This window comes from Euphorbia lathyris, chromosome 2 (assembly GCF_963576675.1).
Source record: "Euphorbia lathyris chromosome 2, ddEupLath1.1, whole genome shotgun sequence".
Taxonomy (NCBI): domain Eukaryota; kingdom Viridiplantae; phylum Streptophyta; class Magnoliopsida; order Malpighiales; family Euphorbiaceae; genus Euphorbia; species Euphorbia lathyris.
In genome coordinates, this window is record NC_088911.1 from 96,797,996 (window position 1) to 96,870,084 (window position 72,089).

General features: G+C 39.5%; 3 non-coding genes across 3 annotated transcripts; all 3 read right to left on the reverse strand.

Annotated features, from left to right (window-relative positions):
* Window positions 1-40,655: 40,655 nt before the first annotated feature.
* Window positions 40,656-40,756, reverse strand: LOC136221366 (small nucleolar RNA Z161/Z228). The gene has a single exon (XR_010685132.1). It is a non-coding gene; the product is annotated as a small nucleolar RNA Z161/Z228 (small nucleolar RNA).
* A 293-nt stretch (window positions 40,757-41,049) lies between these two features.
* Window positions 41,050-41,149, reverse strand: LOC136221365 (small nucleolar RNA Z161/Z228). The gene has a single exon (XR_010685131.1). It is a non-coding gene; the product is annotated as a small nucleolar RNA Z161/Z228 (small nucleolar RNA).
* Window positions 41,150-41,358: 209 nt separating this feature from the next.
* LOC136221368 (small nucleolar RNA R21) lies at window positions 41,359-41,436 on the reverse strand. The gene has a single exon (XR_010685134.1). It is a non-coding gene; the product is annotated as a small nucleolar RNA R21 (small nucleolar RNA).
* Between the last annotated feature and the right edge of the window lie 30,653 nt (window positions 41,437-72,089).

A 72,089-nucleotide genomic window follows, 5' to 3' on the forward strand; every position in this document is an offset into this window, starting at 1 on the left:
GCGACACAGATTTATGTAGCTAAAACCCTATGAAGTATGATGAATAACGATAAGTTATAACCACGATAAATAACGACTCTAAATGTATACGGATAATAATTTACTCTTGTAAAGACGACTAAGTGTAGTAGGACCGACCCGTGAAGCACTTAGACTACGTGATTCCTAGTCAAGGCGTGTCTAATGCGGGGGAATTAGAAACTAGGGCCCGTAAGTTCCGTGGCTTGTCAATTCCTACGGTTTCCGGTTTGTCACTTCCGGTAAGGCAACACCTATATAACTCCCTAAGGATTGCCCGAATGGCGGCGAAAATCGCGTTCTCCTACACAATAATCAATTACGAATATCAAAACAAGTAATAAACATTAACACGTAAAGAGAAATAGAGATTATGAATCATAAATTATAAATATGGAAAGTGAATAGATGAAATACAACCAAGCCTAGTACATAGGAAGAGTACAAGCTAATTAGCAGGTAAAAGGGGAGAATCCGCCCTTGGAACTAGCTAACCGGACTCAAAGCCGTCTCCTAGGTCGTGGAGGTGGAACTCTCGAGCTTGGTGACGAGTGGTGGGACGGAACTTCGATGGAACGCCGGAACAACCAAACAAGCTCTCGAGGGGGAGAGTTTAACTACAAAATTTGAATCTAAATTACAATAATCAAAAGAGTATAGTTTTGCTCTCTAGTGTGTAATTGGTGTCAAATGGAGTTCAAGAGCTTCCTATTTATAAACATCAAGCAAGGGCAATGTTGTAACTTCACAAAGCACAAGTATGGAGCAACATTATTTGGTGCAGAAATCCCATGATACGCCTCGCGTAAGGTGGTCTACGCCCCGCGTAAGTGCCCATTTCGTCAGAAATCTCCTGCATGTGGACTAATTCCATGTCTTGTTGTCTCAAGCACGCCCTGTGTAGCTGAAGTACGCCCCGCGTGTTTGAGTCTCTGAAGTTTTATTGCTTGAATTGGAGCTTTTACGCCGTGCGTAGCTGAAGCACGCCCCGCGTAAATGAGTCTCTGAGCTTTTTATCATTGAGGAATTGCCTGGTACGCCTCGCGTGTATGGTGATACGCCTCGCGAACGAAGAGTTGACTCAAGGAGACAGTGCAGTCTGACTTTCAGGATTAGGCCAATTATTTCTGACATGTGTCATACGCCCCGCGTAGGGTGGCATACGCCCCGCGTATGTTGAGTCAATTCCACATGGCGTCTGCGGATAAGGCAATTATTGCTGACACCATGTTTCACGCCCCGCGTAAAGGATGATACGCCCCGCGTATTTGAGTAGATTTTTGCTCCTTGCTCGTACCTGAAATACAAATCTTGCGAGCCGAGTTAGCTTGACGTTTTTATTTCCTAAACTAATAAAAAACATGGAAAATTAACTGAAAGTACGAAATTTATTTTTATTTCTTTATTTTATCAAAACGCTTTATTTTTGTAATTAAACTTATTTATTTTATCCAAAATCAACCCGTAAATCACGCTAAAAGATAGGGATAAAATACCCCTATCAGTTACTCTGGTTGTTGGGGTGTCCTATTGTGGTGTTCAGTATTTGCTTGCGTTTTGAGTTTGTGGAAATGGAGAGGGATATGTCGAACCTATCATATATTGATCTAGTGAGCAAATAAAACCTCCACTCTCATAGATGAAAACCACCTCGGCCTCAACACTCCTTCTTTATATGCCCTTTCTCATATCTCACTTGCATTTCATCTCTTACAGAAAGCTAGGCAATGAATTTATTAAAATCTGCAAAAGATTTTTCCATGAGCGTTACTCCGTCACCGTCTGCTAAATATATGAGAGAGAGAAATGATCATTTGATTCACAACCCAAAGGACATATTAAGGGAGCAATCAACAAATGAATATATAATATTTAGCCTAATTTTTTATTGCACAAAACCAAAAAAAATAAAAATGGAGCATGTTGTATAAACACTAATCCTACCAATGAAACTAAATGAATTTACAAATCATTGAATTGTCAAACTAATAAAGGGTTCTACTCAACATTAATCAAGTTAATACCATAAGATGAAGTAAAGCTAGCACGCCAAAGAAATTGAGTTTCAAGCCCTTCATTTAAAAAATGGTTGACAATTTGACATCAACATCCTTACTGCAACTGTATGTGGATTTTAACCCACACTAAATTAGCACTGGAAAAAAACATGTTTTATCATACCTCATTGAATTTCATCAAAGTTTATCTCTACAAATTTGACCATCTTGGAGATGATATTGTGCTTGGATGATTATAAAACTGTCCAACAATGCCTTAAGAACAGATACAACAATAATGAATATACCCAGGAATGGTGGAGGAAGGAGCATAGCAAGGCCACTACCATAAGCCTTTTTTTAGTGTTTATGGATTGGAGATGAAGTCCCTCCTAATGCAAAAGCTTCTGCAGAATGAACGGATTTCAATCAGAAAAAAAATTATACATGTAAAAATAAAATAAAATAAAATACATAAAAAAATTCCAGTGAACTAATTAAACTTGTAAAACATGCTCTCCAATATGCATCAATTTAATCGTCATTCAAAGGTCTTTAATATGTCTATGACTATATTGTGTAATTTATCAAAAACCAATTAGGGGACTAACATTGAAAAAAATAAATAAAAAATCCTGAGAGGGAACTAACTTTAAAACTTCATCGATCTTTAGTACATACTCCATTAGAGCAACATACATCAACCAATTGCAGATCCCCCATCATACCAACTCCAAGAAATCCAGTGATATAAGAAAGCCCTAAAGGAAAACATAAAAAATTATAGTGGTAAAAGAGAGAAGTTAGGATCAAAAAGTAACTAACCGTTCATGCAAAAAAAAAAAAGTAAATATGTTGAGATTGGAAAATAACACTGTAACCTTTGAAGTACATAGTAATGTAAATATGAAGTTGAATTTGGCAAAATAAAATACTCACTCTTTAACTAAAGAAATCCCCTTCTAGTTGTCTCATTCCCCACCCCCAAAAACCCCTATAATCTATCCTTGTATTGTTTACCTGAAAATAAAATAAAAATACAACAAAGCAAACATCTCCAACCTTGGAATTGAATGGAAATGAAATCGGAAGAATATGAACAAAGTAAATCAAGTAAATTATAGAAAATTGAACATGGAGGGGCAAATATATAACTTTAAAATCATGGTAGATCAAACCCATAGAGAAAAAGTAAGAACACAAATAAAAACTAAAATATAGAACCAATAAGAACTTAAATTTCTCATAAATATTGTAGAGGAAAAATTGTATAAAATTGAACACACGGATGCAAATGTATACCTTTGAAACCATGATAGATTGAACTCATAGCGAGAGAGATAGAGCAAACCCATGAAAGTTTCACTAAGTCGGAAAAACAAAAGATCCAAACAAATATAGACTATCGGCTTTTGAGTTTGCCGCGTATCGTTTAAACAACAGATCAAGGAAAGTGTATAGAGGAAACTGTATGAAAACTACAATTTTGGAGTGCAGTTAAGAAAAACAAAAGTTAAGGAAGAAGGGTAGCTGGTCGGGAGAGGGCGTTGTTGAAGGAATAACACTATCAGAAAACCTATATTTTAATCCTCATCAGGGCATAACCAAAGAGAAGCACTGAAGGATATACAATCAATGAGAACCTGCCTTACAATAAGACCTGCAATTGCCCATGCATATTGGGTAAAGAAGACAATGAAAATTAGAATTTTAGAAATTTAAGAACCATAAAAATAAAAGATGAGCAAATAAGAGATTAGGGTGAGAAAAGATGAAACTGAAAACCAGTTTCCAAAAAAAAAAATCGAAGCAGTTTAGCAAGTAGTTGAGATAAATGAAAGTGGACTAAGATCGAGGGGGTGGAAAGAGCAGTTATGGAAGAGTATTAATTTGAGAATATAAGAAGAATTGAACAAAAAATCAAAAAAAAAATTGAGAATATGACACATCAGCTTAAAGGTAAGCTGTTTTAAATATAGTAATAGATTTTAATAAATTTTAAAATTAAATCACATTAAAAACTAAAATATATATTAATATCTTAAATTTTTTATCATTTTATTCATTAATTTTTATACAAAATTTAATCTTAAATAAAAAAACATACATAAAAAAACACAAACCATGCCTAAAATAGAAAGTGTTTAATTTTATTAATTAATTATTTTAATAAATTTTAAAGTTAAATGACATTAAAAACTAAGATATATATTAATAACTTAAATTTTTTTTTATCATTTTATTCATTAATTTTTACATAAAATTTAATCTTAAACAAAAAAAGATACATATGGCCAAAGGAATTAAAAAAAACACAAACCATGCCTATGGCCAAAGGAACTGAGTGGGGGAAGAGGAGCCCCGAATGTAAGAGCAAGGCTGAATGACTTGAAGAAACCCATTGTAGTATAAGACGGCTCAAAAAGTCATTGGCAATGTAAAACAGAAGAGGAGAAAGAGGGTCTCCCTGATAAACGCCCCGAGATCAAGCAACATATCCTCTGTTATTTCAATTAATACACAGATACTCTTACTGAAGAAGAAACATTCAGAACCCAGTCATGGAGTTGGAGCGATAAACCGAAGGCCGCTGGAACCTCAAGTAGAAAGTTCCAATCAAGCGTATCAAACACCTTCTTTATATCAACCTTAATAGAAATATTACCACTAAAACACCACTTCTGAAGCCGATTAACCCCCTCAGATACATCCACGATGCAGTTCGATATGAGCCGGCATTTGACAAAGCCAAATTGATTATATATTAGAGGATTTTAAGGTTTAATAAGCAAATATCTAACACTATTTTTTTATATATATAATTAAATAAATTTATTATTTAAATAATTAAAACTTAAAAATATTAATATTTTAACAATTAAAAATAAAACGATTATATAAAATGAAACGCTCCTATACATTATATGTAGATATGAATAAGGCACATCTTATCATACGACTAAAAATAGAATATGGTTAATTTTATTCATTAATTGTTTTAATAAATTTTAAAATTAAATCACATTTAAAAACTAAAATATATTTAATATTTATATCTCAATACTTAAAAAATTTATCATTCTATTCATTAATTTTATTTTTTGATCAAGGAATTATAAACTTACCCAAATCACCAATAAAGAATTTCAGAGTCTAAAAAGAAATAGAGCCTAAAAAGGAAAAAAAAAAACACTATAGATAAGAAAACAAAACAGACCCACCTAACGAATGACACGTGTCTGAAGGGACAAAAAAGCTTAACGGCTATAAAGGCAAATTACAGAAACAATCCATAAAGAAATAAGAAACACTAAAAGAAACCCAATACTACTTCAAATTCTTTAATTTAACTAATTAATCGTTAATTAACTTTAATACTCCCCCCCCCCCCCAGCTGGTAATGAAGGAGACCCTGAAGTACTAATCTTGGAAGAGTGGCGATAATGATCCTTAACAAAGAGCATCTTAGTAAAGACATCAGCCACCTGATCAGCAGAAGAAACATGGACAGACTTGATTAAACCGGCTAAAACTTGGTCACGAACATAGTCACATTCAATTTCAATGTGTTTTGTGTTTAGTAAGCAAATATCTAACAATAATTATATATATATATATATATATATAATTAAATACATTTAATATTTAAATAATTATAATTTTAAAATATTAATATTTTAAAAATTAAAAATAAAACGATTACATAAAATGAAACGCTCATATACATTATATGTAGATATGAATAAGGCACATCTTATCTTACTACTAAAAATATAATATGGTTAATTTTATTCATTAATTGTTTTGATAAATTTTAAAATTAAATCACACTAAAAACTACAATATATTTAATATTTATATCTTAATATCTTAAAAAATTCTATTTTATTCATTACTTTTATTTTTTTTATCAAGGAATTATAAACTTACCCAAATCAGAAAAAAAGAATTTGAGAACCTAAAAAAGAACAGTGCCTAAAAAGGCAAAGAAAAACATTATAGATAAGAAAGCAAAACAGACTCACCAAACGAATGACACATGTCCGAAGGAGGGGACAAAAAGCTTAACTACACAAAGGCAAATTACAGAAACATTTCATAAAGAAATAAAAAACACTAAAAAAACCTAATACTACCTCAAATTCTTTAATTTAACTAATTAATTTTCAATTAACTTCAATACTCCCCTTCAAGATGGTAATGAATGAGACCCTAAAGTACCAAACTTGAAAGAGTGACGATGATGATCCTTAATGGAGAGCACCTTGGTAAAGACATCAGCCGCCTGATCAGTAGAAGAAACATAGATAAGCTTGATTAAACCGGCTAAAACTTGGTCACGAATATAGTGACAGTCAATTTCAATGTGTTTTGTGTTTAATAAGCACATATCTAACACTAATTTTTTTTATATAATTAAATACATTTAATATTGGGAAAAGTATAAAAATAAACCTTGTGGTTATACCTATTTTCGATTAACACCCTGTGGTTTTAAAGTTTGCAAAATGGTACATTGAGGTTCATTCTGTTACCAAACACATACCAATTTGACTAACGGTGTTAAAAGTCAAAAGGAAAAGAGTTAATTTGGTCCTTATATTTATTTATTTTATAAATTAACCCTATTTATTATCTAAATATCACAAACCTACCCCAAAATAAATAAAAAATAAAAATCAATTAAACCATCCTCACTATCTCTCCTTAATTTTATTCTATTTTATTTTTCTTCTTTCTTTTCTTTTCTCTTCTCCCTTCTCCAGCTCCACTTCTTCTGCTACAATTACAAGTCCCAGCCCAGAGAAAAGGAAGCTCAGGCAGGTACAAGACAAGCCAAAGCCATATAGAGGTATAAGGATGAGAAAGCGGGGGAAGTGGATCACCGAGATTAGAGAACCTAACAAACGCTCTAGGATTTGGCTTGGTTCTTATTCAACACCTATCGCTGCCGCTCGTGCCTACGACACCGTTGTTTTCTACCTTCATGGTCCTTCTGCTAGACTTAAATTCCCATATTTGATTTATCAAGAACACTAATAAAAAAAGCACAACACTTAATAAGAATGAAAGAATTGTAATACTAATAATCTAAATCTATCTCCAAAATCTCTGCAATTTATTCCTCAATCACTTGCTACCGGAATTCAATTCCAATTCCTCCACCAGAAACTCTAGAACTTCCAGCTAGAGTTTCACTTTCCGGTCTAATCTCCTCCAACTGCTTCAAAACTTGCTCAACCTTTGGTCTCGCCACGGTGAAGGATCAACACAATGAGGAGCCAATTTCAAAGTATTAAGCAATTCATCCCCAATTTCATTCACATCTTTCATCAATTCCAAATCAAAAACTTCATTAGTCCATTATTCTTTAATAATCGAAGCAACCCACTGAGGGAAATCAACACCATTCATTGCCTCGTCGGGAGATTTTCCGGTGAGAAGTTCTAACATGATGACTCCGAGGCTGTAAACATCATTTTCGTGTTGGCTTTTTTTCAACTTTGAAAGCTCCGGTGCTCTGTATCCTAATGCTCCGACGGTGGCTATAACGTTTGTGTTTGCTGCTGCTGTCATTAGGCGAGAGAGTCTGTAAATCGGCAATCTTTGGATATGGAGGTGAAAGTGGCATTGGTTATTAATTTCTCTTTCTTAATCAAGTTATTTTCAGATATGCTGTTATGTGGCAGTGTTTATTAATTTTCTTATTATTAATTTTCTTACCTATTTTAAATATTGGATTGATTTTAATGTCTAATTTTTAATTCAATTGATTTTAGAAATAAATTAAGAAAGATGGGAAAGAGAAGAGAGAGAAAAAGAGGAGAAAAAAAATAAGAAATTAAAAAGAGAGTGAGAAGATGGTGTTATTGATTTTTAAATTTTATTTTGGGGTTTGTTTATGATAATTAGATAATAAGGAGAGTTAATCTATAAAATAAATAAATATAAGGACCAAATTAACTCTTTCCCTTTGACTTTTAACACCGTTAGTCAATTTGATATGTGTTTGATAACGGAATGAACCTCAAGGTACCATTTTACAAACTTTTAAACCCTATGGTGCTAATCGAAAACAGGTGTAACCACAAGGTTTATTTTTGTACATTTCCCTTTAATATTTAAATAACTAAAATTAAAAATATTAATATTAATATTTTAAAAATTAAAACTAAAATTATTATATAAAATGAAACGCTCCTATACATTGTATGTAGATATGAATAAGGCACATCTTATCTTACGACTAAAAATAGAATATGACTAATTTTATTCATTAATTGTTTTAATAAATTTTAAAATTAAATCACACTTAAAAATTAAAATATATTTAATATTTAATATTTATATATTAACATCTTAAAAAGATTTATCATTTTATTCATTAATGGGAAAATTATAAAACTGGATCAAATGGGAGACTCATTTACATATTTAGACCAATTACCCAACACATTACATATCTAGACTATATTATTGTGACTTTCTCAAAATACCTCAGACCTTTCATCTTTCCTCCATCGTTTCATCTTCCTCCAATGTTTTATCTTCCCCTCTTTCTTTATATTGAACGAAGCACCAAGGTTTTCTTCCTATCTACTGTTTCATCATGTCTGTCTCTTCTTCCTCTCTTATTCTCTTGCTTCTTCATCTTCCTGTTTGTAGAAAATTAAGTCATAGTTCTTTATCTTCATGGTTCTTCATCTTGATGTTTCTTTTCGTGTCTTGGTGTCTTTTTTCTTGTGCGTATATATTTATCTTGGTTTCTTTCTTCTTGTACGGGAATAATGTAAGTATCTACCCTTTCGCTTTCATCTTTTTTTCCAGAAAATTTCTTCGCAAAATGCGTTTTGCGAAAGCTGTGAAAAAAAACATGCTGAAAATGACGATTTTTGTTTCGCAGAAAGCGATTATACGTCTACGAAGAAAAATCATCATTTTGAGCATGATTTTTACTCTTCATAGACTTCACATTTTCTCATTTCGTGAATCAAAATCGGTCTTTTGTGGTGTAAATGTCACTTCGCATGTTCTCTTTTGTGAAGCAAATCATCCTTTTGTGGTGTAAATGTTACTACACACACTTCGCATAGTTTGGTTTTGTAGAATAGCCAATTTAATCGATATATAAGTCAATTTAGTTGGATGACTTTTCTTAATGGCAATACAAACCGAACTTTAATTATTTATTCAGTTGACCCAATTTTAGCCTTTTTTTAAATTTCTCAGTTTAAGTTTTTTTTTCAGTTTTACAATTCCAATTCTCAATTTCAACGACACTCCTTAACACTTTGGAGTAGCCACTACCCAATGGCCGACTTGGTCGGAGGCTCTAGTAATGATGAAGATCACAGTAATGGGTTGTGCCCTTGTTGAACAATTTTTAACGGACATAATGATTAATTTTGTTGCTATAAAAAATAGAATGACCAATTTGTGGAGACATAGGATTTCCAACATAGCGCTTGATTCAAATAAATAATAACCATCTTCTGGTGAATAAGGGTATGATGGAGAGAGTACATATTTCGAGGGAGTAAGGTTTTTGTTATTAATTTAAAATCAATAATAAAATTAAATGAATAAGATATTAATTATTTGAACTATTAGTTTTAAGGGAATTCAAAAATCGAATTAGACCGAAATAACTAATTGAAGTGGTGAAAATCAATTTTACAGTCTCTATAATTCGATTTTAATATTAAATTATGTAAAATTTCAGTTATTTCCATCAATTGGGTTTTGTACAGTAACCAAACCAATCGATATATTAGTTAATTTAGTTGGTTGACTTTTTTTTAATGGTAATATAAACCAAACCTTAATTATTCAGTTGAGCCAATTTTAAGAGCTTTTTAATTTCTCAATTTAAGCTTTTTTCAATTTTACTATTCCAAGTCTCAATTTAACACTATGGAGTAGCTACAGGCCAATGGCCAACTTGATCGGAGGCACTGGTAGTGATGAAGATCACAGTAGTGGGTTGTGCCTTGTTGGACAATTGTTAATGGACATAACGATTAATTTCGTTACTATAAAAAATAGAACGGCCAGTTTGTGGAGACTTAGGATTTCCATAACAACGGTTGATTCAAATCAATAATAACCATCTCTTCTTGGTGAATAAGGGTATGATTGGAAGGAGGGAGTCTATATTTGGAGAGAGAGTAGGGTTTTTGTATAAAAATATTTATTTAAAATCAATAATAAATTTAAATGAATAAGATATTCTTTATTTAAACTACTAATTTTAATGGAATTCAAAACTCGAACTAGCTCGAAATAACCAATTGAACCAGTGAAATTCAATTTTCTAATCTATACAATTTGATTTTAGTATTAAATTATATAAAATTTCGGTTATTTCCGCCAGTTGGGTTTTATATAATAATGATAAGTCCAAAATTTACTTATATTCGCATGTATTTTCACATTTACATTCATGCAATTAGTCGTAGTTTATTGAGTGTTTTGGAAAGATTTCATGTGGTTGTTTATGATTTGAGCAGAAACATGATAAAAATGGATGGCAGCTAACTGTTGAAACACCTTTCCACATAATTTTGATTTGACAAAATTGTTTAAGTATAATTAAAAACATATTCTAAAACACACTAAGTTTAAATGCTTTGATTTATACTACTAATGTGTTTGTTCAATGTTGAGTTAAATTGTTTATAAGATACAAAGTTTAAAAGGCCCAAGCCCAATACGGAAGTCAAAGCCCAAGTCAAACAGATTAACGCAACTCGGCCCGCGTATGTCAAAACGTTGTCATTATGGACAAAACGCAACTCAGCGGAAGAAGGATCTAGAAGACCTTCAGGGAACAACTTCGGGACGAAGCTGCTGGGTTGATTCGACAAAGCGTACAAGACAGCAGCTAGCTAAGGAAAACTTCCAGACAAAGTGTTTCCACTTTGGGTAAAGTTCAGACGACACAGTATGCTGTCTAGTTGACATTACCATAAATAAAAAGAAGTCTGCCCTAGCTTAAATTTTTTTAAATAGTTCCTAACCCCCCCTTGGAACTATACTTGTAACGCTATAAGGGACCAAGAAGTGGTATCAGAGCTTAAAAGCTCACTGTAAAAGGTTTAACCACCTTGAGCTAATCCCCACTATGGGCGAAAACAGCACTCGGTTTCTCCCAGGAAACCAAACAACTCAGATCTTACCTGAGGGGCTGTCCATTACTCGGCCTCCCCTATTCTTCGGGTCTAACTATACCTTCTAGAAGAATAGGATGAAAAATTTCATTCAGGCTACAAACATGAGTGCCTGGCTATCCATAGTCCAAGGCCCATTTGTACCTGTCGAAGTTGTGGCTGGCCAAACAGTTGTTAAATCTGAGGCCAAATGGACAGAGGATGATCTCAAGAAGCTACAAAATCATGCTTCGGCTATAAATATGCTTCACTGTGCGCTCGATGCTGCAGAATATAATAAAATCTCAGGTTGTGAGTCGGCGCAAGAGATCTGGAAGAAGCTGGAGGTCACCTACGAGGGAACCAATAAAGTAAAGGAGTCCAAGGTGAACCAACAGATGAGACTGTACGAGCTGTTCGAAATGAACAATGATGAGGGTATATCTGACATGAATGCAAGGTTTACCAACATCATCAATGAGCTCAAGAGACTTGGGAAGATCTTCACTGAGGAAGAACAAGTCAAAAAGATACTCAGGAGTCTTCCTAAAGACTGGCAAGCAAAGAAGACCGCTGTTGAGGAAGCTCAGGACTTAACCACCTACAAATATGACGAACTCATCAGCTCGTTGCTGACCCATGAGATATCAATGAAAAACTTCGAGGTGAAGGAAAAGTCTGAAGACAATAAGCAGAAATCTCTTGTCATGAAAGCTGACTCCACTGATGGGAGCTCAACAGATGATGAAGAGATGGCTATGTTCACAAGGAAGATGAAAAGGTTGTTCAGGAAAAATGACAAATATTCTAAGAAGCCTTATAGAAAGTTTGATAAGTATAAAGCTGAGTCCAGTGACAGCAAATAGAAGAAAGACAACTCAAAGCCCATTACATGCTTTGAATGTCATCAAATTGGCCATATAAAGTCAAGCTTCCCCACAATGAGGAAAGATAAGAAGAACGGCAAAAAGGCAATGGTGGCTACATGGAGCGACAATGATGAGTCTTCATCAACAGAAGCTGAGGCCACCGAGTCAGCGAAGATATGCTTCATGGCTGACGAACTTGCTGAGCCGTGCGTCTCTGAGCATGCTGACCCCTCCATTGCATCTGACGATGAGGAGCAATCAAATGAGGTAATATCACTTTCCCAGCTCAGAAACGAAATGGGTAATGCCCTGAGTGATCTCTATACACTTGTCAAAAAGTGTAATAAGAAAATTAGAGCACTCAGCAGGCGCTGTGACGAAGTTGAAGAGGTCAAGCTAAGTGACCTCAGATACCTTCTTTAGGACAACTCAACTTTGCATGATAACATGAAAATTATACATGAGTCTGTCTCTAAAGTCCAATCAGATTCAAAAAAACTGAGAAAGGACGTCACAAATATCCAGAACCAACTAAAGGTTCAAAACAAAAGGAATATTCCTCTGAATGCTCAGTACTGAAGTACTGGTCAGCAGAGATGGAATCCCCAGCGGAATGTCCAGTGTGACTTCTGTGGGAAGAAAGGACACACCACTAAGGTGTGCTGGCACGCTCAGCACTGGGGTGCTGACCAGTCAGTGAAAAATCCTAAACGGAAGGTCAGCTGTGACTTCTGTGGAAAGAATGGCCATACTGTCCATGTATGCCGCCATAAAATAAAATATGATGCTTTACCTGTTGAACCTAACAATCAAGGACCCAAAAAGAATTGGGTACCTAAAAGTAACTAGTTACAATGCAGGTAAGCCTAAGGTGTGCTGAGAAGTCAAAGATGTAGTATATTGACAGCGCATGCTCGAGGCACATGACTGGTGATGAAACTCAGTTCATCACATTTGAGCGTAAACGAGGAGGAAGCGTAAGTTTTGGAGACAACAAAAAGGGTAAGATAGTAGGGTCAAGAACCATCGGAGGTAATCCTACTATTGAGTCAGTCTCCCTAGTCAGCGGACTCAAATATAACTTACTCAGCGTTGCTCAACTATGTGATAATGGGAGAAAAGTTATATTTGATGCTACTGGATGTAAAATATACGAGGGAAAAACAAATGAGTTAATTTTAACTGCCCCTCGGATTGATAATGTCTTTATGCTAGACTTAGAGAAAAAGTTTTCAAAAACTGTATGCTTAGTTTCAAAGGAAGAAAATTCCTGGCTATGGCACAGGAGACTTGGTCATGTAAGCATGGACCTCCTGGCCAAATTAGCAAGAAAGCAATTGGTTGAGGGACTGCCTGAACTTAGATTTGAAAAAGATCAATTATGCCATGCTTGCCAAGCTGGAAAACAAACCAAACAATCTTTTCATAGCAAAAACATTGTCTCAACTAAGCGTCCGTTAGAATTACTACACTTGGATCTCTTCGGTCCAGTCCAGCTGCTGAGTCTGGGTGGAAGAAGATTTTCCTTGGTCATTGTAGATGACTTCTCTCGGTACACTTGGGTCATCTTGCTGAGTAGCAAGGATGAGACATTTGAGACATTTTCAAATTTGGTCAGAAAACTTGAAAATGACAAAGACCTAAAATTGGCTCACATCCGAAGTGATAATGGTGGAGAATTCAAAAACCAACAGTTTGTTGAATTCTGTGAAGCCAGCGGCATTGACCATAATTTTTCTGCTCCTAGGACGCCTCAACAAAATGGGGTTGTTGAAAGGAAGAACAGAACATTGGTTGAAATAGCCAGAACAATGCTGAGTGAGCATAGGCTTCCAAAGTATTTTTGGGGAGAAGCTGTTAACACAGCGTGCTACATTCTTAATAGGGCTCTTGTTAGACCTATACTAAAGAAAACCCCCTATGAGCTTTGAAAAGGACGAAAGCCCAACATTGGATACTTTCGTGCCTTTGGCTGTAAATGTTTTATTTTAAACACTAAAGATAGCCTAGCTAAATTTGACTCAAAAGTTGATGAAGCTATCTTTTTAGGCTACTCAACAAACAGCAAAGCATACAGAGTTTTCAATAAACGAACTCAAGTTTTAGAAGAGTTAGTACATGTTGAGTTCGACGAAACTAACCCTGCAGGAAGATATCTGCCGCTGACCGAGGATGATCCACACTCAGCACCCGCTGATCAAGATACAGCCCTGAGTCATTTCCTCAAGGGCTGACTAAAGGTAAAAGTGAACCAAATATTGTTTTCACTGACCAGTCTTCACCTGCAGAGATTGTTGAAACACAGGCAGCACAAGACATCAATCTACCCAAAGAGATAAGGATTCCAAGAGGGCACTCAGAGAGTGCAATCCTTGATGCCGCTGAGAATACCCTGATGATAAGAAACCAACTCAGGAGGTACCTCAGTAATGTAGCCTTCGTCTCAGTTCAGGAACCTAAGAACTTCGCTGATGCTGAGGAAGATGAATTCTGGATGAGCACAATGCAAGAGGAACTTGACCAATTTAGAAGAAACGATGTATGGGAGCTAGTGCCACATCCAAAGAGTCAGAAGACCATTGGAACAAGATGGGTCTTCCGCAACAAGCTGGATGAGCAAGGAAACGTAGTCAGGAACAAAGCAAGGCTTGTAGCTCAGGGCTACAGTCAGCAAGAAGGTATTGACTATGGTGAGACCTTTGCCCCAGTGGCAAGGCTAGAGGCTATTAGGATTTTATGGGCATATGCATCTTACATGAACTTTAAACTGTTTCAAATGGATATTAAGAGTGCATTTCTTAATGGAGTTATAAACGAGGAAGTTTATGTTAATCAACCTCCAGGGTTTGAGGATCCTAAATTCCCAAACCACGTTTATAAGCTCAAAAAGTCTCTGTACGGCCTCAAGCAAGCACCACGTGCTTGGTATAAGAGGCTGACCAGTTTCCTGTTGACTAGAAACTACGTCAGGGGCAAAGCTGATACAACCTTATTCATTAAGAGAAAGGGTAAAGATACCCTGCTGGCTCAAATATATGTTGATGATATTATTTTCGGTGCTACTAATGAGTCAATGTGCAAGGAATTTAGCAAGCAAATGCAGACTGAGTTTGAAATGTCTATGATGGGAGAACTCAACTTCTTCCTTGGACTTCAAATCAAACAAGGAAAGAATGGCATCTTCATCAGTCAAGCTAAATATGCCAAGGAGATATTGAAGAAATATGATCTTGAAAATTGCAAGCCAATATCCACTCCTATGGGCACTGACACTGTCCTCTGTGCTGACAAGAATGGTAAGTTAGTAGACATCAAATTGTATCGAGGTATGATAGGCTCTCTACTTTACTTAACAGCCAGTAGACCAGACATTCAGTTCTCAGTATGCTACTGTGCTAGATATCAATCTAACCCTAAGGAATCTCATTACATAGCTGTAAAAAGAATCCTTAGATATTTGCAAAGCTCAGTGAACGCAGGTTTATGGTATCCCAACACTCATGGCTTTACACTCGTTGGATACACTGACGCTGACTATGGTAGAGACAAGCTAGAACGGAAAAGCACCTCTGGAGGATGTCATTTCTTAGGAAGCTGTCTTGTATCCTGGTTCAGCAAGAAGCAGGCGTCAGTAGCCTTGTCTACCACTGAAGCTGAGTACATTGCTGCTGGTCACTGTGTTGCTCAAGTCCTATGGATTAAGCAACAGCTTGAAGACTATGGTGTTCAAACAAAGACAATTTAGGTCAAATGCGACAACAAAAGTGCAATTGATCTATCAAAGAACCCAATTCAACACAGCAGAATGAAGCATGTCAGCATAAGGCATCACTTCATTAGAGACCATGTACTCAAGGGTGAGATAAAGCTGACCTACGTCCCAACGGATGAGCAGCTTGCGGATATCTTCACAAAGCCACTGGCTCGTGAACAGTTCAGCATACTGAGAGAAGCCATTGGTATGTTTAATCCTCTTCATTAAATTCCTATTCTAAAATGAAAATTTATGCTGAGTGAATTACTATGCTGAATGATTTATGCAAATGCATGCTGAGTGATTGTTATGCTGAGTACTTAAAGAAAAAAAAAATTAAATATCAATACTGAGTCAATATGCACACCGAGTAGTAATCTCAAACTGAGAAATCATCCTTTCATATACTACTGACCACTCAGAATCTAAAACGCTTAGTATTCTAAACGCTGAGTGTTAGATCCGTTGCATTAAATGCAAAAGCACGCGAATAGCCACCTAGGATGACGTATGCGCCGAATGTGTCATAAAAGCCAGGATCTTTGTCGATTGATAATCCCAAGGCAAAACTGACACATGGATTCGATAAGATCCACACTTCACCGCTATAAATAATGGGTAAATCCCCATTTTTATTTTCTTTACACTTACCGAATTCTTTGGCAAAGCATTCTCTTTCTAAAAAACCCTCAAAGCTTCCAATCCTTTTCTGAAACAATGACTAGAGTTTCCATCAACATCTCCGGTGACGGTCACCCTAAGACCAGCTCCGATGAACCCTCCAGGCAAACTACTGTGCCTGAAATTACCAAGGTCACTACGCCGAGCAAAGGCAAAGCTGACCAAGCTGCCCCATCCAAAGGAAAGCCGACCAAGGCAAGAACCTATTCCAAGGTATTTGAAGATATTAGCGAATGGAAAGTAGACTTCTCACGATGGGTTTCTAAGACCTTTGTGACATCCGAGCAACCCTTCTGCGAATGGATATCGCAAAATGGTTGGACCGAGCTGTTCTCCATTAGGGATCACACCTATCCTGACCTAGTAAGGGAGTTCTACAACAACCTCCGAATCGCTGATGATAACCAGGACTATCTGGCAACAGTAGTAAGGGGGAAAACGATTTTCATCAATCCCACCTATTTGGAAAATTTGCTGAAATTGAAAAATGAGGGAGCAAAACTGAGGAGAACTGGAGATCAGGATAACACTAACTACGAAGTCAACTTTTGCAAGCCCCCTGGTCATTCTGGAGAAATCTCAAGTACCTCAATGGGTCAGCACCAAAAGATGGCTCACTATTTGCTGACCTACTTTATTTATCCCAAGATCAACTGCACCACCTCAGCAACGAACTTTGAGCAATGCTTCATATGGCATATGCTGACGTACAAGCCGATCAATATGCCAGTATTCTTGATTGCTGGGTTCCTAAGGAGCACTGGAACTCTCAGGCTGGGATCACTCATCACCAGAATCCTCTTAGATCATCAAATTGATCTATCTCAGGAAACAAAGGCTAGAGGATCTGAGATTACTGCGGCTTCGCTGAGGTCTTTGAAGTTCAATCGGCCACTATAGAAAGGAAAAGCTGCTGCTGAACAACAAGCTGAGGAAACAGCTCCAAAGCAAAGCAAAAGGACAAAGGCTCCAGCTGCCCGCAAGAGGAAAGCTGTCGGAACTCCTTCAAAGAAGGATGAGCCTCAGACCAAGAAGCCTAAGTCAGCTGCTGAACCAGGTCAGGAAAGACCTAAGTCAGCTGAGAAAAGGAGCATGCAAGATGAGCCTGAAACTGAGGAAAGAATAGATGCTGATGTGCAGCCTCAAAAGAAGCAGAAGACTTCTACACTAACTCCTATTGATGCTATTTCTACTGATATAGTTGTCCCTGGTGACTCTCACTACACACAGTGTCTAAGAACTATAGCTGAGCATCAAGAAGATGAGGTGCATCTGGACGATCAGTTCATTGCACAAGTTGAGGAAGAGTTAGATGGTGATAGTGAAGAAGATGATGAAGAAGAAGAAGAAGCCAGCGGTCAGGATGACGCTGAGGACACAGAGGAAACAGCTAGTGAGGTTGGAGCTGAGCCAATATATACTGAGTTGGCTGCTGGAAATGAACAAGAAACTGACCAACCCAATATTCATCAAGAACAAGAACAAGCTGACCAGCTTAATGCTGATCAAGAGGAAACTTCTCCCTCTCACTCAGGAGAGTCTATTCAAGCTGACACTCCTCCTCACGGAAGAAGACTAGTTAAGGCAAGTCAGAAGTCAGTAATTGACATTCCTGTTCAACCACCAACTGTCCCTGACTTTGTCATTCAGAAGCCGACCCAAGACCCTTCTAAACTAAAGCTGAAATTTTTCAGAAAACAACCAACCACTACTCCATCGGCTTCCCTTGAAAAGCAAGCCTCTGTTTCTTCACCAAAGGAACACGCCGACTTGAATGCTTCCGCCAACTCAACAAGTCAAGTTGAGTCAATTCCTGTAAATGCTGTCAATCCAAGCATTGTGCTGACTCACAACATTCCTGCACCAGTCAACACAGACAACATTAGAATTACTTCTTCTCCAATCAACACCTCTGCCGATCAATCAGTTCTACCTGAAACTCAAGTGCAGATTGGAAACACACTTCCAGTCACTGACCATATTGTTCCTCTGACTCCTCTCCCAACCGGTCATACTGAGGAAACAAGACAAGTTAATGAAGGCTCTCTTAGCTACTTGCATGCCACCGAGTCTGGAAAAAGAATCATCGACTCGGTGCAAACACTAATCAAAGACCTTCATCAAACCACTCAACCTGCTGCTGGGTCTTCTACCGCCGAGACAACTCAGCTCTCCCATGTAACTCAGCTTCTCAACGAAGTTAAAGGATTCAAGGACTTGCTGAGTGTCATCGTTACCTTTCAAGCACAGCAAGCTAAGCAAGATTCCATCGCAAAGTTGGCTGAGATCCAACTGACAATAGTTCAACATCTCAACGCTCTTCAAGAACAAGTTCAGACTTTGTCAGCTGCGAACACGCGCTATGCAACTTCTGATGAAGTCAAAATGCTTTTTGCTCAGCTTCACACCGAGCAAATCAAAACCAACGAGCAAATGGTCTCCTATTCTCAGTGCTCAATAGAGCAAATTGGTGAGGCCGTTCGATTGCCTGAACTTGAATAAGCAAGAGGTGGATACTGACGCTATGAAGCAAAATGAAATGCTGTCTATCACCAGACAAACCTTCAACCACATACGTCACACAAATATTCAGCGTCAATATTACGACACATCCCTACTGAAGACTTTTCATCAAGTCGTTGCTGGCCTGACCGACGCACTTACCTGGATAGGTAAATCTCAAGCTTTCATAGTAAGCATGATCAGTGTTGTTGAACTCAATATACCCGCCGAGGTATCAGATGATGGAGTTGCAATTTTTGATGGTGTCAATGAAAGCACCGATAGGCTTAAGGCGCTGTCCACAGAGCTGACCAGAGCCGTCCTTACCGATGCCTTTAGGATTCCTCCTCCCGATGCTGACAAAACGGGGGAGAAAGAAGTAGCTAGAACACAGCATGAGCTTAGTCAGTCTAAGCAAAAGAAAAAGAAATAGAAGTAGGCTAGCTCAGTATATGCTATGTGTAGTCTCTATGTTTTTTCTTTTGTCTTTCATTGTATACGCTGACTACTTTTAGTAATATCAATACTAACGTTTAAGGATTATCAGAAAAAAACGAGCAAAAGACGGACAAAAAGGAGCATAATAAGAAGAAAACCACAGTCACATCCATGGCCCATGTGTCACGGTCGTGATATGAAGAAAACCAAGATCAGAGGCAAAAACCATTGTCACGATCGTGACACACAGTCACGTTCATGAGACCTCATTTTTCCAGCCAAGTTTATTCTTCTCATACCATGAACCTGACATGCCTGTCTTGTTCGTTCCTTATTCTTCTTCTTTGGAAAGACATGATTCTTCGTGCCTGGCACATCCTTTGGTTCAAACAGTGTTCTTCTTCACCATTAGCTACTTCCATTCATCACACCTTTATGGAAGGGTGCTACATCAACAGATATAATCTTTCATCATCTATAAGAGAATCTTCATCTCAAGCACAGATATACAGAAATTAATCAGAAGAAAGATATTTTAGAATCACAGATACTAAAATAATAAAATCATTTAGAATATTTATTACTAACATTGAAGGAAGTGAGATCGAGAGATAAACTTCCTCGAGATATAAGAAGAAGATACAACAAAGAAGACAACATGAGGCCTAATAAACCTTATAGAGACAGTAAAAGGATTCACAACCCTTATGCTTTCTCTTGTTTCAGTCTTTCCTTTCTATTTTCTATCTTCAATTCATGTTCAACTTTGTCAATACATTTTCACCAGATATTAATCAATCGAATGCAAATTATTCTATATTCAGTGTTTTATTATTCATTGCTTTGTGACTGTTTTAGGGAAATTCATACAAGCAAAACATAGAAATAGTTATCGGTTCATAAATCTGAAGAGATTCATTTTATAAAATGATAATCATATTGTATATCTAAACTTGTCTTCTTAGTTTAAAAATCCTAATTCACTACGATAGGTCAATGAGTTATTATTATTAATCTGATTAAACTTAAGTTTCTTAATCCTGGATCGAGAGATTGGATTAAAAATGATTCTCCAATATGATTGCAGAAGATTGACAGTAATGACAATTGTTCATACTGCTTAATTATTGTCAACTTGTATCCGGGCTATGCATGGAAATAAATCATAGGAGTAGTATTAACAATTAACTTAGATAAATTAAAATGTTTTTACCAAATTAATGATTTTCTATAAAGTACAAGAAAACGAATTAATAAATAACAGTTAATTAATAATCAATAGCTTTCCCTGTAGGATCGATATCTTTTATTACTACAAGCGAAATAGTATACTTGTAAAAATCGTCTAACAAATAACCAAACCAATTGATATATATAAGTTAATTTAGTTGGATGACTTTTTAATGGTAATACATGGTGAATAAGGGTATGATTGGAAGGAGGGAGTATATATTTGGAGGGACTAAGGTTTTTGTATAAGAATTCTTAATTGAAAATGAATAATAAATTTAAATGAATAAGATATTAATTATTTAAACTATTAATATTAATAGGAGAATTCAAAAATCGAATTAGGCCAAAATAACTTATTGAACTGGTGAAATTCAATGTTTCAGTCTATACAATTTGATTTTAGTATTAAACTAGAAAGATACCCTTGCTTCGCTTCGGAAAAGAAATAACGTATTATTTTTTATTAAATTGATTTGTATTTTAACCACTTGAACCACGTGGTTGGTAATAGTATAGTTATGTTTCTAGTTACAATAGATATATAATAACTAAAAATACAAAGGTTTTCTACACTGAACGCCTACTTAACCAAATCAATATCCGAACTTAAGAACCTGACAGTTCAAAAATTAAAAACAGCTAGCGTAAAAATTAAATTATGTAAATAATTTTGTTCTTGGTTGAAGGATTGGGTTGGGTTGAGAAAACTTTTAAAGTAGAAAATTTTCATAAGATTAGAAAACCCGAAGTAGTAATAATAATAAAAAATTGCAATTCGAGTTATAAAATTATGATAAAATTAAGGAGAGCATTTATGTAAAAGTAAATTATTAATATTAGTAGTAGTGTCCATTGGATATTGAATAACCAAATAAATGAAATTGGTTATTCATCTTTATACTTTGACTTATTAAATGCAATAGAATGCTTAGAATTTTCACCTTAAAATTTTAGTAAGTTTGGATCTAATAGTAAATATTAAAAAAAAAGGCTTAGAATGCGTAACAGTATGATTTGATTCAATACGGTAACAAATTGATGCATTTTTCAATTTTATCCTCCAATTGCATCTATAAGGAACACATATTATGGGCATTTCAGACTTTTGTGGAGATTTAGGATTTCCATAACAAGGGTTGATTCAAATCAATAATAACCATCTCATGGTGAATAAAGGTGTGATTGGAAGGAGAGAGTAAGGTTTTGTGTAAAAAATATTTATTTAAAATCAATAATAATTTTAAATGAATAAGATATTCATTAATTAAACTATTAATTTTAGTGGAATTCAAAACTCGAACTAGACTGAAATAACTAATTGAACCTGTGAAATTCAATTTTCCAATCTATAAAATTTGATTTTAGTAGTAAACGATATAAAATTTCGGTTATTTCCACCGGCTGGGTTTTGTAGAATAACCAAATTAATCGATAAATAAGTTAATTTAGTTGGATGACTTTTCAATGGTAGTACAAACTAAACTTGAATTATTCAGTTGGCTGGGTTTCGCTCAAAGCTAAGTTAGCTTGGTTATGTAGTGTGCCACTAAGCCAATGTACTATATAATCAATTGTGCTCATTATGTCGCCCCTATTACTTCTCATAGAGGTCTGTGTCAAGGCGGCCAGATTTCCTCTTATTTATTTATTATTTTTGTCAAAATGTTGTCATCTTTTCTGTCTCATTTGGAAAAGCTCAAGGTCTTATTCATGGTTGTCGTATTGCTAAGAAAGCTCCCCCGATTACTCACTTGTTCTTCACGGATGATAGTTATTTGTTCTTTAAAGCTACTAAGGAGGAGCGTCTTATAGTGAAGGACTGTCTTACCAAGTATAAGAAAGCTTCTGGTTAGAAAGTGAATTTCATTAACTCGTCAATTTCCTTTAGTAGAAATTTCTCAGCTCTTGTTAGCCAGTCCTTAAGCATGATTTCGAGTGTTTCTTCTGCTTCTAGTCTGAGCGAATACTTGGTCATTTCCTCTATGGTCGGTCATAGTAGGGCTCAAGTTTTTAATTATGTTGAGGATATGATTCCATCAAGGTTGAGAAGTTGAAAGTCGTGCAGGTAAACAAGTTGTGATTAAGTCTGTTATTAAATCTATTCCTTCGCAGGTTATGAGCTTGTTTTTATTGCTCAATATATATGTTCTGGCCTCTGATGGTGTTTGGATGGCGATGATAGAAAAGGGCTTCATTTGAAGTCTTGTGAAAAGTTGTGTTTGCCTAAGAAGTTGGGGGTATATGGGGTTCTGGAATCTCCATCAGTTTAACTTAGCTCTACTTGCAAAGCAAGGTTGGCCTTTGTTAAAAAGCCTAGATTCGCTAGTTGCTCGTGTTTATAAAGCTCGTTATTTTCTGAATTCGTCTCTCTTGAGGCAAATCTTAAAGCTAATCTTATCTTTATTTGGAGGAGATTTTGTTGTTTCCGGGGCTCGTTGAATTGTTGGTGATCACTACACTATAGATTGTATATTGCAACCATTTTTTAGAAAGTGATGCCTTAAAACATTGCATTAGCTAAATTTATTTGACTACTACTATTCATGAATGTATAATGCAATGATTCTAGATAAAGTGTTGTTTTTGATATTTTTGTTGTTGTTTTATTTGAGCTAAGGTAATGTTTACACAATATTTATAAATAACGTTGCATTTTTAACTTGATAATTAAATAAAGCAACATTTAATCAAGGAAATACCGTTGCGTTATTTCACACTAATTAATTTCCTAAAATATCACCTACTTTTTGACTCTACCATTTCCCTCCAAAAAAAAAAAAAAAAAAATAAAAAAATGACTTTGGCTCTACAATTTCCCATCAAAGTAAAAAGTAAAAAAAATTAAGAATAAGATAAAAAAAATTAAGTAATAATTTTTTCTATTTATAACTTGATTTATAATAATTAATTGTCAAAACATAATTTTTTTTATGAAATCATCTATAAAAATTATTTGACTTACAATAAGTAATTTAAGTTGATTTATTAGTAAAAATGTGGAACAATGGGCTTAGAAAGAACCCTTCTAGAGAAATGTGGAATATATTATATTTTGTCAAGTAATTTAAGTGCAACAAGTAAGAGAAAAGAGAAATATTCTTAAATGTGGCATAACACTCATTTTAATGTCTAAATTAAAATTTAAAAGTCAATTAGGATTTTAAAGTTTTAAAATCATCAATTAGGTCACTAAATAAAGCAAAAATTAGCAATTGCGTTTTCATAATATCCTAAAATTAGAAACCGTGACTATTTGATGTGGATTGTAATGATCTTTATGTTTGCTCAAAATGGATTCGGGTAAGAGGGTCTGAAACTGTTCAATCGAATGATTTTTGATAAGGACTCAATTGATAAAAAAATTAATAAAATGGAGACTTAATTTATGATTTTTGTTTAACTCGAGAACTTATTGATGATTAATTTGGGGGAAGCAAATTAGTGTTATTTCTTTAAATTAATTGGTAAAGTACAAACCAAGAAAAAGATAGGAAATATAAAAAAAAATACTCAAAGAAACCCCTAAATCCCTAAACTAAAAAGAAGCGGGAATACGAAAAGTTAGAAGCGGAAATACTAAAAGTTTTGGCGCTAAGGGAAGAAACCCCAAAATCCCTAAACTTACTTTCATTTCCTTTCCTCTGCGCGTGCGTTCTTTCTCTTTATGTTATAAAATCCCTAAACTTACTTTCCTTTTCTCTCTGTGTGCGTTCCTTCTCTTCTGAATTTCAGTTCGTCTAGGTTGGGTATTTGAGCGGTGAAGGCCCCAAGCCTTCTCTGGGTGATCTATTTCTAAGAACTTCAGTTCATCTGGGTTGGGTCTTTGAGAACAGTGAAAGCCCCAGACCTTCTCTCGATGATCTATTTCTACTGTTCCAGGTATTTTTTAATGTTCTTATTCACACTCAATAGTTTTCCAATCTGTTCTTCTCTTGGTACTTTATTTGTCATTTGGTGTGGTGATTTATTGGTTTAATCGTGATAATTTTGTTGCATGAGAAACACATCCTGTTGTTGATACCTTGTATTTTCGTATTGTAATAATGTGCAGAATTGGATATGGTGATATAAGTACAGAATTGTCTTCTATATTGTTTGTGTTGGTTAGATTTGGATTTATTGATATTTTGCTTTCTGGAATGGTTTGTTATGTGCTTGATTTACAAGAAAATTATTTGTTGAGGAATATTATTAGAGAGGGAATGATGTAAAGGCTGCTGATTCTGTTATAATTGATGTGAAGAAAGGGAGAATAAGGATTAAGATAAGAGTAGCATTGACGTTAGGTGCAGTGGTTCTATATGTATTGGAACTAGTGTTGTTGTTATGAATTTTGTGGAGAAGCTCGGGTAGATGCTTTTTATTTGTTAAAACAGTTACATGACATGGTATCAAAACCTGTTTGACCAATTGATCCAGGATTCGATTGAGAGAAAATTTCCTCTTTTGAAAGTCATTCCTAACTTGAATGATAATATACATAGATCAAAATTTAATTTGTCTATTTATTACACTAATATAGGGACTTTTTTCCAAAATCTAACTCAAAAGAGGACTTTCTTCTCTCTTTCTCTCTACTGGTAATTATCGTTTTAAATGGTGGACAAGACTAAGGGGAGGAAGGAAGAGGTCGTAACCAGAGAGTACACCATCAACCTTCACAGGTGTTTGCATGGCTATTAAACATGATCATCATTTGAATTCAGATCTATTTTCTGTTTTTTTTTATAAAAACCTATGGGTATTGATCATCTATTAATATCTAGGAGGATTTGTGGTACCTGGCCCGACCAATTCGTTGTTGAAAGTCCTAAGTTGGATGGTTTGGACTTAAGTACAAAGGCTAGCCTTCACGCATATAGCATGTTGCATTGGGATGATGATTTAGTGTGCCATTTGTTCAATGAAAGAGACTGTAAGCTTATTCGCCAAATTCTGCTAAGAATGAGACACGTTAAGGATGAATGGGGATGGTTTTGGGATCTGAAAGGTGTGGAATAATCGTTTGACCATCGCAGGCATCCTATACTCTAATGTTATCTCTATGTTGTCTAATTGGAAGAATGCTCAAGTTATGAAACCTGGTATTCTGATGACGGCTCGCGTCGACCACTGGGTTCCACCTCATGTGGGATCGATTAAGGTAAACTTGGACGCTTATATCTTTTCATCCACTGATGTTGCTGGTTTTAGGTATGTTGCGAGGAATTCTGGAGATTTTATAGTTAATGATTTTAGGTATGTTGTGAGGAATTCTATAGATTTTGTAACTGATAGGAATGGTCTGCTTAACTGTCAACTTCACCCGCTAGTTGTCGATGCTCTTTCTTGTCGAGAAGCACTAACTTGGATAAAATCTAAAGGTTGGAATGATATTTTGTTGGAGTTAGATTGTCATTTGCTTGTGTGCATGTTACATCATGAGTCTAGTAGTAATTCGAGTCTTGAAATAATTATAAATAATTGTACATCCTGATATTGATAGTCGTAGCATTCGGTTTTTTAAGCAGTCAACGAACCATTCCGCCCACGTCTTTCCAAGGGCATTGACTTCAATATCTATCTATGGGGATTGGGTTGGGTGAATGTCCTTCCTAAGTTTGCGAGTAATGTTTTATCTACTAATCATTAGTACAATTTCTTTCTTAAAAAAAAAAATTAAGTATTCCTTTTTATTAACAAGCAAATTCCAAATGTGGAGGATTTTAAAATAATTAATTTTAATTATTAATTACTGTAATATTATGTCTAATGAGGTTAAATGATCCAAATTAATCCACTTTCGTTTAAATATAATTTAACTTAGGTCAAGAAAGGCGAACATTGTATAGGTGTATTTTTTGTTATATTATTATTAGCAATGTTATCAGGCTCGGACCGGACCGGTTGGGAGGAAGCCGGTCCGAACCTGTCCGGTTATTTCAATGGTAGAAAAACCGAAAAGACTCGGGATCGGACCGGGACCCGATGATCCGGCCAGGAACCGATGTGACCCCAGGTCTCTAAGAAGTAAAAAAAATTGTGATGGGTTGGTTTGAAGCTGGAATTAGGCATTCGCGTCGCCCACATTGTGCGGGTGCGTCCCTAACCCGGCGGCCAATCGATTGCACCCCCTCCCCCTGCACGTGAGAGAGCCTTTTCTCTAGTAATTGGTTAAAAAAGCCCATTTACTAATAAACTAATAAGTTAGTTAAGTTTCTCCTTTCTTTTCTATGTGAGATGTAAATGAGTAATTTCATTTTATCTTTTTCCAAACCATTTCAAGTCGTTCACTTTGAGCATCTATTTCTCATACATCATTTGTCCGTTTTGAGTTTATAATATATTTTTAAAAAGATTTTATGGCATAGAATACGTTGATACATTTCAATTTATTCTGAACTTAATTTACTCGTTATATATTTAAGACTCAAATTAACAAAAAAAATAACAAACCAAAAGTTGTTTATAATTTATTTTGGATATATATAATGTATAAAAATAAGGGTAATTAATTTATTAGTCTCTATATTATGACAAAAACACACTGTTTAGTCTTTGTATTTTTAAAAACACACGGTAAAGTCTCTAACGTTTTTCTCGGTGAACTGTTTAGTCCCTAATGTTTTTCTCGGTGAACTGTTTAGTCTCTCTCGTTAGACTCTCATGAAGATTCTATTAGACTCTGTTCTTTATTACTTAATTTCAGTAACAATCAGTTTAGTAATCAGTTTTGTTCAGCAATTTATCATTAATTATTGTAATTATAATTTTTTTTATAAATTTTTTTCATTATTATTATTATCACTATTATTAGAACCATTATTTATTTTATTTTATTTTTTTTGACGAAGGTAATCATATTAATATTACGCTGAAATATCAGTTACATCGGAAGCAGCTACTAATCTCACAAATTGAGGAGCTGAATTCCAGACAGACGAGCTAGGCCACACAAAGGTTGCTTTAGCCAGCACATCCGCCACACGATTAGCATTACGTGGAACACAGATAAGGGATTGAATCCGGGCCTCCCGGGCTAATTGTCGGAATTTACCGATCACACGACCAACTTCAGACATGTCAGTTTCCACACTATGAAAGCGGTCCACTAGGCCCTTGGCATCTGACTCCACGAGGATCCGGTCGAGCTGTTGCTCCTTAATCCACCCCAGTGCTTCTTTTAAGCACATTGCCTCTGCTAACAGCACGAACCAAGCTCCTGAGAATGTACGGGTCCAGCACAACAATACGCTGCCCATATCATCCCGAATGATAGCTCCCATCCCCACTCTCTTGTTCGCACTATCCACAGAGGCATCAATATTTAGCTTCAGATTTCCTTGGGCAGGCGCCACCCATATCTGTTGCACCGAATTTCGTCTTGGGCCAGTTACGACGTGTGCAGAACATCTACTGCTTTGGAACGTCGACAGGATCTCCCAAGCGCGTGTTACACAGACAGCATGCGATGCAAGTTTTTGATCCCAGACCTAGAGGTTCCGCTGACACCATATATACCAGATCAACATGCAACATTTCTCGCGTTCAGTGTTTGAATTTAACCAATCCAACAAAGCCGAGAACCATGGAACAAAATCCTCCACCGGCACAAGCCTGACATCCATATCAGCCACCCGCCAGCATTCCGACGCGAACCAGCAATCCACAAACAGGTGTAGGCTATGCTCACCACTGTCATGATAAATTGCACAGACATTCTCTACGGGGATACCTTTTAGACTTAATCGCTCGCGGCTCGGAATGAAGTCGTTGCAAGCTCGCCAAATAAACGCCTTAACCTTTGGCGCAATGCACAAATTCCAAATACGAGCCCACCCCCCAGTGTCACCTGCTGAACCATCAGGCAAAGCTTGTGCAAAAGCTATTCTGTAAGCCGAACGTACCGAGTAGTTCGCATGAGATTCGAAGTGCCAAATGAGTAGATCATCATCCTCATCGAGTCCGACCGAAAGGGCTAAGATATCATTCACATCTTCCGGTTGGAAAACGGATTCCAAGCGCTCAACATCCCATTCGGCCCCTTCGATCGTTTTAAGGTCAGCAACAACTAGCCGCGCCACTAGTTCAGACTTCGGCGTTCTAGGCTTGAATCCAGGGCAATTCGGAATACATGGAGAGTCCCAAACGTTGATTGTTATGCCATTTCCCACCCGCCACTGACACCCTTCTGCAAGCACTGATCTTGTTTCCAACATACTCCGCCAAACTAGGCTCGGGTTGTGTCCCAACGTAGCCGTCCAAAATGTCCTTTCGTGGAAATTTAGCTTTGATAATTCTGCTGGCCAGAGTAGACGAGTTGGATATAAGGTTCCATGCTTGCTTACCAAGTAGTGCGATGTTGAATGATTCAAGGTGTCGAAAGCCCAAGCCTCCATCTTCCTTCCTTATGCACAAACGGGGCCAACTTGCCCAGTGAATCCGTCTTTTAGTTCCTGATGAACCCTACCAGAATGCATTCAGCATACGTTGGAGTTCCTCACAAAGTGACACTGGTAGCAAGAAGATACTCATGTAGTATGTGGGTATCGCCTGTGCCACTGTCTTAATCAGAACCTCTCTACCTGCTTGTAATAGGAATTTTCCATGCCAGGAGTCGAGCCGCCGCCACAGCCGTTCCCGTAGATAGCTAAAAACCGCGCGTTTCTGACGCCCAATTAGAGAGGGTAACCCGAGGTAGCGGCCAGTATTCGGTGGGCTGTGGACCTCCAGAATCTCTTGTATTTTGGTTCGGACAGCCGTGTTGACATTAGCGCTGAAAAAGATGTCGGATTTCTGTAGATTCACCGATTGTCCTGACAATTGTTCATATTTAAACAAGATTGACTTAATCCTTTCAGCTTCTTCTCGAGAAGCCTTGAAAAACAGGAAGCTATCATCAGCAAATAGGAGGTGGGATACCCTGGGTGCATACCTGCTCACACGGCTGCCATGAATGGTACCCTCAGTCTCAGTTTGTTGTAGTAGTGCCGTAAGGCCCTCAGCGCAAAGGATGAATAAATACGGGGATAGAGGGTCCCCTTGTCGCAGGCCTCGGCTTGGGGTAATAGGGCCTACCTTGTTATTATTCAGAATCATTTGGTATTGAACAGAGGAGACACACAGCATGATCCAATTAATGAATCTCTGATGAAAGCCCAGCCGAGTCATTATGTTCTGCAGATACGACCATTTGATCCTATCATAAGCCTTGCTGATATCAGTTTTAAAGGCTACATCCCCTTGTTTGCCCTTCACTTTTCGTTTCATAGAGTGTATAAGCTCGAAGGCAACAATTACATTGTCTGATATTGAGCGGGCCGGGACAAAAGCCGACTGGCAAGGGGAAATAATACCTGGCAGTAGACCTTTCAATCTGTTGGCAAGCACTTTGGCCATAATTTTGTATATCACATTGCACAAGGAGATGGGCCGCAGGTCCCGTATAGTCTTAGGTGTCTCCACTTTTAGGATCAATACCACATCCGTATGAAACAGATAGTTAGGGAAAGCACCCGCCTCAAGCCAAGTCGGGCAGCTAGCAAATAAATCATCCCCAATCGACTGCTAGAATTGTTGAAAAAATGTCGGGCTCAGGCCGTCAGGCCCTAGAGCCTTGTCAGGGTGCATGTCAAAGGTCGCTTTCTTAAACTCATCAATGGTGAAGGGAGCTATCAGCACATCATTCATATCCGCAGTAACCCTTTCCTGTAGAAACTCGATCCCTCCAGGCTAAGGCGGCTCATTATCTGCAAACAGGTTCAAAAAATATTTAGTTACAGTCCGTTGTAATTCTGTCTGGTTTTCAGCCCAGGAACCATCCTCACGTCGGAGCTTCAGGATCAATTTACGCCGGTGCCGCGAAGAGGCAACGGAATGGAAGTATTTAGTGTTACGATCTCCGTCCTGCAACCACAGACTTTTAGAACGCACCCTCCAATAATCCTCCTCTTGCATTAATCTCAGATTTAGTTCTACTCTGACCGTCGTTACTTCCGCCGACCCATGCATATCTGCATCCCGCATCAACCTCTCAAGGCGTTTCTGGCACCTGTCAATTCCTTTTGTAAACCTGCGTTTATAATCACGACCCTAGGCCTCCATCTCCTTTGCGCTTCCCATCAACCTATCGCAAAAACGCAGGTGACCTGTCTGCTGCCACTGATTCCGAACCATCTGATCAAACTCTGCCTCTTTCAACCACCCTTTCTCAATCCGGAACACATATTGCCTATACTCATTCCGATTAACTGAAACACGAAGCTCAAGCGGGTGGTGATTCGACACACTTGCAAACAGACATTGTAGCTACGCATGTAGGAAACTATCAAGCCATTTCTGGGAGACTAGACAACGGTCAAGGCGTTCCTCCACAAATGCATCTGTGCCTCTTCCCCTCTCCCAAGTAAACCCGTAGCCTTGCAGCGACAGGTCCACTAATTCACAATCGGACACAGCTTCACGAAAACCCCTATACATCCATTCTAGGTGGGGGGCACCACCTCTCTTATCGGACATAAACAAGAGATCATTGCAATCTCCTATAACACACCTCGGAAGTGGGGAGCGCTGATGTGCCTCACGGCGTTCGTACCGCGAGACTCACTAAGGGATAAGTGTACCCCGTCGTTATCAAGTAATAAATTTCTGGTTAAGTCCAGGTTATCGTCCACAGGATTTATTTCTGCAAGTATCGAGTTACTTGGTTTCAGGTGTTATCTAGGCTTAGGGGGTTTTGAGTTGGTTTTTCTAAGTTAATCTACTCCTAGGTTGAATTATGCTATTCCTAACCAAGTTATCTGATTCTAACTAAACGCCTAATTAAGTTACTCTACCCTTAATTAAGTTAAACTACTCCTAAGTGATCTTTTACCAATGCAATTATCCGAAGGAACATGAAGGGATACGATGATAATGAAAATAGATTGTTTAAGCAATTGAATTAAAACCTAAGTCACTTGTGTCCGAGGCGATTAACCCGGCCTATCCTCCTAAAGTCCCTAGTTCGTGATTCCCTTGTAAGGCCGAAACTAGCTCTAAGGCTCAGCAATTTGGGCTTAATCTTCTATAGGGTCGTCAATCCTATAGGCACTGACTAGGTCAGATTCAGCTCGCAATATGTGCCAACTTGATTTTGGGATTATCGAATGAGTTAAACTAATCAGACAAAGCGTAAGACAAAGATTAAAGCATTAAAACAATTGAATGAACAAGAACTATAATATATATCAAAGATGAAAGTATTGTCACGAAGTTACAATGAGCCTAGGATTCATAACATGTATCAGAGGCTAGACAGAATATAAAAGAAGAAAAATCCCTTTTAGGGAACCTGTCTACCAATGCAGGCGTCTTCCTAGGACTTAAGGATGGAGCTTGAGCAATCCTCGGTGAACGGAGCTTCGGAGGTGTCTTCAATGGAGGTTTGAAGGATATGGAGGAGGTGGAGAGGATTTCTTAAGATGAAAAGCTAAGAAAATTACAAAGATAAAAGATGCCTAATTACATTGGAAAAATCCTATTTATAGGCGTGGCTCGGGCCCTTTTGATGACCTAATTCGTGTCCTTATGCAGGTAGGAAGTCGTGGGGTCCATCGTGGCGTCGTGGGGGCGGAATTGGTCTTTTTGACCAATTCTCGCAGGTCTGCTCGCCGAGCAGGCACTGCTCGTCGCGAGCAGGCACAGTGCCTAGGCGGTGCCTGGGCAGTGCCTGGGCGGTCCCTGGGCGGTGCCTGGGGCAGTGCCTGGGCTGCTCACCGATGCTCAATTCGCCGAGCGACTGCCGGGGGTCCCCGAGACACGATTTTTGCCTGAAATTGATCATGTTTTAACCTGCACACACACATAAACTCCAAACAACATTAGTCCAAAGGCTAAATTGACCCGCCAATCGCTTATTTTGAGCAAACGCTTCGTTTGGTGCGACTTTTGACGGATCAATTAGCTTCAAAAGATAACGGAATTATAATATGCATGCCATTTTGGCTGTATTTGCCTAAATTGATCATAAAACGAGCCTGAACAACGAAAAGTAAATAAAACATTTCCAATTTCTAACTAACTCACACAAAAACATTTAAATGCGAGAATTGCTCGCTTATTAACTAAATAACGCTAAAAACCGTTCTAAAACCGTACCCAAAGATAGGGGTTTTTGACCCTTATCAAACCTCCTCGCACTTAAAATTTTACTTGTCCCCAAGTAAACTAAAAAACTAAACCCGCAATCACAAGCAAGCTAGAAAACCTCCCGGTTTGACTAGGTGCTTGACACAATTTCGAGGATCTGTAATTACATGCATTCGGAAATACAAAGTAGAGACACGATATCCAAAAGCCGCATTTCAATTATCATAGGTCATATGTTTTAAGAAAAAGGACACATGTTCAATTAAACGAGCTTGAGGGGATCGCTAAGTAAAACACCTCACCATAGGTAGTTCACTCATTTCACACAATTTTCGGTGGCTAAAGTGTTTACTCTCGGCTTATGTTCTTGCTTAGGATTACGTTGATTTTTCACGTTCATCCGAGTTCCTCTACTATGCTATATGACTCCGATGATATCAAAAACAGCCTCGAATTGGGGTTGTAATGTGGTTAGAGGGTTAAAGGTACAACAAGGGTTAATAGTTCTAGCGCTAGAAAAACACAGTTCAAATGGCTTTAGCAAATATGAAGTGACTGAGCTTTTTATTCATTCATTACTCTCTTGTTAGGATGTTTTCTTGAGACGTTTTGATTTTAAGAACTGGGGAATGAAGTTCTTCCCTTTTTGTTCGTCTCTCTTCTTTTCTTTTCTTTTTCTGTTTTCTGTTTTCCCTTTTTTTTTCTTTTTTTTTGGGATAGTGATGCTCATTCACTTCTTAGCCTTTTGGCTTGCTACTATGATGCCATAAACAAAGATAAAGCGCTAGAATTGACAAAGGCTCGATGTGAGCTTTGCAAAAACTTTGGGTTAAGTAGCAAACCAAGTGATGGTTTGCAAAAATTGGGATAGAATGAAAGAAAAATCTATAAACTACAAAAATATAGGCTCAAAGGGGCTTCCTAGAGTGGATAAAAAAGAGAAAATAAGGTAAAGAAAAGGGTTAATTCTAATGAGTCTGATTCATCGTTTATCATCTCAAATCATTGCATGTAGATTCAACACAGTATTAGGTGCAAAATCTGTAATCTTTCCACAAGTCAAAACATTCACACAAAAATGTCAAGAAAAAGAGCTTTTTGATGTTCGCTCTTGGGTTCAAATTCAACTCACAATTCTTTGGGTTTCAATTTTGTGTTTACTAGTTCTCCCCAAACTCAAGTTTAACATCACATGCCTTCAATTCTTAAGTTATCTACCTAAGTAATGATTTTAGCAATTTGGGCCGAAACTAGCTCTAACGCTCAGCAATTTGGGCTTAATCTTCTATAGGGTCGTCAATCCTATAGGCACTGACTAGGTCAGATTCAGTTCGCAATATGTGCCAACTTGATTTTGGGATTATCGAATGAGTTAAACCAATCAGACAAAGCGTAAGACAAAGATTAAAGCATTAAAACAATTGAATGAACAAGAACTATAATATATATCAAAGATGAAAGTATTGTCACGAAGTTACAATGAGCCTAGGATTCATAACATGTATCAGAGGCTAGACAGAATATAAAAGAAGAAAAATCCCTTTCAGGGAACCTGTCTACCAATGCAGGCGTCTTCCTAGGACTTAAGGATGGAGCTTGAGCAATCCTCGGTGAACGGAGCTTCGGAGGTGTCTTCAATGGAGGTTTGAAGGATATGGAGGAGGTGGAGAGGATTTCTTAAGATGAAAAGCTAAGAAAATTACAAAGATAAAAGATGCTTAATTACATTGGAATAATCCTATTTATAGGCGTGGCTCGGGCCCTTTTGATGACCTAATTCGTGTCCTTATGCAGGTAGGAAGTCGTGGGGTCCATCGTGGCGTCGTGGGAGCGGAATTGGTCTTTTTGACCAATTCCCGCAGGTCTGCTCGCCGAGTAGGGCGAGCTGCTAGGCGAGCAGGCACTGCTCGTCGCGAGCAGGCACTACCTGCTCGGCGAGCAGGCCTCTGGGGCCCTGCTCGGCGAGCAGGCACTGTGCTTGGGCAGTGCCTGCGTGGTGCTTGGGCAGCTCGTCGAGCAGCGCCTGGGCTGCTCACCGATGCTCAATTCGCCGAGCGACTGCCGGGGGTCCCCGAGACACGATTTTTGCCTGAAATTGATCATGTTTTAACCTGCACACACACATAAACTCCAAACAACATTAGTCCAAAGGCTAAATTGACCCGCCAATCGCTTATTTTGAGCAAACGCTTCGTTTGGTGCGACTTTTGACGGATCAATTAGCTTCAAAAGATAATGGAATTATAATATGCATGCCATTTTGGCCGTATTTGCCTAAATTGATCATAAAACGAGCCTGAACAACGAAAAGTAAATAAAACATTTCCAATTTCTAACTAACTCACACAAAAGCATTTAAATGCGAGAATTGCTCGCTTATTAACTAAATAACGCTAAAAACCGTTCTAAAACCGTACCCAAAGATGGGGGTTTTTGACCCCTATCAAGCGCCCTTTCAATTCCCTTAGAAGATTCCATGACAAGGTTCTATTCCTTCTGTCAGGTTGGCCATAAAAGCCAGTGCAGCGCCAAGTATATCCTTCGGCCTCAACAATAGAGAAATCAATATGCGAAGAAGAAAAAGACAAAATGGAAACTGAAATTTTATTATCCCATAATAGGGCAAGGCCACCACTCCGGCCTTCACAATCAACAACAAAACAATTCTGGTAACCCAAGCTATGCTTTAACAATTCTATTTTATTCGAATGAACCAATGTTTCCATAAGAAAAATAAAGGAAGGTTTTCTCGATTTGGCAAGCTTCTTCAAAGCAGCACATGCACGGGGGTTGCCAAGTCCCCGACAATTCCACGAAACGCCTATCATAGCTCCCGGCGGGGCTCCTCTCCGAGCCCGGCCGATACTGAGTTTAATGGATCTGATTGCTCCTGCCCCCCAATCAAAGCAACCCGCTTCCGCTTCTTTTCTTCCAACAGAGTCATCTCAACATCATCTTCCCCGCCCAAGCTCCCCGGTACTGCGAGTTCCTGTAGCACAACCCTTTCCGGTACCACCTTATCTTTCTGAACAAACACGGCTACCCCGCTACCCCCTCTGATCATATTGTTACAACTGTGCATTCCTGCTGCTTGCATTGGCTCACTGTTCTCTTTTGTAGCACTGGACGGTCCCGACGTGAAGTGTCCCGCCTTTTCCTCTCGGAGCCATTTCTCCCCACCCCCCATAGGATGTCTCCTGTCTACCACCCTAATCCACTTGCCCCATTGTAATGCAGGCTCTGCTTCAGCCAGGTCGAAGTGTTGGGGACAATGGGAGTCACTGTGACCCAGGATACCACACAGCTAGCAAATGTGAGCAGAGATAGGCACTTCATATTTAAACTGTACCACATGACAGGCTCCAGATGGGAGCTTGATTTTCTTCCAGCGCTTCAAGGGAAGACTAACATCCAGGGAGACTCGGATTCGCATATAGCTCTTCCAACTACCAGCGTTATTCTTGGAATCGTAATCAGCAAAATGTTGGGGTTTAGTGTCCTATAGACAATTGTTTCAGGATACAAACTTAATGTAAATGAATTGTTCTTTATATCATTTGTTTTAATGAGATATATGTTTTATAACTATATATAAAGGCAATCCCTTTTAAGCACTAAATAAAGTCTAATAAAAGGAAATCCGTAAGTTTGTTTAAAGTGATTATAAAGTGTTCATACAAGCATGAAGTGAGACAAAACTTTATAATAAACTAATAAACTTAAAACCACCCCAAGTCAAGTGATATGTTTAGGATTGATATATCACGGTTGAGACTTGTATGTAACAATGTCTTCTGTCCGACAGAAAGCTGATCTCACAAGCTTCATATATATAGATATCTGGACAGTTACATAGATCCGATGAAACGTCGTTCATTAGGATTGGGGATCCGATTTGAGATAACAGGATGAGTAGATTCATCCTTGTCACTTGTTCATCTCATTGGTATTAATAGGTATAACTAATCCTCAGATTCAAAGGAATGTTAATTGGTCATCCTGAATTACTGAATGTGAGACTTTGATCTTGCGGTCCCACGATCCTTAACAGAGATGACTCTGGGGTGTGAACTGCAAAGGTTGGGTATCACAGGAGGTAATTTCAGGGTAGTTATACATTGGATTGATCATTTATCACTCCCGATTAATGGGAGATACATCCAAGGATCGCTTGTGGAAGACTCGACTCTAAATCCTTGCAAGGTGATAGCTTAAGAGTAAGAAATACAGATTTCACTTAACCTATCTATTTGAGTTGACTCGGCCTATACAAGTAAAACGAACGTCTCGCTATATGTGACTTGACATCACCCATAGTCATAAGATTCAGTTCAAGGATGTAGTTGATAAAGGATCGAATTATACTGTAACTAATACGGACTCTGGGGGAATGATTACAGACTTGCCAATAACATACTCAGTACATCATTCTGTTATGCAAGGATTAAATATAATTCTTGAAGAAATTAATTTAATAGTTGCATACGGCCAGAAGTAGTAAGAACCTAATGGATCACACATAAGACTTGGAACCAAAAGAGAGATGGATGTCATTAATAGATGGAAGCCCAATTGAGCCCAGTAAGGCCCATTTAAATAGAGGGGGGCCGAAATTTATATATAATAAATAAGGAATTATTTTAATTCCATTAATCCTAATTTGATTAGGTTTGTGAATTAAATTAATTAAGAGATAATTAAGTTGAGAGTTTTAATTAGATTAATATACTCCTATTATTATCCAATTAGGTTATTTATTATTATCCTAGATATATTATAAGATAATAATTGGGAATCCTATTCCGAATTGAATTCCTATTAAGTAACCTATTCCTATCTAACTAGGGTTTAGATACAAGTTATTATATATACCCCCTACTACATGAATTTCGACTAAGCTATATACTTTCCCCTTTGTGATTTTCGAAATCTCTAGCTAGAGAGAGAAAGAGAATTCGACTCCCCCAGTTCGTGGATAAGAATTCATACGGCTTCCATCGATCGATTAATTTCATCTATCTTTCTTTCTCTTTGATCTTGTGTTGGTTAATTAGAGGCAATCTATTTTGGTTGCATCTCATACGGTTGATTCTAACTTAATCTCACTGTGTTCATGAAAGAAGGAAAAACAAACAAATGGGAGAAATTCGTTTTTCTTCACCTACATCAGGTCAGTTCACTATTTCACGGATTCCTGGAGATTGAACCGTCGGATCGTCGCGATATTTGGACAGTAGCTTCTAGACATATTCTTCCACATTTCCACCGAAGGGATTGTCGTTTGGAGGTCTGGAAGGTCTGTTTCGGATAGGGGCAGATTGGTAAACAGTTTCCATCTCTTTTGAAGTTGTGGGCACTTCGTTTGCAACGGTAGATTGTTCTTCAAAAGGTATTTCTTCTTATCCCTCTTTATATGAAATAACGATTAACGGATCTTATGGTTAAAAGGAAGTAGGCTAAAATTTTTATATTTCCGCTGCTATACCTTAGCCTTATTTTCCTTCACAAAAGTGCCAATGAACTGACCCAGCAGTTTACCTACGGATAATGACATAAAGCCAATCGGGATATCATGGACCTGCACCCAAATAGGCAATTGGAATAGCGGGACCGTGGTTGGGACATCCTCCTGCTGTAAATGGTGCATGATCAGTAAATGACCATCGAATGTCCATGGCCCGCCATCCAAGATACGCTTAAGGTCAATAGCATGGAAAAGTTGAAACATAAACAGGCCATGCCCTAGCTCACAGATGCTGAGTCCCTTCCCTGGACGCCAGATACCCGCCATCCTATGCTTCATAATAGTGAGCTTGATAGGTCGATCCGATAGGAAGCGACCCACCAGGCAGAATTCTATGACACTAGACTCATCCCCAACATGATCTTGCGCAAGGGCTAATTCTTCTTCTTCCTCTGGGTCCAGAGCTAGTTTTTCAAAAGTATTCTCCATAGTACACCAGGAGAATGAGGAGCTGCTCACCACGAAGCAGAAAACAATGGCCTCAACACAAGTGTGAGGATGGATAAATAGGCCGCCACCGTCACCGAGGAGGGCAAGTCGCCGCCGCCATTAGGGTTCATGAGCTTTACATAGCCATTATTAATTTTATCAAATTTGTATTTTAATTATTGCTATTTTTAAAGGATTATATTATTATTATTTCAGTTTCAGTATAATTCAGTTCAGGTCAGTTCAGTTTTTTTCAGTCATAAAGAACAGACCCTTAGTCAATTTGGATTTGCATTCTTCTTTTCCTTTATTTTCATTTCCTTTAAACTCTAATGCATTTGAAATCAACTTTGAATGTTCTTCTTTTTGATTTTCTTCTTAATCGTTCAAATTCGTAAGCATTGGGTCTGTTCTTTTTCTTGTTCTCCATACAAATAGTTTTTTCTTCTAAATTAGATTTCCTCTTCTCAAGTTTGAAGGTAAATAGTAAAGGGTAATATAGTCATTTCCGAAGTCATAAACGGTAAAAAATCTAAACGGACAGACTAAACTATGCACTGAGAAAAATGTTAGGAACCTTACCATGTGTTTTTGAAAATACATAGACTAAACAATGTATTTTATCAAAATATAGGGACTAATAAATTAATTACCCTAAAAATAATTTTAAATTAATTATATATATTAATATATATAAATATTATTTATTTATTACATCATCCGGTTCGACCAATCTGAACTATCTGATCCGATCAAATGATCCATGACTCAATCATCAATCCAATATGATGTCCGATCCGGTTCTGATAACATTGATTGTTGGGCAACTTTTCTTTGTAGGGTTCCTTAAATATGTTTTAGTTGAGGATTTGGATTCTCTTCATGGCATGAGAATGATATAAAATAATCTTTAAGGTTTATTTGTTCTCGTTTTTACAGTGAAACCCATAATGTATCTAAGTGTTGACTACAATAATAACTTTCTACCAAAGAAATGTTCACACCCCAAAGTTTCTTAAGGAATGGGAATACCCTAACCACTTAAACGGCCACATTTAGTTAACTGTTAACTCATCCTTTGTACTGCATAGAAATAAGGACATAAATGTTTCCTTAAGTTTACTGTACTTTGTTTACTTTATCTGTTATATTTAGAGATATTAAATTTTATCTGTTATATTTAGAGATATTAAATATTTTAGACCTTAGAGATAATATAATTGTATGTTTACTACCATTGTATTAAATTTGTAATGGCCTAATACATCACAAGTTCCCTAAACTTATCCATAAAAATAAATTGACTTCCTCCACCTTGTTAATATCTCACTATCTCCCTAAACTTACTTATTTCGTATCACAAGCTCCATAAACTTATCCATAAAAGTAGATTCATTGAACTTTGCAAATGTCCCCTCAGCTCCCTAAACTTACTTATTGAAATAACAACCAAATGCAAAAACTTTGTAGAAAACCGGTGAGACACTAACAAAATTCAAAAAGCTAACTCTTAACATGTACATTTGCAATTGGTGCAGTACTCAGCTTCCTACATAGAATTCCCAAAACTACTTAATGAAAATTGCTTTGGTTTCTTTGCTGCTTTTCAGTAGTAACAATCTGTAATATTTTAATCTCACATGAATGAACTTCAAATAGACATGGCAATAGTATAACATACATCAAATGTAAAAGTAGTACACATAAATGGCATTGCCAGCAACATATTTCATCCATATTTTGAGCATCAAGTCTATTACAGTCTGACTTACCTATCTTACTAGTCAGCAGAAGTGGAAATTCATTCATCTCAGGATAGTTTGATCAAAACTTATACAACGTGAAAAATAGAAACTCAAGTAATGAATATGAGAACCAACTCAAAAACTAACAAATTTTTACTAAGATACCTAACTAATCATAGTTAATTTCCTTTTCTTCCAGCAAAGAAGAAACCATCAGAAGAATTGGATTGTTTAATCAACATTGTCACTACAAAAGTGTCTCAGATGACCGTCATGAGAAATTTTGAATCCAAAATCATCACTTGATTTCAATTTCTGGATATACTAAACTGTCTGTGCATAGAGTAGCACAAACATAGAAATTTTCAGTACTAATTTTCAATTGGGCAGATAACATGAATCTGTTGGCCAACAAAAATGTTTAGGCAATCTCAGAGCAGATCTGGTTAATGAGAGACCAAATATAGCATGCTGTATGTGCCATGGATTCCACAAGCTTGTTCCTTCCTTTAACAGACTCAACAAACATGAAACAATGAATCTGATTGAGAACATACTCAAACATGGTCATAGTTGATTTTCTTTTTCTTAAGAAGAAACGGAACCATCAGAAAATTGGATTATTGAGTCAACATAGTCACTGCAAGAGTGTCTCAGATGACCGTCGTGAGAAATTTAAAATCCAATTTCATCACTTGATTTCAATCTCTGCACATACAACATTCCGAACATGTACTAGCATTTTAATTCCTCCGCACCTAGAAATCTAAACATGGATTACATTTGTAGAAAGAGATTCTTGACCATGATGTTTAAGGAAAACGCAGGAGGTTTCTAGGCTTTGAAACCACTGACAAACTACAAAATAGAAGTTCAAAAAATAGTGAGCATGAACAAAACAGGTATAGATGCATCCCTCAGAATTGGTTAGTCATCAATGGAGATCAGTCCACTACTTTTTTACACAATAATCAATCATCACAGGGATGCAACTCAGTAGTTCACAAATAGAAAGAGTGCAAAAGTAAAACAGATACCATGAAGTTGTCTCAGATTAGCATTTTGGCACATTCCTCATGGCAATCAACAACCCATGTGGTCTACATGGTGCGCAAACATATCGTTGTTGCATCCCATGGCCCAAAGCTTATCCTCATCGGAAATAATCAAAGAAAATAAAAATTCGTTTTGAAGAACAGGTAAATGTAATGGCGTTTGGAGGCGGATTTGTGAAAAGAGGAAGATAAGGTACCCGTAAAGAGAGATCTGGAAAAGAACCAGAATCGTAACTTTCAGCAATACCTATCAATCAAGCACAAAATCTGTACTATGATGCCATTGATTTTAATTTCTAGGGCTGGAAATGCAGGGCATCCGGTAGAAAACCCACCGGCATTTTGAGAACCACGAATTGATACTGCTCTCCCCTATTGAATCCAGCCCTATTTTTATCTAAACACGACGAACAAAAAAATCAATTGAAAATGGATTGGCGAATAGCAAACTCACCGCCACCGCCTCACTGGCGCTTTCTATGAGCTTTGGAAGGGAGAGACGGCTGTGCCCGAGTTTAGGTTAATTTCATAACATATATACAGCTGAGTACTGCAGAAATTTACATTTTAGTCCTACGAGAAAATTGCTCGATTAGGTTTAGGCCAACCCTAAATATAGTCTATTTTTTTAAGTTTGCAACAGACATGTTTATGGGTTGGGCTGGCCCAGACTCGGATCGGACTTTATCGGATTACACATTAAAATTTGGGTCAAATACATGAATATCATAATTAAGTACAAAATTACAACTAAGTCATATCACCAAACTTAATTCTTAATATGTCATTATTCTTTATATATTATGATTTTAATCCATAATTTAAAGATTCTAGACTTCAATTCATAAATCATAAACCTAGAAAATATATTATAGACTTTTAATTTATAAATTCTAATCTTTAAAATATATTAAAAGTACTGATTTTACTAGTTTGACATAATCCAAAATTATGATTTGATATAGTTGTAAATAGTTTTTCAAAGATGAATTTCTGTGTAATTTTCCCTTAAAATTCTCTATTGAGGTTCAATCTAACCTGCATCTTTTTAAAATTCAGATTCAGACCAGGTCCAGCACGATCACAAAACCTAAATCCTAAACCCAGTCTAGTCTATCCAAATTTTTTTAAAAATTTAATGTTAATTATATAATATAAAAAAATTAAAAACGTCACTTCTGTAAATATAATATAACTATATAATTACATATACATTTATAATTCAACCAAATCAAATTTAAAAATGAGAATTCCTAATCGTATTCTAATGGTACAAATATAGACACCAGAATCATTTCTTTCTCAAACTCGAAGTAAAACTTAATAAATTATTTATTAAACTCATTAAGTGTTTTGGACCTTATTAATTTATTAACTTATAATTTAACTTAATTATAGTTATAAATAAATACATGAGTTTTGGGCCGTTCAGACAAATCTCAAGCTCAATCCATTTTATGTTCGGGCTTGGACCGGACCGAACCAACTACTCAAAATGTATGTCCAAACTCAATCCATAAAAGGCAGATCTAGACAGATTGGGCGGGATAACGGGTCGGTGAACATGTCTAGTTTGCAAACATAATATACCTTAAATAAAAATAATTATACTGATTTGCAAATGAAGTTTTGTGATTTTTTATTAAAAGAATGACTATGATTGTCGTAGTTAGCAAATAAAATATTTTCGATTTTGTAATTTTTATATTAAAAGAATGATTGTGATTGTCACAGTTGGTAAATAGAAGATTTTTGGCTTTTTATGATGTTAATAAAAAAAATCTCCATTTGCTAACGACAACATCCACAGTTTTCCTATAAGCAAAAAAAAAAAAAAGGCTAAGGTGCAAAAATACCCCTAACGTTTTGGGTAAGAAGCAATTTTACCCCTAACGTCTAAAATGGTGCAATTTTACCCCTAACGTTTGTAGCCAAGAGCAATTTTACCCCTAACGTTGATAAATTGGATCAATTTCAAAAATAATTCATCAAACTGTCTTCTTGGTCATGAATCTTATCATCTACACGTCACATGTGCGTCATTTTATCAGTAACAAATCATAAACATATGTTGAGATGTGAAAAAAAATAAAAAACAATATACTGTCTTTTGTACGAATTAGATAAAAAATTCAAAAAATTCACCGAATTTATAAATATTAATCCCAAATTCTATTATTAAATTACAAAAGATATGAAATCCTTTTTTTTAGAATGAATTGATATACAATTGGTGTAAACTAATGAACAAAAATATCTGTGTTTTATAATAGTGTCTGAAACTGACCCAAATTACCAACGTTAGGGGTAAAATTGCTCTTGGCTACAAACGTTAGGGGCAAAATTGCACCATTTTAGACGTTAGGGGTAAAATTGCTCCTGACCCAAAACGTTAGGGGTATTTTTGCACCTTAATCCAAAAAAAAAACAAAACAAAATTTCATTTACAAATTAGTGTAATCACGTATGAGTTTTTCTTAATTAACCCTATAATCTAATATCTTATAATAAACCCTAAATTTTAAGCCACTAAATTATAAATCACAAATTCTAATCTTTTAAACCTTATAGTCTAAATGTTAAATGTTTAAATCTACATCCTTTAATTTGTAACTTTGAATTTTAAATACTAATTGATGTCTGTCAATCTATGGAATAATACGATCAGGCTGAACTCAAAACATCTGAATGGAATAAACAAGTGGTCAGAGAGGGGCCGAAGTCAGCGTCCCTTCTCTGATGCTTAAGCCAGTGGAATGCTTAGAGAAAGTAGAGACACTTGGAAGCAAAGTGTTTGAGTGTGTGGTTACGTATCTTGTGATATCTTAGAACTGGCTATTTATAGATAACCGGAACATATCTGTCATTGAGTGACTTTTCTACGTGTGAGTGGTTAATTGGCTCATTCTTTGTGTGCCTTTCCCCTTTTATGTATTTTACGATGTAAAATTGGGATTAGGAGTATATATTTGGAATCTGATGCTATTACTAGTCCATTGGTCCCGTTAGTCATGCTTTATTCTTGAATCTTCTTATTGGTACATGTGTCCAGGTTCAGGCCTTAATTCTATACGGTATCAGATGTCTCATCTGGCTTATGTTAAAGCTCTTTAGAGCTTTGCTTACTTTATTTTTGTGAAGATGGTCCCGTTTATCTATCTTGGAAGCTCACTCCTTTCTACTAACATTTTCATTAGCTTGCATGGATGTCACCATTTCGGTAGACATAATTATTACCTCATCTCGTTTCTCGAGAAGACCTAAAGGACATAATAATTACAGAGCATGTCGTCTATTAGTATTCATCCTCCTTTAACCTTTATATCTTTGAAGAAGTGAAGCTTTTGATCGCACACTTTATTTCATCCTCTACCTAACCATTTATGTAAGTTTCGTGCTTCCTCTTTCTATTTTTCTACATTTCTTAAAATCTGTTTGCTTTAGTTTCTCACAATGGCTCCAAAATCTCCAAAAGAAAAATACTACTTTTAAACCTAAAAAAACTCTACTTCCACCCTGCAAAAAAAAAAAAACCTTAAACAGACTCCTGCTAAAGGAAGGATAATGAATTTAAATGTTCGTGCTCAATCTTCTCCTTTGACTCAAGTCAAATGAATGGAACTATTTATGTACATTCCTGGCTAGAATGAATGATTGTGAGTCTTCCTTTCGAGAATGAAAGAGCCACACATCCTCCTGCAGGTACCATGGAATTTCCACCCAGTATCTTCAATGGGATATGAAATTTCCCTTGCCTCGAAGGGTCATTTCACCCCTAAATGAGTTCAACTTGAGTCCTTGCCAAATTACTCTAAATGTCCGGCTTGAATTGCTTTCCTTTCAGAATGTGTGCTTTGGTTTGAGTGTGAATATGACCAGACCTTTGTTTCGGTCTTACTAGTCGAAGGAAAACAAACAAGGTAGGCGCAGCAGAAATATATATATTTTTTATTTATTTCCCTTTTACGTATCGGAATTGGGCATTACAATACCTCTAGCATGCCATTTACATGTCTCATCATGCTTACATTTAACATCAAACATGGACTTGTTAGACTTGTATACTCCTCATTCGAATCTGTTCTTAACTGCGTATTTTCCTAGTGCATCTTGCAATGCTCGTTTGTTTGAGAATATATCATACACCTTTAAACCGACAACCCCTTTTGATGCACTAGCTTCAATAGGAAGAACAAGTGTATCATGGACCTTTGGGAGCCATCGAAATGGATCGGTCCTCTTTCTTCTTCTTTCTTCGTCATCCGTCTTATATATACTTGCCAATACATTGCTTTAGGAAATAGCTTTGCGATGAGATTGTTTTTGAGGGATAGGTTGTTAATCATTTACGTAGTGTCAAAATGACCCCAATGTCTTATTCATACGTTGTTGGGCGCTCGCCCAACGGCCGTCGGGGCGCGTCTCGCGCCGTCGAGCGCGCACGTCCCGTGGCCGTCGAGCGCGCGTTCCGCACCGCCGGGCGCCCGCGCATTGCGGCCGCCGAACGCGCGTTCCGCGCTGCCGGGCGCACACGCCCCGTGGCCGACGAGTGCGCGCTCCGCGCCACCGGGCTCGTGCATCGCTCGGACGTCGTGCGCGCGCCATTCGCGGTTGGACGCGTGCGTCCGACGGACGTCGAGCGCATGCCCCGTGCTGTCAAGCGGGCGTCCGACTGTCGTCGAACGCCCGTCGGCTGCCGCTAAGCACTCGCACCATGCCGCTAAGCACTCGCGAGCCATCCGATCGACAACAGCGACCCGCCGTAACTTTTTCTTCCTTATTATGTACTTATTATTTTTTTGTTTTTTTTTTCAAAACTTCCGGAATCAACCGCTTCAACCGTCTTGTTTTCAGGTTTTCGTCACAGGTCCTCCGACTCGGTGTCTACAACTGACCAACGGATTTATATACTCCATTTCATCAAAACCATTAAAGAAAAACCATATATCTTTTGAATTTCAGTGAAATAGAATCAAACAACCAAAATTTCTTATCTGAAAAGATCTAACCTTAAAAAAAAAAAAGACCTCGGAAGATAACACAATAATGATAACACAACAATTTAAATAAATCCATTTGTACAATCTACATTTGAAGAGGAGCTGCAACAGATGATTATCAACAAAATAATCAGTAATACAATAAAAAAAATAATAAAAGGAAAACAAAATGAATAGTCTCCTAATGATATTATTTCCATTCTGGCCTTCCATGTTTGTTTCCTAAAAATGGGGAAAATGTCAGAATCTAAATTTGATGATGTAATTAAAAAGCAATGAAATAGATTTCCATCAAGATAACACAATGGTCATGTTCTTTCCTAGCAATCAAACGCAGTAAAACATATATAAAGAGAAGAAACTTACAAAATAAAAGATGAAAGAATTTCTCTTTGCATCTAGGCCCCTTCCAATTGCCCTTTCCTTCTCCTGCACCACAATTGCGTAGGAAAACTTGAAGGAAGCCTATGGGTCCATAACTGTTGAAGATAGAGAGGAACCTATAAAATATCCATGGCTAGCCAAATAATAGAAAGAGTTGGATTAATAGTGAAATAGAGAAGGAATTTTAACCTAAAATAACTTAGATAAGATTTGGCAAAAATGAGAACTCTTAACTGAAAAAAACTCTTTTACTCAGATACCTCAAATAAAATAAAGGGACCGTGAGATACTCAATAGCTGTGAAATAATATTCAATAAGAGTTTCTCAACAAAAAAAAAATAGAATAATTATGAATAATTAACAAAATTCAATAAGAGAGGAGCAGTTGAGTTGAGGGTTGAATGCGATTTTTAAGGAAGAGATGAGGCCATGAATCAGAAATACATAGCTGATAAGAAACATATACTATTTTAAATTTAAAAATGAAAAATAACATTAAATTGAGAAGTTAACATGTACAGTTATATCAAAGAAGGATGGCTCGAGCTTTCAATAAAAAGGTCAAGACCAGTCCTATCAAAGAAGGAGATTTGGTGATGAAACAGATTCGTGTGATGCACACCGACCCTAGGGGCAAGTTTAAACCTAACTGGGAAGGGCCATTCGTCGTGAAGAAGATACTAAGCAAAGGAGCGGTGAAGTTAACTACCATGGACGGCATGGAATTCTCCGAACCTACCAACCTGGATAGGCTTAAGAAATACTTTTCGTAAGAAAAAAAAGAAGAAAGAAAAATTCCCGATAGGTTGAAAACCCGCAAAGGGCGGCCTATGCAACAATAAGGGACATCCCAGTGGGTGAAAACCCGAAAGGGCACTCATTTGAAAATTCTGGGATAGTAAAAGGAGAGGAGAAAAATCGCCAGGATCCGAAAACCGAAAGGCGGGTCCTGGTAACAGTAGTTATAACTTGAGCAATTACAAAAACAATGTATAAGAGGCTAAGTATTTCTGTTGTTTGTAAATAAATAAAGGCATGAATATATTTGACGAGAATAATTGGAATCATCATAATCTACTGAATGCATGGTAATATGAATCATGAGTTATACATTTCCTACCTTACTTTTCACAATAAAAAAGCCTACCTGCTATCCACCCCGCTCCCTATACATCAGCTATACATCGGGGTAACTCTAATGAAAACTACAAAGCAATACATAATAAGCCTAATATGGAGGGAAGTCCCAGTAGGCCTCAAACCCCCTCAAATGTGATGCCCGCTCCGCAGATAAGGTCTCCTCGGTAACTCGGAGCCTCTCCTCAGCAACTCGTGCTCTCTCCTCGGCAGCGAGGCGTCCTGTGGTCTCAACATGCACCCTCTCCTCGGCAGCGAGGCGTCCAATCGTCTCATCACGCGCCCTCTCCTCAATGATAAGACGTCCAGCAGTCTCCCTCTGCATCACCTCCGACCAGTGGTCGTTCCGCTCTTGGTACACCTGGCCAACCCTAGCATCGGCCTCCCGCACCGACTCACTCCGTCTCCGCTCATGGGCGTGAAGATCGCTCTAAAAAAGAAAAAAAAAAAGAAGAAAAACAGATGTGAAAAAAAAAACAAAAGAACGAAGCAGCATAGGCAAGAACAGAAATCATACACACATGCATGCATTCCACTACACTAAAATAAAGTAAGGATACATACCAGGTGATCGGCACAGCGCAAGCTGAGACGGTCTCGGAGGTAACCGGATAGTCCCACATAATCTGTACAAGTCTCTCTCGTAGTCTGCGAAGCGTCGGGAGGGTCAAATGGCACCCTCGATGTGAAGAGGGGAGGAGCCATCTCGACACCCGCATAGGCTGCCCCGGACTCATCATAACAAACGGTGGCGAAATCTCTCCCGTAGTCCGGAACGGGCACACCAAAGGAGGACCTCTCCGGTCGGGCAGCACTGGAGGACTCACCGACATAGTAGGGTGGCTCGCCCGCAGATGTCTGAGCTCGAGTGCCGTCAAAGAAGTCCGATAGATGAGCTCTCCTCCAGGACCCCTCCTGCAAATAAAAACACAATAAATACCGCTAACCATCTCATGAATAAAGGTAAATAGGCTGAACCACACACCGGGACCTCCTCCTGACCGAAGACTGCCGCGATAGCCTCCCGTGAAAATACGTCTGCCATGGGATCCACCTCCATCGCCGCCGCTGGGGCATCCCACGCGCTCAACAGAGTCGATAGGTAAAGATCACGGCCCCCGGCATGAACCCACACCTCTCTACCGACGAACCGGCAGGTCAAGTCCTGACGGATGACCGACAAGGGCATGGTCCGCACTGCGAACATGGAAATGGGAATCTCACCGGGTGACCAGTGTGCGTCCCTAATCCCGGTGATGCCCTGGTCGCCCAAATACCAAGCCCGCACGCAGGGGCCAGTGAGCATGCACTGCTGCTCCTGGATCAAAGTCACGTACATGTAGTCGGGACCGAAGTCAAGGTCGTCCCACCTGAATTTGATCTGAAAACACAAAAGGGGGGTCAGGTCAGATCAAACAAGAATCTAGCGCGACTAGAAGATATCTACCTGTCCCAGGGTCCGCGAGTCAATCTAGTCTAGGAGCCACGCCACCGTCCGTCTCTTCTCTGCGCCTAGGTCAAACTCTCTCCACCGAGTCATGAGAGGGAGCCTCGGTACTCGTGGTCGAGGCCGAGACTGGCTAGGAAGAATCCGCCTCTCGTACGCCCAAACCTGCGGTAAAAACAAAGGTCATGAACGTAAAAGCGCGAAGAAGATAAAATGGGCGAGTCAAGGATGCGTCATGTACCAGTAGGGCAAATGTGTAACCACCGAAGTCCTTGCACTTCCGGCAAATCAAATCCAAAAACTTATATAAGAAGGCTAGGCCCGCTCCCGCCCAATCATAAGACGCTGCCGCATCCAAATCACTGAGAGCCTGAATAGGACCAGCGTGTACCTTTCCGCTCTTGGTGCGGAAAATCGTCTCACTCAGGGTATACACTAGGAAACTACGAACTGCCAAGTCAGCATCGTCCGTCTCGCAAAAATCCCGGCGACTCAAAAGGCTCGCGGTAGAAACAAACTTCGCTGGAGAGGATCTGGCGCCTGGGTAAACTCCCGGCCCAATCAAAGCAGCTAGCCTAGCGCGGTCGACCCGCGGTCGCATCATATCAAAACGAAAGGGAACTGGAGTGCTGCTCCCCCGCAGCCCTGTCAGCAAAGAGAAATCTCTGGGCGAGATAGTCATCTCCCCAAAAGAAAGGTGGAAGATGTGGGCCGAGTCAACCCACCGCTCGCACAAGGCACGCAGGCCAAAACGATCGCACACCCCGTTGGTGCGGGGCAACGCTGAAATAAAGGGCTCGAAGCCCAACTCACGCACACGGGCTCTCGCCGCGGCGCCTAGCATAGCATACCACATATGGATCTCGGCCGTAGTCCCGGAAATCTCGACGAACTAGAAAGAGCAAGACAGAAAAATTTAAATGTGATTCCTAAGCGTACGTTTGATGAAAACACGTTAGGACTAGTTATTCTTTCAGTCGGGGTCTAACCTAGAGACATCTGGTCAATTCGGACCAACTCTCTGTAAAAATCTCTCCTTTAGGGTCGTTTATATAAGGTTTAGTTAATTCTTTATTCTTTAATCCACTCTCGTCCGCATTGACAAGGAGCATTAATTAAGTTTTCAATATTCACGTGCATTAGTTAAGTTTTCACTATTCACGTTTTTACTATTCACGTGCACTATTCACGTTTTTGCTATTCACGTGCACTATTCACGTTTTTACTATTTACGTGCATTAGTTAAGTTTTCACTATTCACGTGCACTATTCACGTTTTACTATTCGCGTACATTAGTTAAGTTTTCACTATTCATGTTTTTACTATTCACGTGCACTATTCACATGCCCTATTCACATTTTTACTATTCACGTGCACTATTCACGTTTTTACTATTCACATTGTCTTTACTGTTAGCATGCATAAATTCGTAGTTTTACTATTCACATGCATATAGCGCGCATTCTTACACAGAAATAAACAAGTGTTACTTGTAAGTAAAGAAATTCACGCTTTCTAGCTAAAGTCCTCTAATGCAATCTAAAGGTTAGCATGCAAATCATGTTCGGATAGGAACACTAAAGCCTAGAATTTGAATCAAATAACGAAAAAGTGAGAAAGTACTTACCTCGTTGCAGCGTGTCCGGCTCAGATGTGTCTCAGGATCGTGGAAAGGGTCCACTCTATCCAAGTTCACGTAAACATCCTCCATGCCTCTCGTGCCATCGCATTCACCTAAATCCATCCCGAGAATAATCCAAATCAAAATCTAGAGAGAGAAAGAAGAGAGAGAAGGTGTGGGGTTGAAATGGAACCCCACCACCTTATATAGGGAAGAGGAATGGCATTCCCGTAAATACTGAAAAAGGTACGATGTGACATAAAGGTAAAAAGTAAATAATTAATTACCGGGTGCACAGACCTCCGATTTGCAGTCCGTTTCAGCCTGCATTTCTCCCAGTCAGCAACCAATATTGTCAAGATATGAACTCCAGACAACAGCCAATTTTTACAGAACAGTGACACCAGTCAACATACAGACGACAGTCAACAAAAAAATAATCGTTAGTCTATATCATTCTAGACTAAAACACGTTCCCATTAAACCTCCGAGACGCTAGCTCCAGTGAGAAAATACAAATAACAGTGCTGTAGAAGAATTTAGAGACAATCCTCGTTTGTGAGCCATTTTTACTCACGGTCTTAGACCGGATTTGCTTTTGAGCCGTTCTACCTGCGGTCGTGGACCAGGGTTGCTTTTGAGCCATCTTACTCACGGTCGCAGACCGGAATTGCTTTTGAGCCATTTTTACACGCGGTCGTGGACCAGGGTTGCTTTTGAGCCATCTTACTCATGGTCGCAGACCGGAGTTGCTTTTGAGCCGCTGTACCCGCGGTCGTGGACCAAGGTCGCTTTTGAGCCATCTTACTCACGGTCGTAGACCGGAGTTGCTTTTGAGCCATTTTACCCGCGGTCGTGGACCAGGGTTGCTTTTGAGCCATCTTACTCACGGTCGCAGACCGGAGTTGCTTTTGAGCCGTTGTACCCGCGGTCGTGGACCATGGTCGCTTTTGAGTCATCTTACCCACGGTCGTAGACCAGAGTTGCTTTTGAGCCATTTTACCCCGGTCGTAGGCCGAAATCGCTTTTGAAACCTCTTACTCACGGTCGTGCACCGAAATTGCTGTTGAGCCATTCTTACCCATAGTCAACGTACGCTAGATTCCGAGAGAAAAACATCCACCGACGGCCGATTCAGAGGCAAGGCTGGAGAGAATCGGAAAACGACACCGGAACGCGCAACGCGAAGGTCAGGTATTCTCCCTCCTACTCTTTACGTGTCTTCTACTTTTTATATGTTTTACATTGCATGTGTTGCGTTAGCAAAAAACGTTTTCAAAACACACACATCACTCTCAAAATAGCAAAGTAGGGGCAACTGTAGACACCGAGTCGGAGGACCTGTGACGAAAACTTGAAAACAAGACGGTTGAAGCGGTTGATTCCGGAAGTTTTGAAAAAAAAACAAAAAATAATAAGTACATAATAAGGAAGAAAAAGTTACGGCGGGTCGCTGTTGTCGATCGGATGGCTCGCGAGTGCTTAGCGGCATGGTGCGAGTGCTTAGCGATAGCCGACGGGCGTTCGACGATAGTCGGACGCCCGCTTGACAGCACGGGGCACGCGCTCGACGTCCGTCGGACGCACGCGTCCAACCGCGAATGGCGCGCGCTCGACGTCCGAGCGATGCACGAGCCCGGTGGCGCGGAGCGCGCACTCGTCGGCCACGGGACGTGTGCGCCCGGCAGCGCGGAACGCGCGTTCGGTGGCCGCAATGCGCGGGCGCCCGGCGGCGCGGAACGCGCGCTCGACGGCCACGGGACGTGCGCGCCCGACGGCGCGAGACGCGCCCAGGCGGCCGTTGGGCGCGCGCCCAACGATTGTTGGGCGCTTGCCCAACGCTGTTGGGCGATCGCCCAACAATGTTGGGCGATAGCGCAACGAAAGGTTGGGCGGCCGCCCAACATGCCTTGGGCGGCCGCCCAACCCTTTTGGGCGACGCCCGATTTTTCTCGGGCGTCGCCCATTCCACCGGGGATCCAAATGCCTATAAAAGGCACGGATCCCTATGCATTTTGGGGAGGGGGGGCTTTTTGGGAAGGATTTTCTCACTCTAGACATTTTTAGAGAGAGAAAATTTATTTTTTGGGAAAAAACATTTTTTTTCCTAAAAATTCCAAATCTCCTAAAAGTTAAAATTTTATCAAAAACATCAGGAAGCACGATTCGTGGAATCAATCGACGTCAACCGTCAATACCGAACTTAAGGTATTATCCGAGGACTAGACTCTTTTATTTTATTTAATTTATTTCCTTCTTCTATTTATTTTTATGTTATGTTTTTATTTATTTAGTTATTCATTTATTTTATCACTTTTTATTTAATTTTGTGTATTTATTTAATTTTCATCTCGTGTTGAATAAAATTGGGTTTTGTTTTAAAATAAAAAACCTCGTTTTGATATCCCAATACGAACCGTGATCCGATAAAAAGGTAGTTCGGGTATTGAAAACGTTGTAATTATAAGTTTTTAATTTAAAGAAATTTTCAAATAATGTTTTAAAATAAAAACGTCGTTTTAGGAACTTCCGTTATTGACTATGACCCATTTTTGGTAGTTCGGAAATCCAAAACGATTGAATTAGACTTAATTTAAAGCTTTTGAATAAATCTGAAAACAATTGGAGTGCTGCTGTAATTTTTCATTTCTGTCACTAATTGCTGTTTACCGACGGATTTTCCGTCGGTAAATCTGCTGGAATGTAAAAAATGCTGTTTTGGTCCCTGTTTCTTAACTTTTAAGCTTTTGGTCCTTTGTATATATATGTGTATTTATGTAATATATATTTTCAAACTATTTTTAGACATTTGATACATATAGTTATTTAGAATGTTTATATATCATTTTTTATTTTATTTTAAATATAAGTATATGTATATATATCTTTTCTTTTCTTTTTCCTTTACTTAAAGGGTAATGAATTTTATTTTAAAATGATATTTACTTGGGTGTTTTGGGAGTGATTAATTAGTAGACATTTTGTGGATAAATGGATATTATTTTGACATTTAAATTACATTAGGTATGTATATGTATAGTTTTGGGCTATTTGGGCTATATTAGTTATTATTAGATAAAACTATTTAGGGGACAAATGATATTTTCTTATTTAGGGGTTTTATTTATTATTTTCACATATTTAAAGTAAAAATGTATTATATTTAGTATTTTTCATATATGTATTATATAGTATCTTTTCATTAACCTTTATTTCATGTTTCTTTTTGGCTAAAATGTATATATATATATATATGCCTATATTATTTTCTTTATTCTTTTGGTCATTCATGGGTCCATGTTTCAAATGGGCTTTATTTGGGAGTGAGTTTGGATTTAATATGTTTATTGTTGTAATTATGACAAGTAAAGAATCCATTGAGTGAAAAGGGGAAAAATAAATCACAAAAAGAGTTTTCAATTTAATTATCTAAACTAAAGGTTTTTTAGAGGTTCCTAATGTAGATAAATAGTGTCTTTTTGGCATTTTAAATCATTTCTTAAAACATCACGTTTTAAAACCTTAGTCCGTTCCAACGACGGATTAAGCGAACCTTGTAATCAAAATCGTTTTCATTATAAATAATAGAGTTTTGAATCGTTTTCTTAAATGATTTGTACAAAATAAATTGACTTGTATACTTAACCATGTTTTCTTATTAAAGGTTTTTACCTTAGTGTTTTCAAACACTTGAGTCGTTCCAACGGCGATTCAGGCGGACTTCATCAAACGGGGTTTTGAAACGTACCTAAATCGTTCCAACGATGATTAAGGTGCGAATCATGTAAATGAACTCGTTTTGGGGGAAATGAGTTAGTATAGAATTAACACGCAACACGAAATGTAAATCACGTTGTAAACAAATCAATTCTTCCTTCTTCCCCTCTCTTTTATATGTATATTGAACTGATGTAAATGGGTGATTCTTTACCAAAGTGGCTTTTCAATGATATATGCTCAAAATGGTTTTCAAAACGAGAAAGAAAAGGTTTCAAATGAATTTTAAACTTAAAGAAATATACGATTAGTCCGTTATCGCCTAACATGCTGAGTAGGAGGCCGGTGGTTCATAACCGGACGATGTCGGGGTGCCTAGTAGCCTTTCTCCGAAAAGGAACTAGCCTTCTCGGCTCGTACCTAAGTTTCCCGAACCCACACCGGTCTCCCGCAAGGGATCGGTGTTCATTTTCCCATTCGTGGGTGGCGACTCTTCCATATCTCCGAGCTCCGGTCCTGCCGAGTAGCTTGATTCCACGATTGGTTGCTTTCGGCGCCAATCACCGCTTACGTCGCCATAAGGTGTCCACCCCCCGGTCCGCCCGGGAGATTAGGCCGCGGCACCTCGTCTAACAAGTGGCGACTCTGCTGGGGAAGCGAGAAATTTGATTCCGGAAGGCGTGTATTAAGCCCTTAACGGGGACGGATCGTATTATTTCTTTTCGTATGCATTCATGTGCATTATTGCAAACCTTTTGGGTAATTTCCACGAAACCTCTAGCGAGAGTCCATTCGTCGCTCGAAAGAGGCTAGTGTAAGCTCCCCCTTACAGTAAGGCACCAAAGGGTCCCCATCCATTCGTTAGGGGCGAATTTGTGCGGTCCTGTGAGGTCCCACGATCAGCCGTGTCAGCATATAGTAGCCTTAGAAGTTGCCATAGGATTACCCGTTACTATTTTTGGCGTGATAAATGAATCAGTTCGTGTTTTCAAATCTCCATGATACGTGTCTAAATCCTAAAGTATGTAAAGAAAATGAAATGATGCGTTAATATATACTCTTGAGTCGACATACTAATTACCCTAAAACATCGAAACGATTTAAACTAAAGACGACTTAGTCATCTTGTATGAATGAACATGTGCGGCCCGCCTTGTCCCTTTCTGTGTCCCGACGAAGGCACATGTTCAGGAAATGCGTTACGACGTAAGCACGTATTAGTATGCGTCGGTTTGGTGTTAAGGATAGTTACATTTCGATACAAAAGACTATATTAACAGTAGTCGTTATTCACATTCTTTAAATAAATTGGGATAAAACGAGATCATAACGAAACGAAAACGAAGAACATTTCTGTTTCGAACGACCCTGTCATAACGTGAAAAGTTTCGCGCACGTAGCTCGTCCCTTCCGAATAAAAGACGAGCTTTTACGTTATGCCCCGTGTCGTTCTTAAGAGAAATGGACGTGTCCGCAGAAGTGACTAAGAAAAGAAAAGCGAAAAATGAACTAAACGACCAAAATCATTCCGAATTTACGATATACGTCAATCCCGAGCGTAGTTAAAGAAAATAAACCAATGCCGTTGAATACGTGCCTCGAACGAGTGTATACCCCGTTTAAAATATCGAAGCCGAATTAAGCCAAACCATATAATTGCGCCATATGGACGAGACTGCGGGTTTTGACTAACGACTCGATCATTTCGACCGTTACCAAAACTGCAAGAAATATAGCCCGATGTACGTGTTTGCTTAAGTCGTGCCTAAAGGAAAGAGAACGGTGATATCCTTGCTTTGAATAAGCATGCGATTCAACGAAACGTTGATTTTCTATAACCACACTAAGATGATATATCCCATGGATTGGGAAGAACAACGAACTGTTGCTAGCCGAAAGGTTACCGTGTGCTCAAAATAAGACTCGCCGTATTTTCACGTAGCTAAAATGAGCAAACGGATCCTCAACGCTAAGAACAAACGCGTTACGCGATGAGTCCGTTCCCTAAAATAAAATCCAAAAGTGATTCCATCACTAAATAAACACGTGGTTACGTCTCTCGATAGATCCAAAAGATCCCGTTGTAATCCAAAAATCGAGACACGAACCCGCACGAACAAAAGGGAACAAGTCATTGACAATAACGAACGATTGGACTAGAAGAATAACTCGTACCACGTCTAAAAACTGAGATGCGCTCAAAGGGAGTCAAAACCCGAACTAATGCATCTCATGAAAGAACGAAAGACGAGTTATTCCGAAAGGACAATCCGACTTGGTCGATTTCTTAGTCACTGAACGCTGATGCGTCAAAAACGAACTGTGTTGTATGGTGAATGATTTATTTTTCCGCAATAATCGACGGCATCACGCGTCCCCTGGACCGCAATGTGAGCCCCAAACCAAAATCCTAGGAAAGAGACTTGGACCATCGAGTGTGTGGAGGAATAAAGGTGGAAGAGAGATGTTGTGATACGTGTGATTAGACTAACGTTTGTTCTTCTTATCTTATATATCCGTAAATAAATAAACGCACACACCACGAATCATGCATATAAAATCATGCATACATACTAATGGATACCGTTCGCGCAGACGTCATCATTAAGCGATTGTGGTACCGAGAGAGCAGTCGGCTAGTTAGGCAGTTTGACCAGTTACAGATTGACAGTTCTGAATCGGCAGTTGTGACTTCGGAATCATCTTCGTCCGAGTATACTCAGTTTTCAGCCAGTATGTCTGCGACTGACGAAAAAGTGGCCGGATTGGAAAACTCTGTGAACAACATTAATGAGCAGTTAGCGGTGATAACGGCCCAGTTAGCTAAGCTGGCCATGAGAGATGACAAAAGTGGCAGTAAACACGCTGAGAATGAGGTGAATGATGGACCTCGCTTTGGGAATGAGGATGACTATCAAGATTATATCCGGAAGCAGCTTGAGAAAGAGAAAGCTAAGGAAGAGGAGTGGAAGCAACACATCACGCAGGAGGTGCGGGATCTACGTGGGGGAAGTTCCGGGAGTCAGGACTTTTATAACTTGAAGAATTGTTTATCGGCAACGGCTTTGCTTTTGAAATTCCGGCTCCCTGACATGAAAAAGTTCGATGGAACTGGGGATCCCACTGCCCACATGAATCAGTATGTCGCTGTAATGAAGCACACGATCCTGACTGAGGATCAAGTCCTGGGACTGTTTAACACTTACCTAGAGGGGGCTGCCCTCACATGGTTTCATGCATTGCCGATGGTAACGAAGAGGGATTGGAAGGAATTAGCGAAGTCATTCATCGCTCAGTATAGCTTCAATACCATTCTTGAGGTCACTTTGAAAGAGCTAGAGAGCACTAAGCAGCAGACCGGGGAGTCGTTTTCCGATTTTGTAAGGAGATGGAGGGCCAAGGCCGCGGTTATGAAACAAAAGCCGCTTGAGCAGGATCAGATCCGAATGGTAGTCGGTAACACATTGCTGTATATTAAGAATGAGTTGCGGTATATGCCTTTTACCGATTTCAATCAGATGTATAGCTGTGCCTTGACCGTTGAGGGGGATGGAGAGCCGAAGAAAGCATATACCAAGTGGATGAAGTCTGGATATAGTGCCGGAGGGCCAAGTGCGAGTACAGACTCTGCTGCAGTAAAAGTGCTTGATCTTAATGCTATCGAAAAGAGGCGGTTCGCCAAGTTTGATCAGACTTACGCAAAGGTTTTTGAACGTTTGCAGAAAAAGGGATTTTTGAAAGCCCTTACCCCTTATAATAAAGCTCCACCCACTCCGCAGATACAAGCTAGGGGATACTGCAAATTCCACAGCAGTTATGGGCATACTATTGAGAACTGTGAGAGGTTGAAGCACGAGATCCAAGATTTGATTGAGGAGAAGAAGATAGCTGATCCTTCATCAGCGAACCCTTCCACTAGGCGTAATCCATTGCCTAATCATAGGGTGAGCATGATCGGAGTCGGTCTGAAAGAAAGTGTAGTGATGGAACCCTTCGGGGAGGACAAGGAGGAGTTGTTGGACTCCGATGAGAAGAATAATGTGGGAAATGGTTTGTATGTGTCGGCTTTGGAAGAGGAGCCAACGGAAGAAGTGATGGATGATAGAACTGAAACTGAGGAGACTGAGGAAGTCTCATCTCGGAGGATCATGCCTGTGTTGAAATTGTTTAGTGGGGTAGAAGACCCCGAAGCTCATTTGTATGGATACGTGTGTGCTATGTTTGGAGAGCCATACAAAGTGGAAGAAGTCGCTCCATGGTTCCATCTTTCGCTGGTGGGCGAACCTTTGAAGTGGTTTCAATCGCTACCTGACGCGACTAAGCATGATTGGTCACTGGTGTCAAGCTTGTTTTTGATGAAGTATCGAAGAGACAAAATACGGGCAGGGGAATATAGCGCGATGCAAATTGGGCCTATCAAACGTTCGTTTCCGACTGTCAGCAAGTATAATGAAGGGAAGGACCCCATGGAGCACTTGCATTTTTATCTGTCGGCAATGGGTCCTCTAGGTTTCAAAGAGGAGGAGATCACGAGCTTGTTTTGCAACTCATTGGCAGGAGATTCACTAGTGTGGTACATGTCTCTTCCAATGCACGTTAAAGCAGATTGGGCAAAAATGACTAAGAGATTCATCAAGAAATACGTCGCACGGGAATGTCCAGAGGAAATGCCGGCATTACCCGAAGAGGAGACACCTGAAGCAGTAACAACCATGTCTAAGTATAAGGGAGATGAGAACCCCGTTGATCACATAAACCGTTTCCGTGCCTACATGTTTGACGCGGGACTCTACCGAAGTGAGTTAGTCCAGCATTTTCCAAAGACACTCATAGGAGAAGCTTTGACGTGGCACCGAATGCTCTCGGCAAAGACAAAAGGGGACTGGGGATCCCTCATGGAGGCCTTTATGCAGAGGTATGAGAGGTACATTCCGTGGATAGGGTCGTTGGAAGATTTAGAAAGAATCAAGCAATTTCCTGAGGAAGCATTCGTGGATTATGCTAGAAGATGGAGGTTCAAGTATGCCTCGTGTCGGGTCACCTTGAGTGATCAGGAGCAACTCATGTGCATCCGGAAGGGTGCTATCCCACTCGTGGCTAGAAGAATGAATGGAGTGTTCCTCAAGGACTATGAAGAACTGATAGGCTGGGCTCGGTATGGATCGTCGGACCCTTCCTACATAAATCCGAATGTCCCTCACATAATGGATCTGATGGTCGTGGACATTTGGGGAAGTTCCTCCGACGAGGAAGGTATCAATCAGAGGGTTCCGATCAACATCTGGGATGAGTCTGATGATGAGTCGGAAGTGGCTGTTAGCACCGAAGGAAAGATTCTGCCAGGTTTTGAGATCTTCAATGATGTTACTGACTGGGGCAAAGGAAAAGCGAGCTGCTTTGTCGAGGAGATTATGATGTTAGACTTGAATGCCGAGGAGCAAGTCATCACTGTAGAAGTAACTGCAGGAGCGGGAAATGAGCCCAGTACCTCCAAAGCATATGAGAAGCCCGAGAACCTTGATGATGAAAATTGTATTACTGCTTTGTTTGAATCAGATGATGTACTCGCTAATACTATCAATGAAATGAATTCTGATTTTGCTTACTTGCTTGATGTTGATCGTGATCATTCCATGCATTCTCATTCATATAACATGCCTACATTTGAAATCAATGCAATAGAAATGTCAACTTTCAATCTTGGCACGGATGAAAATCCTAAACTTATACAAATTGCTCAAGAATTTACTATTGAAGAGAGGAAAGAATTTGAGAGAATAATAAAAAAATACGAAATAGTGTTTGCTTGGACATACGAAGACATGCCAGGAATTGATCAATCAATTGTAACTCACCGCATTCCAACATATCCCGAGGCGAGGCCCGTAAAACAGAAGCTCCGACGCATGAGACCAGAATGGGCAGATAAGATCAGAGAAGAAGTGAAGAAGCAGCTAGAAGCAGGGTTCATCGAAGTAATCGACTATCCCCCTTGGGTCGCAAATGTGGTGCCCATCGCAAAGAAGGACGGCAAAGTAAGACTGTGCGTCGATTATAGAGATCTTAACAAAGCATGCCCGAAAGATGAGTTCGTATTGCCCCATATTGACGTATTGATCGATAGTGCAGCATCGAGCGTCTTACACACGAATGTGGACGGTTTCATGGGCTACATGCAAGTTCAGATGGCTGAGAAACACAAAGCAAAAACCTTGTTCACAACTGAGTGGGGAACATACTGCTACAGGGTAATGCCGTTTGGTTTGAAGAATGCCGGGGCAACTTACCAGCGAATGGCTACAGCACTGTTCCATGATATGATACATAAGGAGGTAGAAGTTTATGTGGATGACATGATGGTCAAATTAGAGACGAGAGAGGGGCATTTTGCTGCACTCGAGAAGTTTTTGGCCCGAATTGCAGAATTCAAACTAAGGTTAAACCCGAAGAAGTGCTTCTTCGGCGTTTCATCGGGGAAAATCTTAGGCTATATAATCGAAAACAAGGGAATTAAGGTAGATCCCGACAAAGTGAAGGCCATACGAGAAATGCCGGCACCAAAGAATGAGAAAGAAGTGAGAGGGTTTCTGGGGCAGGTTCAGTATATCAGCCGGTTCATAGCAAGACTCACTGCAATCTGCGAGCCGATCTTTAAGTTGCTACGGAAAGATCAACCCACGATTTGGAATGATAAGTGTCAGTAGGCCTTAGAGAAGGTCCGGGATTACTTGTCTAATCCGCCAATTCTGAGACCGCCTAAACTGGGAAAACTGCTGCTCCTCTATGTGGCAATCGAGGAGCGATCCATTGGGGCAATGCTGGCCCAAGAGGGAGACACCGGTGTTGAGCACGCGGTGTATTATCTGAGTAAGAAGTTCTTGGAGTACGAGCTCAGGTACAACATGATCGAAAAGACGTGTGTGGCAGTAGTATGGCTAATAAAGAAACTACGTCACTATTTTCAATCATATAAAGTGATCATTATTTCTCGGATGGACCCCGTGAAGTATCTGTACCGAACTCCGTCTTTGACAGGGAAACTAGCCCGATGGTTACTACTTTTATCCGAGTTTGACATTGAATATGTAACGAAGAAGGTTATCAAAGGGAGGGCCATGGCAGAGTTTCTGGCCAACCAACCTCTGAATGCAGAAGAAGAAGAGATAAATTATGATTTCCCCGATGAGCACTTAAACGCAATTGAAGTTATACCATGGAAAATGTTCTTCGACGGAGCAGTTAATTCGAATGGAGCCGGAGTTGGAGTACTACTTATTTCACCAGAGGGAGAAAGAATCCCGATGGCCAAGAAGTTGTCATTCCCTCTTACCAATAATATGGCCGAATATGAAGCGTGCATTTATGGCTTAGAGTCATTAGCAGCACTGGGAGCATCATATGTCGAAATTTGGGGTGACTCCAAGTTGATCATCGAACAGGCACAAGGAAACTGGGAAGTGAGGGAAGAAAGGCTACGTCCATATCTAGATCAGCTAGAAGGGTTGGCACAAAGATTCAAGGAGTGTCGTTTCTATCACATTCCTCGAGCGCAGAACCAGGCGGTGGATGCTTTGGCCACTTTGGTGTCAGTTTGGGACAACCCCCGGAACCTTGCCTCGAAACCGTTGGTATTGAGGAGATCTCACAAACCATGCTACGAGGACGTAATGCTGTTAGGGGCAGATGAAAAACCGTGGTATTTCGATATCGTGAACTTCATGAAGCATGGAACATATCCGGCAGAGTCAGAACCGAGGGATCAAGCTGTGATTAGAAGGTTAGCTCGGCAGTTCATCATCCACAACGACTTACTTTACAAAAGGCACATCGATGGGTTACAACTAAGGTGCTTGGATGCGAGAGAAGCCCGCGAGGCAATGGAATCAGTACATTCAGGAATTTGCGGGGCCTATATGGGAGGAGCAGTGTTAGCCAAGAAAATCATCAGACAAGGCTTCTATTGGCTCACCATGGAAAGAGATTGTAGCGAGTATGCGAAGAAATGCCACGATTGTCAAATCCACGGCGATTGTAGTCATCTTCCAGCCATGGAATTACATGTGTTAGCACCTATTTGGCCATTCGCGGCTTGGGGCATTGACATCATTGGTGAGGTAAGGCCTAATGCTTCGAACGGGCACAAGTTTATTGCAGTCGCCATCGATTATTTCACCAAGTGGGTAGAGGCAGAGTCGTTTAGCAAATTGGATCCAAGCAGATGAGAAAGTTCATTAAGAAACACTTGGTCACCAGGTTCGGAGTGCCTCATCACATGATCACGGATAATGGGGTCCAGTTTCAGGGGGAAGTAAGAAGTCTCTTCCGAGAATATGGCATTGAACATCACAGATCTTTTCCGTACCGTCCACAAGCTAATGGGGCAGTAGAAGCAGCTAATAAGAATCTTAAGAGGATTCTCGTAAAAACGGTGGAATCACATCGGAATTGGCATGAGCAGCTCCCACTCGCATTATGGGCTTATCGCACGACAGTCAGAACCTTGACTGGGGCAACGCCATTCTCCTTGGTATACGGAACAGAAGCAGTCATGCCGATTGAGATCGAAAAGCGATCGTTGAGAATCGCAGTGGAAGCAGAAATCCCCGAGACGGAATGGGTGAAGAGGCGATGTGAGCAGTTGGCTTTAGTTGACGAGAAAAGGATGGAAGCCCTTTACCATGTACATTTATATCAAAGAAGGATGGCTCGAGCTTTCAATAAAAAGGTCAAGACCAGTCCTATCAAAGAAGGAGATTTGGTGCTGAAACAGATTCGTGTGACGCACACCGACCCTAGGGGCAAGTTTAAACCTAACTGGGAAGGGCCATTCATCGTGAAGAAGATACTAAGCAAAGGAGCGGTGAAGTTAACTACCATGGACGGCATGGAATTCTCCGAACCTACCAACCTGGATAGGCTTAAGAAATACTTTTCGTAAGAAAAAAAAAGAAGAAAGAAAAATTCCCGATAGGTTGAAAACCCGCAAAGGGCGGCCTATGCAACAATAAGGGACATCCCAGTGGGTGAAAACCCGAAAGGGCACTCATTTGAAAATTCCGGGATAGTAAAAGGAGAGGAGAAAAATCGCCAGGATCCGAAAACCGAAAGGCGGGTCCTGGTAACAGTAGTTATAACTTGAGCAATTACAAAAACAATGTATAAGAGGCTAAGTATTTCTGTTGTTTGTAAATAAATAAAGGCATGAATATATTTGACGAGAATAATTGGAATCATCATAATCTACTGAATGCATGGTAATATGAATCATGAGTTATACATTTCCTACCTTACTTTTCACAATAAAAAATCCTACCTGCTATCCACCCCGCTCCCTATACATCAGCTATACATCGGGGTAACTCTAATGAAAACTACAAAGCAATACATAATAAGCCTAATATGGAGGGAAGTCCCAGTAGGCCTCAAACCCCCTCAAATGCGATGCCCGCTCCGCAGATAAGGTCTCCTCGGTAACTCGGAGCCTCTCCTCAGCAACTCGTGCTCTCTCCTCGGCAGCGAGGCATCCTGTGGTCTCAACATGCACCCTCTCCTCGGCAGCGAGGCGTCCAATCGTCTCATCACGCGCCCTCTCCTCAACGACAAGACGTCCAGCAGTCTCCCTCTGCATCACCTCCGACCAGTGGTCGTTCCGCTCTTGGTACACCTGGCCAACCCTGGCATCGGCCTCCCGCACCGACTCACTCCGTCTCCGCTCATGGGCGTGAAGATCGCTCTAAAAAAGAAAAAAAAAGAAGAAAAATAGATGTGAAAAAAAAAACGAAGCAGCATAGGCAAGAACAGAAATCATACATACATGCATGCATTCCACTACACTAAAATAAAGTAAGGATACATACCAGGTGATCGACACAGCGCAAGCTGAGGCAGTCTCGGAGGTAACCGGATAGTCCCACATAATCTGTACAAGTCTCTCTCGTAGTCTGCGAAGCATCGGGAGGGTCAAATGGCACCCTCGATGTGAAGAGGGGAGGAGCCATCTCGATACCCGCATAGGCTGCCCCAGACTCATCATAACAAACGGTGGCGAAATCTCTCCCGTAGTCCGGAACGGGCACACCAAAGGAGGACCTCTCCGGTCGGGCAGCACTGGAAGACTCGCCGACATAGTAGGGTGGCTCGCCCGCAGATGTCTGAGCTCGAGTGTCGTCAAAGAAGTCCGATAGATGAGCGCTCCTCCAGGACCCCTCTTGCAAATAAAAACACAATAAATACCGCTAACCATCTTATGAATAAAGGTAAATAGGCTGAACCACTCACCGGGACCTCCTCCTGACCGAAGACTGTCGCGATAGCCTCCCGCGAAAATACGTCTGCCACGGGATCCACCTCCATCGCCGCCGCTGGGGCATCCCTCTCGCTCAACAGAGTCGATAGGTAAAGATCACGGCCCCCGGCATGAACCCACACCTCTCTACCGACGAACCGGCGGGTCAAGTCCTGACGGATGACCGACAAGGGCATGGTCCGCACCGCGAACATGGAAATGGGAATCTCTCCGGGTGACCAGTGTGCGTCCCTAATCCCAGTGATGCCCCGGTCGCCCAAATACCAAGCCCGCACGCAGGGGCCAGTGAGCACGCACTGCTGCTCCTGGATCAAAGTCACGTACATGTAGTCGGGACCGAAGTCAAGGTCGTCCCACCTGAATTTGATCTGAAAACACAAAAGGGGGGTCAGGTCAGATCAAACAAGAATCTAGCGCGACTAGAAGATATCTACCTGTCCCAGGGTCCGCGAGTCAATCCAGTCTAGGAGCCGCGCCACCGTCCGTCTCTTCTCTGCGCCTAGGTCAAACTCTCTCCACCGAGTCATGAGAGGGAGCCTCGGTACTCGTGGTCGAGGCCGAGACTGGCTAGGAAGAATCCGCCTCTCGTACGCCCAAACCTGCGGTAAAAACAACGGTCATGAACGTAAAAGCGCGAAGAAGATAAAATGGGCGAGTCAAGGATGCGTCACGTACCAGTAGGGCAAATGTGTAACCACCGAAGTCCTTGCACTTCCGGCAAGTCAAATCCAAAAACTTATATAAGAAGGCTAGGCTCGCTCCCGCCCAATCATAAGACGCTGCCGCATCCAAATCACTGAGAGCCTGAATAAGACCAGCGTGTACCTTTCCGCTCTTGGTGCGGAAAATCGTCTCACTCAGGGTATACACTAGGAAACTACGAACTGCCAAGTCAGCATCGTCCGTCTCGCAAAAATCCCAGCGACTCAAAAGGCTCGCAGTAGAAACAAACTTCGCTGGAGAGGATCTGGTGCCTGGGTAAACTCCCGGCCCAATCAAAGCTGCTAGCCTAGCGCGGTCGACCCACGGTCGCATCATATCAAAACGAAGGGGAACTGGAGTGCTGCTCCCCCGCAGCCCTGTCAGCAAAGAGAAATCTCTGGGCGAGATAGTCATCTCCCCAAAAGAAAGGTGGAAGGTGTGGGCCGAGTCAACCCACCGCTCGCACAAGGCACGCAGGCCAAAACGATCGCACACCCCGTTGGTGCGGGGCAATGCTGAAATAAAGGGCTCGAAGCCCAACTCACGCACACGGGCTCTCACCGCGGCGCCTAGCATAGCATACCACGTATGGATCTCGGCCGTAGTCCCGGAAATCTCGACGAACTAGAAAGAGCAAGACAGAAAAATTTAAATGTGATTCCTAAGCGTAACTTTGATGAAAACACGTTAGGACTAGTTATTCTTTCAGTCGGGGTCTAACCTAGAGACATCTGGTCAATTCGGACCAACTCTCTGTAAAAATCTCTCCTTTAGGGTCGTTTATATAAGGTTTAGTTAATTCTTTATTCTTTAATCCACTCTCGTCCGCATTGACAAGGAGCATTAATTAAGTTTTCAATATTCACGTGCATTAGTTAAGTTTTCACTATTCACGTTTTTACTATTCACGTGCACTATTCACGTTTTTGCTATTCACGTGCACTATTCACGTTTTTACTATTTACGTGCATTAGTTAAGTTTTCACTATTCACGTGCACTATTCACGTTTTTACTATTCGCGTACATTAGTAAAGTTTTCACTATTCACGTGCCCTATTCACATTTTTACTATTCACGTGCACTATTCACGTTTTTACTATTCACATTGTCTTTACTGTTAGCATGCATAAATTCGTAGTTTTACTATTCACATGCATATAGCGCGCATTCTTACACATAAATAAACAAGTGTTACTTGTAAGTAAAGAAATTCACGCTTTCTAGCTAAAGTCCTCTAAGGCAATCTAAAGGTTAGCATGCAAATCATGTTCGGATAGGAACACTAAAGCCTAGAATTTGAATCAAATAACGAAAAAGTGAGAAAGTACTTACCTCGTTGCAGCGTGTCCGGCTCAGATGTGTCTCAGGATCGTGGAAAGGGTCCACTCTATCCAGGTTCACGTAAACATCCTCCATGCCTCTCGTGCCATCGCATTCATCTAAATCCATCCCGAGAATAATTCAAATCAAAATCTAGAGAGAGAAAGAAGAGAGAGAAGGTGTGGGGTTGAAATGGAACCCCACCACCTTATATAGGGAAGAGGAATGACATTCCCGTAAATACTGAAAAAGGTACGATGTGACATAAAGGTAAAAAGTAAATAATTAATTACCGGGTGCACAGACCTCCGATTTGCAGTCCGTTTCAGCCTGCATTTCTCCCAGTCAGCAACCAATATTGTCAAGATATGAACTCTAGACAACAGCCAATTTTTACAGAACAGTGACACCAGTCAAAATACAGACGACAGTCAACAGAAAAATAATCGTTAGTCTATATCATTCTAGACTAAAACACGTTCCCATTAAACCTCCGAGACGCTAGCTCCAGTGAGAAAATACAAATAACAGTGCTGTAGAAGAATTTAGAGACAATCCTCGTTTGTGAGCCATTTTTACTCACGGTCTTAGACCGGATTTGCTTTTGAGCCGTTCTACCCGCGGTCGTGGACCAGGGTTGCTTTTGAGCCATCTTACTCACGATCGCAGACCGGAATTGCTTTTGAGCCATTTTTACCCGCGGTCATGGACCAAGGTTGCTTTTGAGCCATCTTACTCACGGTCGCAGACCGGAGTTGCTTTTGAGCCGTTGTACCCGCGGCCGTGGACCAGGGTCTCTTTTGAGCCATCTTACTCACGGTCGTAGACCGGAGTTGCTTTTGAGCCATTTTACCCGCGGTCATGGACTAGGGTTGCTTTTGAGCCATCTTACTCACGGTCGCAGACCGGAGTTGCTTTTGAGCCGTTGTACCCGCAGTCGTGGACCAGGGTCGCTTTTGAGCCATCTTACCCACGGTCGTAGACCAGAGTTGCTTTTGAGCCATTTTACCCCGGTCGTAGGCCGAAATCGCTTTTGAACCCTCTTACTCACGGTCGTGCACCAAAATTGCTGTTGAGCCATTCTTATCCATAGTCAACGTACGCTAGATTCCGAGAGAAAAACATCCACCGACGGCCGATTCAGAGGCAAGGCTGGAGAGAATCGGAAAACGACACCGGAACGCGCAACGCGAAGGTCAGGTATTCTCCCTCCTACTCTTTACGTGTCTTTTACTTTTTATATGTTTTACATTGCATGTGTTGCGTTAGCAAAAAACGTTTTCAAAACACACACATCACTCTCAAAATAGCAAAGTAGGGGCAACTGTAGACACCGAGTCGGAGGACCTGTGACGAAAACCTGAAAACAAGACGGTTGAAGCGGTTGATTCCGAAAGTTTTGAAAAAAAAACAAAAAAATAATAAGTACATAATAAGGAAGAAAAAGTTACGGTGGGTCGCTGTTGTCGATCGGATGGCTCGCGAGTGCTTAGCGGCATGGTGCGAGTGCTTAGCGGCAGCCGACGGGCGTTCGACGACAGTCGGACGCCCGCTTGACAGCACGGGGCACGCGCTCGACGTCCGTCGGACGCACGCGTCCAACCGTGAATGGCGCGCGCTCGACGTCCGAGCGATGCATGAGCCCGGTGGCGCGGAGCGCGCACTCGTCGGTCACGGGGCGTGTGCGCCTGGCAGCGCGGAACGTGCGTTCGGTGGCCGCAATGCGCGGGCGCCCGGTGGCGCGGAACGCGCGCTTGACGGCCACGGGACGTGCGCGCCCGACGGCGCGAGACGCGCCCCGGCGGCCGTTGGGCGAACGCCCAACGGCGGTTGGGCGCGCGCCCAACGATTGTTGGGCGCTTGCCCAACGCTGTTGGGCGATCGCCCAACAAATGTTGGGCGATAGCCCAACGAAAGGTTGGGCGGCCGCCCAACATGCCTTGGGCGGCCGCCCAACCCTTTTGGGCGACGCCCGATTTTTCTCGGGCGTCGCCCATTCCGCCGGGGATCCAAATGCCTATAAAAGGCATGGATCCCCATGCATTTTGGGGAGGGGGGAGCTTTTTTGGAATGATTTTCTCACTATAGACATTTTTAGAGAGAGAAAATTTATTTTTTGGGAAAAAACCATTTTTTTTCCTAAAAATTCCAAATCTCCTAAAAGTTAAAATTTTATCAAAAACATCAGGAAGCACGATTCGTGGAATCAATCGACGTCAACCGTCAATACCGAACTTAAGGTATTATCCGAGGACTAGACTCTTTTATTTTATTTAATTTATTTCCTTCTTCTATTTATTTTTATGTTATGTTTTTATTTATTTAGTTATTCATTTATTTTATCACTTTTTATTTAATTTTGGGTATTTATTTAATTTTCATCTCGTGTTGAATAAAATTGGGTTTTGTTTTAAAATAAAAAACCTCGTTTTGATATCCCAATACGAACCGTGATCCGATAAAAAGGTAGTTCGGGTATTGAAAACGTTGCAATTATAAGTTTTTAATTTAAAGAAATTTCCAAAACGATTGAATTAGACTTAATTTAAAGCTTTTGAATAAATCTGGAAACAATTGGAGTGCTGCTGTAATTTTCCATTTCTGTCACTAATTGCTGTTTACCGACGGATTTTCCGTCGGTACATCTGCTGGAATGTAAAAAATGCTGTTTTGGTCCCTGTTTCTTAACTTTTAAGCTTTTGGTCCTTTGTATATATATGTGTATTTATGTAATATATATTTTCAAACTATTTTTAGACATTTGATACATATAGTTATTTAGAATGTTTATATATCATTTTTTATTTTATTTTAAATATAAGTATATGTATATATATCTTTTCTTTTCTTTTTCCTCTACTTAAAGGGTAATGAATTTTATTTTAAAATGATATTTACTTGGGTGTTTTGGGAGTGATTAATTAGTAGACATTTTGTGGATAAATGGATATTATTTTGACATTTAAATTACATTAGGTATGTATATCTATAGTTTTGGACTATTTGGGCTATATTAGTTATTATTAGATAAAACTATTTAGGGGACAAATGATATTTTCTTATTTAGGGGTTTTATTTATTATTTTCACATATTTAAAGTAAAAATGTATTATATTTAGTATTTTTCATATATGTATTATATAGTATCTTTTCATTAACCTTTATTTCATGTTTCTTTTTGGCTAAAATGTATATATATATATATATATACCTATATTATTTTCTTTATTCTTTTGGTCATTCATGGGTCCATGTTTCAAATGGGCTTTATTTGGGAGTGAGTTTGGATTTAATATGTTTATTGTTGTAATTATGACAAGTAAAGAATCAATTGAGTGAAAAGGGGAAAATAAATCACAAAAAGAGTTTTCAATTTAATTACCTAAACTAAAGGTTTTTTAGAGGTTCCTAATGTAGATAAATAGTGTCTTTTTGGCATTTTAAATCATTTCTTAAAACATCACGTTTTAAAACCTTAGTCCGTTCCAACGACAGATTAAGCGAACCTTGTAATCAAAATCGTTTTCATTATAAATAATAGAGTTTTGAATCGTTTTCTTAAATGATTTGTACAAAATAAATTGACTTGTATACTTAATCACGTTTTCTTATTAAAGGTTTTTACCTTAGTGTTTTCAAACACTTGAGTCGTTCCAACGGCGATTCAGGCGGACTTCATCAAACGGGGTTTTGAAACGTACCTAAATCGTTCCAACGGCGATTAAGGTGCGAATCATGTAAATGAACTCGTTTTGGGGGAAATGAGTTAGTATAGAATTAACATGCAACACGAAATGTAAATCACGTTGTAAACAAATCAATTCTTCCTTCTTCCCCTCTCTTTTATATGTATATTGAACTGATGTAAATGGGTGATTCTTTACCAAAGTGGCTTTTCAATGATATATGCTCAAAACGGTTTTCAAAACGAGAAAGAAAAAGTTTCAAATGAATTTTAAACTTAAAGAAATATACGATTAGTCCGTTATCGCCTAACATGCTGAGTAGGAGGCTGGTGGTTCATAACCGGACGATGTCGGGGTGTCTAGTAGCCTTTCTCCGGAAAGGAGCTAGCCTTCTCGGCTCGTACCTAAGTTTCCCGAACCCACACCGGTCTCCCGCAAGGGATCGGTGTTCATTTTCCCATTCGTGGGTGGCGACTCTTCCATATCTCCGAGCTCCGGTCCTGCCGAGTAGCTTGATTCCACGATTGGTTGCTTTCGGCGCCAATCACCGCTTACGTCGCCATGAGGTGTCCACCCTCCGGTCCGCCCGGGAGATTAGGCCGCGGCACCTCGTCTAACACCAGTACTAAAAATTCAATCTCATCAGTTGTTATTAGATTTCAAGGTACATGTTTCTATTTTGTGTTTGCTCATTGTTATTTTACTCTGGAGGAAGTGTTTTTGGTTTTGCTCAGTCATGCACCCATACCGATGTCATGTCCAAAATCAGATGTATGTAGGTAATAAGTCTGTGCTTATGTTATTTATCTCTCTTTTTATTCTCGAAGATATATAGATACTCTTGATGAATTAATGGACAAAAGTTTCACATTCACATAGCATATTAATGTAAAATGCATAGTGACTTTAGCTAGGATGTGGAAGGAATCTTTGAGTCATATTGATATCAATGTAAAATGTAAGGACTTATTTTTGCAACATGCTTGGCTTATTTGTTGCATAATGCAAATCATTAATTGATATTTTCTGGTTAATTAGATGATAAGGTAAGTAACCATGTCTAATATGATGAGCTAATTGATATTTTCTGGTTTGATGTTTGAAAATATGGGTGACTTCAAAATCTATTATATATGTAAAGTGTGGAAAACAAAATAACACATGGCAGAATTTTACAGCTTTAGTTAGGTGTAATTTTAATAGAATTTTGAATTTTTTTTAAAATCCATTTAGTCCAATTTCTCCCATTTTCCCTCATTCAAAT